The following is a 72,089-nucleotide window of genomic DNA, read 5'->3' as shown; positions in this document are numbered from 1 at the left end:
GGACTTCCATGCAAAAGAAGAACCACATACTTTACAAGAATGTGGTTTCTCTCCCGTATGTGTTTTCATATGACGCAACAAATGTGCCTTCTGTGCAAAAGAAGAACCACATACTTTACAAGAATGTGGTTTCTCTCCCGTATGCGTTTTAATATGACTCAACAAATTTGACTTCCATGCAAAAGAAGAACCACAAACTTCACAAGAATGTGGTTTCTCTCCCGTATGTCTTTTCATATGACACAGCAACTTTGACTTCCATGCAAAAGAAGAACCACATACTTCACATGAATGTGGTTTGTCTCTCATGTTTGCTTGCATCTGATTCCACAAAATGTAAAAATTCAATGAAGTGTATGATGATAGGCACGCTAATAAATTTCAACTTTAAAAAAATTTAATGAAGAAATTTATAAGTATTTTAAACCTTTCTAAATCACCAATGCAGAAAAGTTCTTCTTATCCATTAATGGATTGCTTTCATTGTTGTAAATTCTGGAAATATAAAATGAATTTATAAAAATACATTTCATATTGTAAAATTGTATTATGTTGATTTTTATGAAAAATATCCGAAACATTTCTTGTTAATAAATTTTAAAAAAATGAGTATAGTTTTATTAAATACTGATTAGTTAACATTTTTTTTTAATTTGACTAAAAATAATTACGTTTTTCTTTTCTATTTTGTAGGTGAAGTTTGATTATTCATATTATTTGATTCTTCAGAATACTGTTCTCATCTTGGGTGTTATTTTCCCAACGTTTCTATTTTACCTCATATCTAATTCAGGTATTTTTGTAGAACTTGGGAACCTTTCTCTTGAACTAAGAAACCTTTACATAATTCTGAATCGAACCGTTTATTTAGTATATGAGATTAGCATGCTATGGGATTGTTAGTGATGACTGGGTAAAAATTCCTTAGTAATTTTAAATTCTATTTTAAATCTCACTGAAGATTGAATCTTCAACATTCAGGCGTATGTAACTTACAACTGAATTTACCTAGAACTCTAACAATAGCACTATGGTCCTAGCAGACAATCCTAGTATTAATTTTTGGAACTATTTTGTTTCTAGACACTTTTTATTACTTATTACTAAATATATATATATATATATATATATATATATATATATATATATATATATATATATTATAATTATTTATAATTAATGGTTCCTACATCGTGCTATATATAATATAATTAATGGTTCCTGTATCGTGTTGAATATTAATGGTTCCTATATCATTTTATATATAATATAATTAGTGGTTCCTATATCATGTTAAATACCATTCTAGGTATGCTTAGTAGTTGATCATCATCATATCGGAAGATGCACTGTTTCCTTAAGCAGATTATGATTCATTGTTCACCTCAATCTGTGTGTTAAGCAAAACCAAAATTAAGTAGTAGGCAGGCAGGCTCAGAATCGTGATGCAAAGGTGGAAAAGAAAGTTGAGGTGTGTGTAAAAGTGTTGGTTGAGTAAAAAAAACAAAAATTGCAAACACAAAAAGTGGTAGTAGGCAGGCAGGCTCAAACCGCGAAGGAGGAAAAAAATGTAACGTGTTAGATGTTGTGCCCATCGAAAGTTACATAGGTATAAATTAAAGCTAGAAAATCGAAAAGGAAATCCGTTGCCTCTCTTGAACGTTTTTGTAAGACATACATACATATATACATACACACATTTAAACAGATGTTTACTCCTTATATTATAGATGGTAGAGGGTTTCCCTTTTCCATCCATATATATTCCACCATAACTGATTTTTCAATTTCTCCACATATTACAGCTTTTCAATGTTTTTTTTAACCTTACTGTTAGTGAATAACATGGCTCACTACTTGATGCATGCAAGTGTCGAAGGTGAGAGCATCTGCAAAAAGCATGTCATATATATAAACCAAAGAAAAAGGAAAAGGATGAGAGGCCTACAGTCAGCAAGGAATAAGCATCGCATAAGCATTGTTTACTCTACCAACCTCCCGGTTCACACTCTCCATCTCTAGCTAGGCACACACATATCATGCAGTATGAGAAAGAGAAAATAAAATTATTTATATTTTTATACAAAAACAAATCAAGATCGCAGTCCACACTCTCCATCTTAACAAAAATTTGATTCTGAGTTGTATTGTTATCTTATTCTTTCATCAGTAGCATTTGCAATTGTTATGATGGAGTAGCAGCTATTTTCAAATAGATAAGACGGTGGCTACAGGAGGTGGATGGATGATGTAGAGAATTGAAAAAGGCAGTGGGGTCAGTAACAAGATTGATAAGAGAGAAATCTTTTCTAAGGAAAACAATGCTGTTGGAAAATAGAAAAGACGGTGGCTACAGGAGGTGGGTGGACCATGTAGAGCAGTATTTTAGGGTGACCAGAGCACTGGATGAGGAAAAATATCAGATAGCTCTCTTAACCACATGGGGCCTGGTCGAACAATTCATGACCAGACTCAACTTAGATAATGAAAGTTTAACATGGGTTGATTTGAAGGGGTCTTTAGAGAACTACTATGGAATTGTCGCAAACCCTAACAAACAAAGTCGAATTAGCAAACATGAGACAGGATAGGTTAGAAGGGGTACCTGACTATATGCACATGATAGTTAGATGAGAATAAGGCGCTTTTAGTGGGATAGTCCAGGTTTGTAGCAGATACTAGTTGAGGCTATGGGTCTAGCCAGTTCCTGAAGATATGGAGACAGACGTAAAAGAGGAAATCAAGTACAAAGTAGGGGACTAGGATTTAAAACTAGAGAGAAGGAAAGAGGCCGATAGATAATTAGGTGTTATTATTTTGTTGAGGTGGGCAACATACAGAAATTCTGCAAGAACCATATCCAGAGAAACCAGGAGAGCTTCATTCATGCAATGCCACCCAGCTGAACAAGGGCATACCGATGGCATAGTTGATAACATGGGTGCATCATATTCTGTTTTGATTAAAATTGAGGGAAAGAATTATAGAAGTCTGGTGGATTGGGGCTCAGAGTTGTCAGTAATAAATAGCAGTGTTTTTAATGCACTTAGACAGAGACCTGAATTATGTGATAAAAATTTAAGAACAGCTAATGAGTCCCCATTAATTGTAGAAGGGCTTGCTCGATTAAGAGTAGAGATAGAAAGTCAGTCTTTCCACCATGACTTGTTTGTTGTAGAGAATCTCAACATAAGTGTGATAAAAGCTGCGAGTACTTAAGAAAAATGGGGTGAAGATGTACTTCGATTAAGCTGAAATGATGCAGGCAGATGTAATCGAAAGATTGAATAGCCCATGGAGTATTCTGATAGTGTAAGTAGAAAAGAAGGATGGCAGTTGTTAAGTGTTGAACAAAGACGATTAAAAGGGCGGAAACCTCAGCAAATGCATTAAAACTCTCAAATCAAATATTTTGCCATCTTATTGAAACTTGCCGCTCAATACAATTTAAAAATACATCAAATGGATATAAAAAAATGCTTATTTAAATGCTCTGATTGACTTTGAGTCCCCCAGAGGGATTTAAAATGAAAAATAAAAATTTTGTATGGAAACTGAATAAATCACTGTACAGTCTAAAAGAAAGTGCTCACAATTAAAATTTTACAATTAAAATTCAACAATTAAAATTTAACACTCCATAATTATTTAATAGAACAAGAATTCAGGCAGTGTCCCATAGAGGTGTGCATGCATACCAAAAATATGTGTAATAAATACTTGATTTTGGTGTTTTGGGTTGATGATATATTACTCACAACAATTTTGAGCCAACACTTTAAAAGATGTTAAAAAATACATTAAACAAAAAATTAAAAATTACCAATCTTCAACAATTGTCATAGTACCTCGGTATAAAGTTTACCTGCGAAAATGAAACTATAACAATGAACCAATCACGGTACAATGAAAAAATCCTGCTGAAGTTTGGAATGTGAGATTGCCAACCACCACCATTGAGATTGATATAAATAAGAATATAGAGATCGAAACTAAATTAAGAGACGATCGATTATACAGAGAAATTATTAGAAATCTAATTTATTTGATGACTGTCGCTATGCCTGATATATTTTACACTGTAACAAAGCTATCCAAAAACTTATCAAAACTGACAATTAAGGACTTAACTCATGCAAAACAAGTCCTTCATTATCTAAAAGGAACAAGCTTACCTGTCATTGATACAATAAAAGCCCCACTTGGGTCAGCCAAATACTTGCTAAACTTAGATCTGAAATCAGGATACAGACAGGTAAAATTACTGTATTTGGATGATATTTTATTATCCTAAGATACTATGGAAAGTCACTTAGATCACATAGATAGGATACTACTAGCCAGTTTACATAAATACAAGCTCAGGATGAACGCTATCAGTGTGGGGTTTAAGGAGAAGTACAGAATCTGGGGTTCAAATTAGTGAATGGGGTATATAGCCAGAACTGGACAAAGTCAAATCGATAAAATCCAACTCCAACTTGTGTGAGAAAAGTCAGAGTTTGGATTAGTATGACGTCATATTATTGATTATTTATAAAATATATTTCTGAGATTGTCGAGCAATTAGTTCATCTAATGATGAAATATGTGGAGTTTTAATGTGACGTTACATGTCATTTTGCATTTGATAGCCTAAAACCAAAGCTCACAGATATGATTATACTGGCTTATCTTGATCCTGAGAAGAATTACAGAATGTACACAGATGCCCCAATCATGCGACTGGGGCATGTTTGTCACAAATTTTGTGTCACAGATTTTATCGATTTGACTTTGTCCATTTCTCGCTATATACCTCATTCACAGGAGAGACGTTGCGAGCCTGTCTTTGTTTTATCGTTACTTCCATTGCAAGTGCTCGTCTGCGCTCTGATCCCTGGTCCCCCCTCGCAGATCTTTCATGAAAAAACACCCGTCTAGCTGAAACCACTGTCCAAAATTTTCCCCACTCTTTATCTGTGCCAAAACCAAAACGTAGATTCCAAGAACAAAGCTTCTTTCTTAGAAGTGTACGCCTGTGGAACTCTGTTCCGTCTGCCTGTTTCCCACCTAACTACAACCTGGATGTCTTCAAGTCCAACATAAACAAATTCCTGATGAAGCGTCCTCTTAACTAAGACACTTTATCAAATCCCAACACTAACATACTGTACACACAATAACCCTTACCCCCGAGTGGCTTCCAGTCCTTGATAAGTGGTGACCACCTTTTAAAAAAAAATTATCTATGATCTAAGCGAGGGTAAAGATGTTAAAAACAAATTTACTTCTTATTTCATAAACTTAGTGATACGCAGATAAGATGGTACTTGAAAAAGTTCATAGAGATGGACAAGATAGTGTATTACTTGTCCCAACCCGACACCAAACTATTGGTAATAGTTCTAAAACAGATCCTTTGTTCGATAAAATGCATGCCCATTGGCTGATAGGAAGGGGAGCGGTGGATACTAGAAAGCTGATTGGCTAACTAAAATCCTCAACATATATAAAAACGAGAAACAACCACAGAATTCGCGCATAAGTCTGATGAATCCTATAGTGGATGAAACGCCGAATATTCAGTGTAGCTTAATCGCCATATATATTTTATAAATTACTAACTAGCTCTACCTACATATTGAGCACTTTTGAAGCAAATACTTAAAGTTTACGCAAAAATCTATACTTTCGTATATTAATTTTATGAGAGTAAATGAAGTAGTTATATATATATATATATATATATATATATATATATATATATATATAAACCAAATGTTGGCAGCTGTCAGATTTCATATGAGCTAAACTACAAATAACGAAATTATCACCATCCTATTTGCTCGACAACAGAGACGTGATTCTGCCATTATATATTATAATATAATATTAATGCCTTGTAGAGTATACTATGCTGATGAGTAAAACTGGATCACTCAAAAAGTGATGCATCGATGTTTTTGATAAGGAATAACATTCAGGAAGTTAGGAACAAACTGATAGAGAACAAGGATAAGAAAATAAAGTCATTAGATTTTAAGATTGGAGATCTGGTTTTTTATAAGAACCACCAGAAGGCGCATGTGGAACATCTGTGGAGGAAAGTTCAATGAGTCGGATAGTGATTGAGCCACAGAACAAACTGATATCTCAATATGGAGAAGTCAACATCAATGGGAAAGGCTATTGATGGAACGGAGAGTCATGACACATAGCATGACATCAAAAATTGCAAATATTTTGAACACGAGTTATCTCCCATTTGCATCAATTGTGTTGTCAACCACAATAATAGGATCCATTTGGAAAGTCCTAGAGTTGGCTCGGAGTTTGGAAGTGGGGAAGAGGAACAAGTTAGAGGGAATTGTTTAGGTTGGGTAAGATCTATATTCTATTTTAAAAAAATATTCTTTTCTCAGGGTTTGTTCTATATGTGACAATTTGGAAGATAATTTCAGCTAACAATTTTGTCAGAGTATGCGAAGTGTTATGAATGAGTTATGAAAGAAAAGATTATGAGAAAAACAAAAGAAATGATATTTTTTCTTGTTTTTAAACTCGAGCATTAAAGTCATCGAGTGTCATCTACCGATGTTAATTTTAAATTATCAGATGGTATTCATCATGCATCGTGATTTCCCCATATTAAGACATTTAACAAAAGAAAAAAAGAAACTTATTCTTGGAAAGAAAAAAATTCAGTTAACAAGACAATAACGAACTTTTCAAATATTAAGCAATGTAATTCCTTATGTTATGAATGGTGGCCACCACTGATAACATAAAGAATTACTAAACTTGATATCCATAAAACTACTTGTTTGCGGCAATTTTAAATGTGATATTAGTTTTCAGCATACCCGAAAACCTATAGAATTTGTCATGGTAAAGATTACTGTTAAGGTTGAAAGTAAGTAACAATTTACCAAAACGGCTTTAAGGCAGCCCCTCCCCCGAATATTCACTGTGTGGCCAGAAAGTGGGTGCTCATTTTACATTAAATTTATATAAAAAAGTGATCCTCACCTTTTGAAAAAAATAATTTTCTCATGTCATGAAAACTAATTCTCTGCACCACTTTTGAAGTATTTATTCATTTTCAGCATCCTTGAAAACCTATAAAAGTCGTCATTCTAAAGAATATTTGTAATTTTGAAAGATTTTAGAAATTGACCTTTTTTTATGTTTAAGTCTGTAGTGAAAACAAAATCTAATTTTTTAAAAACTTGTGAAACAGTTAAAAACATAAAATTAAATTTATAAAATTATTTATTTATTTTTGGTGAACGATAAAGAAGTTATTTTTCTGTTTAAGTCAGTTTAAAATAAAAACAATCGACAACGAAAAATTTCAACAATAAATCAACATTTTCATTAGGATTATTCGCTTTTTTTCTAATTTCATGTTTCAATAAAGACACAAGGACATTAAAAAACAAAAATCAAGAAAAATGTTATCAATTCTGTGCGTGAAAGCGCATTAATAATTGGCCACCACTGATAACATAAAGAATTACGTATTGACCGTTTTTATGTTTAAGTCAGTATTGAAAACAAAATCTGATAAATTAGTGAACATTCGATAATAATCCGATGAAAAAAAAGATGAAAATAAAAAATACACATACGTGCGCCATGTAGTAATACTTACGTTTTTGTTTTATAATCTGCTTTCGATTAACTTTATCTGCTTTTATAAAGGAAACGATTTTTTAAATGTGATTGACTTTACAAATTCAACTTAACATTCAAGATGACGAACGGAAGAGCAAGTTCGCAGAAAACAAAATTGAAGAGGAAAATTAAAAAAAAAAGAAAATAAATTATTTCGAAATAAAGCCGATCTATTTGGTGAATATCACGGATAAAATTAGTATTATTTTATTAAACATTTTAATATTTACATGAGAGAGAACAGATTACAAGTTTCATCTTTATTAATTCTCTAATTCGTTGCACGTGCAATTTAATGGCGGAAACTGATAGTTTTTTAAGCCGCCTTTTCGTATTTTTATTTATTTATTTATTTATTTATTTATTTTTTATATAGATTTCCGATTATTTCTTGATTGTTTAAAAGATTAATCTATGTATACAGTAATACAAATCCGATTAATCTAAAGTTAATCTATACGAGAAAAAATTAATTAAAGAGATTAAATGTAAAAAATTACAGGTGAAAAAAAAAAAAAAAGGGTAAAATCCATTGAAAGCGGTCGGTGGTTCTATGAGAAAATCATGATTTAAATGTGTATGTCTCGTCTAAAATAACTAACGGTAATTCTCTGATATGGCCGACCAGACGGGTGATCAAAAAGTCAGATCGAGCGTTCCGCGTACCGGAAAACGAAATGAGCCAAATCGAAATTGAATTTTATTTACGTTTGAATAAAAAACAGTCGAGTTATTTTTTTTTATTATTCAATACCCCCCCCCCCAAAAAAAAAACACGGCCAAAAGAAAAATTATCCACCAAGAAAATAAAACATAACAAATTAATCTGAAAAGCGCAAAGTTCAAGCCGAAAAAAAAAAGAAAAAAAAAAAAAAGAAAAAAGGCCAATTGTCAATTTGATCTCATTTCGTTTTCCGGTACGCTCGATCTGACTTTTTGATCACCCGTCTGGTCGGCCATATCAGAGAATTATCGTTAGTTATTTAGAGGAGACATACACATTTAAATCATGATTTTCTATAGTCCAGATGAGTGCAGTAAATAAACTTTTAACTCGAAATGACCCCTAATGTACTAATGTATAACGTAAGACACAGAAAAGAAACATTTATAATGCGTACACAGCTTTATTTTAACCAGTCAACCAGTAACCAGTGCCACCGACCGCTTTCAATGGATTTTACCAAAAAAAGTTATAATGAAAACTGTTTGCACGTTGGAAGAAACTGACAAATTCATCTAAATTTAAAAGTTAAATAAATTCCTTGTAAAACCCCAAAATTCCCATTAAGAATAAATACTAGTTTTCTGGGCCTATTTCAAAGATAATTACTAAAATAAAAGGTAATATTGGCAGGTTTCTTACCGGCTCCCGCAACGAAAAATAGTTCGTCCTAAAGTTGTATCAAAAAGCGGAAGTTGATGTAAGAACGGAAACGAAACGAAAATTCTTCCGTTTTTTTTTTTAAATACTGTAATAATTAGTTTTAATTATTTTCTTCTGTATCTTCAGTTTTCACCGCAACAAAAAATAAAGTAGAAAAATATTTTGTAATAAAAAAAAAATATTAGTTGCATTCAAAATAATTAAAATAATAATTCACCGGTTTTGGAAATTTTGTTAAGAGAAGCCAACGAACCAAAAAAGTGATAAAGCAAGATAAGTTACTCTTCTACCTACATGGATAAGTTTTCCATGTTAATGTTTTTATTTGTTTCAATAAGTTACTCTTCTACCTACCTGGATAAGTTGTGTATTTTAATGCTTTTATTCAGTTCGATAGGTTACAGTGGCGGCTCGTGCCTGAGATTAGTGGGGGTGCTGCTACAAAAATTTTACGTATTTTTTTTATTAACGTGTAAAGGGATTTGAATATATAAATAAATATTTAATCAAATAATAAACAAACATTCAAATAAATATTCAAATATATAACAAAGACAAATAATCAATCAGAAATGGATAATACGCAAAAACTTTTTTATTAAAAAGATTTTTTTAAATTATGTACACTTTACAGAATAAAAATAATATATATATATATTTATTCCTTTTCAGATTAAATAAAAGTTTGCGTTTTTTTTTTTTTTTTTTTTTTTGCAAACAAACGAAAAACATTTTTATAAATAACTTATTTTTTATAAAAACAAAAAAGAAAAACTTTGAAATTTACCTGTCTCGCTACGAGTGTTAATTTAGGAGTTTACTATTTGAAAATAGCGTTTTATTTAATAACAGTTTTATTTACAAAAATTATTTTTAAAGATGTATTTATAACAAAACATATTTATAAATAAAATGCAAAATAAAAAAGTTTACATATTTATATAGTGAGCAAACAAACAAAAATATTTAAAGATACAAAATTTAATTTACAAATCTTTTAACAACTTGCTTTTTATATAAAAAGAACAAACTTGGCTATTTACTGACCTTCCCATGCCGGTAAAGGTCGACATAAAGTGATTTATTATAAGAAAATAGGATGTCATATATAAGCATTATAAAACATCGAATTTTAATGTAGCTTTCTTCCCCAAAAAACAAAAAATTAAAATTGTCTCAGTCCAGGAGGATTTCTAATTACATTTTTTAATGCGTATTATCTGACCCATCTACTAACAAATTCAATGTAAAGTTTAAAAATGCATAATTATAAAAACAGTGTTTTTTTTTTTACTTACAAACACATTTTAATTAAAACATTTTATGTAAAAAATCCATTTTTCAAAGTGTAAAACTTCTAACATTGTCCTTGTCGGAGGCAAATAAATGCTAATTTTTTTTATATCTAAAACATAAACGCTAAAAAGATTTCTAACTAAAATATATTTTCAACATAAACTGTTTCTTCGCTTTTTTGCTTCTAGGAAAAAATGTAAACAGTTTTTTTTTTGTAAAGTTTAGTTGTTGCAAAATAAATAGCATTTAAAACTACTTTAAAGAAACAAACAAAAAGGCAGGTAGATGGAAAAGTAACTTTATTTTTATGGTAAGATTTATTTACCCTTGGCCGCGTGTTAGCTTCACTGCTAAATTCCCTAGGTATTCCGGCATAAAGCTCGAGACAATAGTCTCTAACCCCCTTTCACAACAAAAGGAACTAATTTCCCTAAACACCGCTTTTGGTTACTATGGGAACAGCTAATTTTTGTGATGATTCGATTTTTAATAATAAACACATTTTATTATTTTAAATATTAATATTTATTTTTAATAATAAACACATTTTATTTTATTTTAAATATTAATATTTATTTTTAATAATAAACTACACTGATTAATATCCCAAAAACTACTTTTTTTGTGACAAATTTAAATGCGCTTGCTTGCATGTATAGAAATGGCCACCACCACCACCGATAACAAAGAATTACATTGCTTAATATGAATACTGAGAATACTCCAAAAAACACAGGTCAGCTGCTGCAGGTATAACATCATCAACAATTTTCTCCATAAGTGCAGCATGCAGCACTGCAGCAGAACGCGTACGATTTTTCGATTAATTAGCGGCAGTACTAATAATTTGTGCGGGTTTTCAGATCAAATAATAATTAAAAAAAAAATCAACAATAATAATAAAAAAAAATCGACAATAATAAAAAAAAATCAACAATAATAAAAAAACAAAATAGATTTTATTGGTTTATTCCTCGAATCACAAAAATTAATAAATAAAAAATCCTGTATATTGTAGGCTACAATAAATGTTTGAAGCCAAATCTTTCAGCAAAAAAGGCCAAATTCAAAGACAAAACCACATTTTTTAGATAAAAAAAGGCCAAAAAAGTCAAATTTTAACTTAACACAAAAGCGGTGTATAGGGAAATTAGTTCCTTTTGTTGTGAAAGGGGGTTAGAGACTATTGTCTCGAGCTTTATGCCGGAATACCATTCCCTAATACTTTTAATAAATAAAAATAAACAGTTTCTGCATATTATATATTTCCCTCTGCTACCGACTTAAATCGCAACACTAAAAGTGTGCGTATTTAAAAAAAAAAAATAGCACAATATTTTATATACAAGAACACTTTATGTGCAGATTTTAATAATAATTTAAAAAAATATAAGTAAATCTCCTTTTTTTTTCAATAACAATGTTATCATATCTATACAGGCGCACACTCTAAGCAAACAATGAATTTTACAACACGGAGCTGCGCCAAGCGACAGTTCTTCAAGCAGTTTTCATCGGCTGCCTAAAGCGTCTAATCCGCGCATGCGTACAAGAGAATGTCATTAAAAAAATGTAACTGTGAATTTCACAGCTCCAAGCGAGTTTTATTTTTGCTACTATATGAATTTGGAGATACCGACATTAAAGTTAATGATTTTATAATGTACACATAGAAAAAATACAATAATAATAATAATAATAGAAATAATAATAATAATAATAATAATAATAATAATAATAAACAAACGTATTATTTTTAATTTTATCATTAATATTGTGTAGAAATAACTTGGGGGTGCTGCAGTCCCACACCTCCATGCACGAGACGCCACTGATAGGTTACTCTTCTACCTACCTGGATAAGTTATGTATTTTAATGCTTTTATTCGGTTCGATAAGTTACTCTTCTACCTACCTGGATAAGTTATGTATTTTAATGCTTTTATTTGGTTCAATTAGTTACTCTTCTACCTACCTGGATAAGTTATGTATTTTAATGCTTTTATTAGGTTCGATAAATTACTCTTCTACCTACCTGGATAAGTTATGTATTTTAATGCTTTTATTCGGTTCAATAAGTTACTCTTCTACCTACCTGGATAAGTTATGTATTTTACTGTTTTTATTTGGTTCAATAAGTTACTCTTTTCCCTACCTGGATAAGGTATGTATATTAATGCTTTTATTCGGTTCGATAAGTTACTCTTCTACCTTCCTGCTAAGTTATATATTTTAATATTTTTATTCGGTTCGATAAGTTACTCTTTTACCTACCTGGATAAGTTATATATTTTAATGCTTTTATTCGGTCTGATAAGTTACTCTTCTACCTACCTGGATAAGTTATGTATTTTAATACTTTTATTCAGTTCGATGAGTTACTCTTCTACCTACCTGGATAAGTTATGTATTTTAATGTATTTTAATGCTTTTATTCAGTTCGATGAGTTACTCTTCTACCTACCTGGATAAGTTATGTATTTTTATGTATTTGAATGCTTTTATTCGGTACAAAAATCGCTTATGGCCGCCGCATTACATTACATGAAACATGCGGAAAAGTATCTTTTCAGTAGCGTGAAAATTTGATTTAAGAGTAAACGTATTCATTATAAGGCCTCGATAGTTCGAACTGAGTTTTCTCCTTATTTATTAAATGTATAAAAGATGTTCGTTTTCAGCACACATGAAAATCCCTAGTAAACAAGTTTTTGAAAGCAGATTTTGTGTTCGTCTACCAGGTCACAATTACCAAATAACCCCCATAAAAAAATTACCAGACCCCCTATAATGTTGATGGGGGGGCTCCTGTCTGGCGGGAATCAAACAGCATTAAAGAACGACAACACAGACATAGACGTTAACAATAGAACGGTCGCGAGAGAACTGCCGCCTGAGCTTACTTTATTAGAGAATTGCTCATCTAGGGTTATGTCCCTTTACTTGTGGACATCCCTCTCCATCTTGGTTGGACGACCTGTCTTATTTTAATTTTTCCTATTTTTTTTATTTTATTTATTTACTTTTTTAACTTACTTTATTAGAGAATTGCTCATCTAGGGTTATTTCCCTTTACTTGTGGACATCCCTCTCCATCTTGGTTGGACGACCTGTCTTATTTTAACTTTTACTAGTTTTTTTTATTTTATTTATTTATTTTTTTAACTTACATTATGAAGTCTTTGAGTCTAGCTTGGGGCAGTCTGTTCCGAGATGGGTTTTGTCTCGGTAACTAGTCAGCTATTTGTGTTTTGGGCGTCTCCAGGTCTTCTGGGATGTGTGGATTGTACTCACCTTCAGAGTCAGAATCAGAGTCAGGGTTTTCATCCCTAAGTGTCATGCATTTTAACAAAGAAGAGTTTCAAGTCACTTGGTGGTTTCCTCTCTGAACCGTTATCATACTTCCCTTCATTTTTTTAACGGTATATTGTTTAAGATTGTATGGTGGTGACAGTTTGTTTACCTCTTCTGTTTGATCAAGACCTTATAACCCAGGCTGAGAGCTGTTGTTTTTATCTTTCTATCGGCGTACCCCTTCATCTTCTCCTTTCCTTTTGAGTCATTTTTTTTTTCATGCATCGGCCCTGTCCATCTCCAATTAGCATATTTTTTTTGTGATCCGTCTCAGCACCCTCCCATCTTGTGTCAGAACTGCACCTAACTCAACTGGGCTTGCATCTACCAGGATGTCGGTGTCTTTCTTCGGGTCGAAGTACACCATCACCTCAGCTCCAGTCAGAGCTTCCTTTAACTTGTTTGCAGCTTCTTCTTCTGTCCATCTCCAATTAGTATCCTTTTTTATGATCCGTCTCAGTGGTTCACTAATAGTGGCATAATGTGGAATAAATCGAGCCACATACTGTGTCATGCCCAAGAATGATCTGACTTCACTGATGTTCCTTGGAGATTTGCATTTTGTAATAGCAGAGATTTCCTCTGGGTCAGGGGACACTCCATTCTCACTGAAAATGTGTCTGAAGAAAGTCAGTTTCCGTACAGAAAAGAGGCATTTTTCTTTGTTCAGCTTGGCTCCTACTTGTAGACGTTTCAGGATGTTCCTCTAGCTGATGTCATGTGATGGCTTGTCATGTGCATAATTTATTATGTCGTCTGATAGATTTTTCACTCCTGGGATGTCTCTAAAAAGCTCTATAGCTTTTTGAAATAGTTCAGAGGCTGCATTCACGCCAAAACTTAGTTGCTTGTAACGGAATAAACCTGTATGCGTGGCAAATGTCGTTATACTGGACTCTTCCAGTTCTAGTTGATGATAAGCATTGGAGAGGTCTAGTTTGCTGAAAACTCTACACCCATTTAAGTCTGCTATTAAGTCGTCTACATTTGACATTGGATGTTTTATCCATTTAATGGCTTCATTTGCCTTTCTCATGTCAATGCAAATTCATAAGCTACCATTTTTCTTGGGAACTACCACAACCGAGCTAACCAAGGGGGTAGGTCCAGTGACTTCTTCAATCACATCTATTTCTCTGAGATGTTTAAGTTCCGTCTCCACGTCTTTTCTCACATGGAAAGGTATCCTGCGGTGTCGCTGTGTTACTGGGGAAACCGAGGAGTCACTGTGGAGATTATTGATAACTCCAGAAATTTTTCATATCTTTCCATCAAACAAAAGTGTGGGGAACTCGTCTTGAATTGGGGTCGTCACATGGAACGTGAAGTTAAACGTTATCATCCCCAGTGCTTCAGCAGAATGACCACTGTCGACTACAAATATGTTTTGCCGTGCGTGTTCACAACAATTGTCTTTACTGCCGTTGATGTTGAAATTTTTGTTATTTCCACATGTGAGACGCGTGCGGTTCTCGTTGCTGTAAAGAGCGTGTAGTTCATTACACTCCATGTCTGCGGCACGCATATAAGCCAATTCGATTACTCTAGCTTCATCCAGGATTTGCTTTAGCGTAGAGTTGTCCCTTAGCGCCTTCCTTCTGACTTTAGAGGATGTGCACCCCTGCAAAATTTGGGCTAGGATCTCTCTGTCTTTATTTTCAAAATTGCATGTGGAGGCTAGAGTCCGTAGCCGTGCATGGTATGAGTCTAAGCTTTCGTCCGGGTTTTTCACGGCCCGTCAAAACTTGAAAATGTCGTGGGACGTGTTCTTTTGCGGCGTAAAATGATTTGTCAGTGAATTTTTGTAGTTTCATCTTCACCTGAAACTACATTTGCCGTTGTCCAAAATGTTGGTTGTGGGACGTGTTCTTTTGCGGCATAAAATGATTTGTCAATGAATTTTTGTAGTTTCATCTTCACCTGAAACTACATTTGCCGTTGTCCAAAATGTTGGTTGCGTCTATGCCCTTTTGTTGGTCTGTGACGTCATGGAAAATATCGAAAACTTCGTCTCCTGCATAGTGGAGAAGTGTTGCTTTCTTTTTTATTGTCATGAATGTCCATAGCGACAAATAATTCTCCAACCTGTCTATCCATTTTTTCCAACGAACGACGGTTGTAGTTTGGTCCGCATGTACGCTAAAACTGGGGAAAACTGGTAAACCACTGCTGGCCATTGTTTTTTTGTTTTAAATAACGTTCGAAATCGATTCAATTTTTTTTTTTTAATAGTTGTCTGTTTTGCGTGTATTATGTCTTAGTTTAATTGCTTCAACATTTATCTCCCTTGCTGGCCATTTTTTTTTTTGTATTAATTTCGAATTTTTTTTTGTATTAAATTCCGAAAATTCTGTAGTGTGAGTTCGTCACGAAAAAAAAATTTCTCGTCGCCAGATCTAGTGTTGGGGTCTCCCGTCTGGCTGGAATCAAACAGCTTGAAAGAAAGACAACGCCGCCTCGGTCACCAGAGAACTGCCGTCCGAGCTTACTAGAGAGCGAATGGTAGATAACTCTTAGGATTATGTCCCTTTACTTGTGGACATCACAGTAGTCTCTGCCTGTTTGCAGGGGCTGCTACAAATCACTTCCGCGTAATATTATAAATAAAATAACAAACAAGTAAAGATAATTAGAAATGATAATAATTAAACGTTATTGAAATATCAAAATATTAATTAAACGATATTGAAATATCTATAAAAATAATTATTGTAAAAGAATGTTTTAAAGTCAAAATCATATTTAGATAACACAATTCGATTGGCTATTGTAACGGGTTAGTATATAATAATACACCAAACCGCTGCAAAAATATACAATGAAACAAACAGAAAATGAAGGAATGAAAACGCTTGTTGAATAAATTTGAACACGTTTATTTTTCGTAGAAAAATAAAAAGCTAATGTTCATTTCAAAAGATGAAAAATCCAAACGTGAGGAGGAAATGAAAAGGCACACATAAAGCGACTGCTGCTTTATGAAAACGGGGGAGAAAGAAAGGGCGAACGTATGCAGGTCGCTAACCGTCCGCGCACATGTTTTGACGAGGAGTGGCCACTGGTAGTCGGGAGGCGAAATCTGGTGCGACTGGTCAGCTCAAAAACCACCCGATGAAAGAGGAAGAAAAAGGGGCTGCGCGTGGGACCTTGGTTTTCTGCGCATGCGTTTGGAGAAAAAAAGGAAGTGACCTCACGCTCGTATGTGTGTACGTATGTGTGGTTAATGCGTATGTGTGCTTGCGTGCGTGCCTGGGGTGTATATACGTAGTTGTGTATATACATGCGTGCGTGTGGAAAACAAGTTTGGACAATACTCTCCCTCCTGGGGAAAGAAAAAAAATATATATGTGTATAGAAATGTATTTTTTTTTTTTATATTTATTTTTTTATGTGTGTTTTTAATAAGTAATATATTGTTTGAAATGTTTGGGCCAATGAACTTTTCGCCCAGTTTTTGTTGTTGTTTCTGGTGTATTGTTTCTCGTAGTATCTTCGTCCGTTTGTGAGTGTGTACTTTCTTGTATTGGACTAGGGGACAAGCGCAATTGTTCGTCTATAAATGCCGGTTTGATTCTGTCAATTGCTATAGTGTCTCTTTTGTCTCTTTTTAAAATAGTGAAATATTTTTCACTTCTGTCGAGAACTAGATAGGGTCCAGAATAATTTGGACAGAGTGGTTTTTTGACCGCGTCGTTCCTGATAAACACGTATTTACAGGTGTGAACATCCCTTGGAACGAAAATGTTCGTGTCTGTCTTTTTGGTGGGAGTGAATTTTAATTGTGACATTTTACGTTTTAATTCGGTCACGAAGGTTGTCGTTGGAGCAATATTCGCATTGTTTTCGCAGAATTGTCCGGGTAAAATTAAAGCTGATCCGAAAACTAATTCTGCGGGCGTGCTCTGCAAATCTTCCTTCACAGTGTTGCGAATTGCTAAAAGTATGAGCGGCAAATTGTCTGCCCAGTCCGCGCTGTTTTCATTCATCGCTAAAGACGCTTTCAATTGTCTGTGGAAGCGCTCGACCATGCCATTTGCGCACGGATGGTACGCAGTAGTCTTTATGTGTCTGGTTCCCAACAAATTATTAAATTCCGCGAAAAGAGTTGATTGGAACTGTGCGCCCCTGTCTGTTGTGACTACGGAGGGTACTCCGAAAATAGCTATCCAATCCTGTAGGAATACTCTGGCTATCGTTGAGGCTGATGTGTCTCTGACTGCTATTGCTGTCGGCCATCTACTAAATCTATCGACTATAGTAAGGATATGGGTGTGCCCTTTTGAAGTTGGCAAGGGTCCAACTAAGTCAATATGCACATGGGTGAACCTGGCATCAGGTACACTGAAAGTTCCTGCAGGGGATTTGGTGTGCCTGTGTATTTTGTTTTTTTGGCACGGAACGCAAGTTTTGGTCCAACTACGGATGTCCGTATTCATATTTGGCCAAACAAAACGTTCCGCTATTAATTTCACAGTGGCGCGTTTTCCTGGGTGGGACAAATTGTGAAAGTGATTAAAAACTTGTCGTCTGAGGCTCGGTGAAATATACGGGCGAGGTTGTTTTTGCGATACATCGCAGTAGAAGTTTGTTGTTCCGAATGGTGTCGGCATTTCTTCCAGCTTCAGTGAAGTCTTTTCCATTATAGCTGGAAGCGTGGTATCGGCTGATTGCTCTTGTGCTATTAATTCCATACTTAGTGGAGCGGAATTTAAAGAAGCAATCGTTGCGCGAGATAAAGCGTCAGCTACAATGTTCTCGTGTCCTTTTATGTACCGTATATCGGTAGAATATTGGGCAATAAAATCGAGATGTCGAATTTCTCGAGGGCCGTATTTGTCGACCTGTGTGTGTAGAGCAAATGTTAAGGGTTTGTGATCCGTATAGATGGAAAAATTTCTACCCTCGAGCAGATGTTTAAAATGTTTTATTGCAAGGTAAATCGCGAGTAGCTCTCTCGAAAAAGTGCTGTATTTACTCTGCGCCTTGTTTAGCTTTGCCGAGAAGAATGAAATAGGGGTCATTTTGTTGTCGGAAATCTGGTGAATGACTGCACCTACTGCTATTTCAGATGCATCCGTTGTTAGTGTGAGTTTCGTTGTATCGCTCTCTTGGACGTAAGTTAGTTTGGTGAAGTTTTCCAAAGCAGTTTTCGATTTTTCAAAGGCCTGGAGTGCAGGTCCCTCCAAAACTAACTGTTGGTTTTTTGTCCGATTTTTTAACATGCCCGTTAAAGGCGCGAGTAACGTAGAGCAGTTAGGCAAAAAACGTCGGTAATAATTGATTATGCCTACAAAACGGCGTACCTGTCTGACAGATGTCGGTACAGGAAAATCAGAAATAGCGCTTACTTTTTCGGGTAGAGGTGAAATTCCATCCTTGTCAATCAAGTGTCCGAGAAATTTAACTTCTTGTTGGCCGAAAACACATTTATCGGTGTTTATTTTCAGGCCGAAATGTGATAGTCTTTTAAAGGTTTGCTCAAGGTGTTGTCTGTGTTCGTCGAGGTTTCTGCTGGCAATCAAAACATCGTCCACATAAGCGAATATGAAAGGCAGACCTCTGAAAACTTCGTCAATCAAACGTTGAAAAGTTTGGCAGGCGTTTCTAAGCCCGAAAGGCATCCTAAGGAACTCGTAAAGGCCGAATGGTGTTGTTAGTGCAGTTTTATGTATATCTTCTTCTGCGACTGGAATTTGAAAATAGGCTTTTACGAGGTCCAGCTTTGAAAAAATTGTGGCGCCTTGAAGTCCGTTGGCGAAGTCATGGATGTGGGGGATAGGGTATCTATCTGGGATTGTTTTTGCGTTTAAACGCCTGAAATCTCCGCACGGGCGCCATGTGGTGTTATCAGCTTTCTGTACCATGTGGAGTGGTGACGACCAAGCACTTTTCGAGGGCCGTATTATTCCCATCTGGAGTAGGTCTTGAAACTCGGATTTTGCCAATTTGTATCTATCCGGTTTCAAGCGTCTGGGGGTTGAATAGACGGGCGGTCCTGTGGTTTTGATGTAGTGCTTAGCGCTATGCTTGATAGGGTCCGTATTTTTAAACGGCTGGGAGAGTTGAGGATATTTTGGGAGTAGCTGGCGGACGTGTGCATCTTCGGGTAAGGCAGCGCTGATTCCGGTGGTTAAAAATTTTGAAGTGGTTCCTCTCACCGAAATCTTCGTTTCGTTGTCTGTTAACGAATGGTTTGTCATGTCGACAGACAGGTTAAAATGGGCTAAAAAGTCTGCCCCTAATATTGGAGTGGTCACACTGGCTATGGTGAAATTCCAAACAAAATTCCTTCGCATTCCCAGGTTTAAGTTTAACATTTTCTCTCCAAAAGTGGGTATTTTAGTCCCGTTAGCAGCTTGCAGAGTGAGAAAATGTGTCCCCGTTGGATGGCCATGCGGTGTCGGTATGACGCTGATTTCAGCTCCGGTGTCTATTAAGAAGTTATATCCGTGAATTTTGTCACGGATATAAAACAGACGACCTTTTTTGTGTATTCCAGCTACAGTTGTCGTCGTTACTGGCTGGAAAATTCGTTTCCCTGTGCTGTTTTTTTGAACGCACAGGGTGTAGTGCATCGTCGAGCGTCCGCGCCGAATTTTCTGTGATAGAAGCATATGTTTTGTCTATCACGTGAACCGTGTCGCCTGCTGCTGGAGCTTCTTCGCCTGGTCCTTTGTCGCGTGTTGTTGTAGTTACTGGGGTAACGTCGACATACTTGGAGAACGTCGGCTAATTGTTGTGACAGCTTTTCCACTGTGGACTTTAATTCCGCTAGCTCCTCGTCTCGGGTTTGCACTGGTTGCTGTTGTTGTGCGTACACTTGTCGGCTTCGGGAACTTTCGAGTATCCGGTCAGCTATGTCGGCGAGTTTTTCTAACGTCGTCTCTTCAGACATTGGCGCAAGGATTTGTTTTGCTGTCGCGGGTAGCTTATTCATCCACAAGCTACGCATAATGCTGTCAGACATTTTATTTTCTCCTAACAAGGATTTCATGTGTCGTAGTAACTGCGACGGTGTGCGGTCTCCCAATTCAACTTGTGTGAACAGGTTTCGCAGCATGGCTTCATTAGAAACGCCGGTTCGCTGTAGAATGGCTTGCTTGAGTGTGTCGTATGGGTTTTCTTCAGGCACATTGTCAAGTACATCTATAACCTCTTCCACTATCTCCAAAGGCAGTTTCTCGACGAGATAGCAATAACACGCTCGTTGTGAGGTAATTCGTTTGGCGTCAAATAAAGCTTGTATTTGGACGAACCATATTTTTGTGTTCGCCGGGTTGAAGGGTGGAATGTTCAATGTCATTGTTTCATGCTGGGTTTCCGTGGGTTGTAGTGACATTATTATTATTTTACTCGTCTTTTGTTCGCGGTTTGACGTTATTCTTCCACGTGGTTGTCCGGTTATTTTCCGTGTGTTTTGTAAATATTTGTGTTAGAGTTCAACACGTGGTTCCTTCAAAAACGTTCATTTCATTTTAAAGTTCGGGGGTCACCAAATTTGTAACGGGTTAGTATATAATAATACACCAAACCGCTGCAAAAATATACAATGAAACAAACAGAAAATGAAGGAATGAAAACGCTTGTTGAATAAATTTGAACACGTTTATTTTTCGTAGAAAAATAAAAAGCTAATGTTCATTTCAAAAGATGAAAAATCCAAACGTGAGGAGGAAATGAAAAGGCACACATAAAGCAACTGCTGCTTTATGAAAACGGGGGAGAAAGAAAGGGCGAACGTATGCAGGTTGCTAACCGTCCGCGCACATGTTTTGACGAGGAGTGGCCACTGGTAGTCGGGAGGCGAAATCTGGTGCGACTGGTCAGCTCAAAAACCACCCGATGAAAGAGGAAGAAAAAGGGGCTGCGCGTGGGACCTTGGTTTTCTGCGCATGCGTTTGGAGAAAAAAAGGAAGTGACCTCACGCTCGTATGTGTGTACGTATGTGTGGTTAATGCGTATGTGTGCTTGCGTGCGTGCCTGGGGTGTATATACGTAGTTGTGTATATACGTGCGTGCGTGTGGAAAACAAGTTTGGACACTATTAAAAGTGAAATATTTTAGTTTCTTTTAAAATTAAAAAAAAAAATTTGATCTCCAGTTATTGCTATAAAATATTGATAGAATTTAAACATTATAATTATTGTAAAATAATTATTTGTGTGTGTGATGATACACGAATATTTTTAAAATATTTAAAAAATTTTAAATAACGTTCGAAATCGATTCAAATTTTTTTTTTTTTAAATAGTTGTCTGTTTTGCGTGTATTATGTCTTAGTTTAATTGCTTCAACATTTATCTCCCTTGGCCGGGCATTTTTCTTATAGAGTTTCCCTTGACTCGACACCGTCACGTTGACCGGTGCTTTGTTCCCTAATTGTAGTCAGCAGCATTTCTAGACCCATAATGTCTCTGTCTCTTCTGTTGTCATTCGCCGTTTTAAGTCATCTCCGGTAAGAAACATTGTATATCTCCTTCTTAAAGACACTTTTTAATATTTTTAACGTCATTTTTTTTTAATATTATTTCATCTTAACTACGAACTTTGTTTATTTTCTTTACCCACATGTCCGACCCCCTTACTTCTAGCTGTGTTGTTCATTTCCTTACGCATACGATTCCTCATTCAGTCTTTTGTAACTTCTCGTTTATTATCTTTTCTCTTTCTGTTCTCAACAATGTTTTTTTTTTAAGTTGAGTTTTTTTTTTGTTTTTTTTTCATTTATTTTGTTTGTTACCGTATATCTACTCTCAGCGAATTTGTTTATAGGATTTCCTGTCTTGATTGTCGGTATGTATTTAATGCTAACTGTTCGAGGGTCGTATGTTTATAATCAACACAATATGTCAATTAAAAAGACAGTACAATATGCGTGTGTTAATTAAAAAGGGGTAATCTTCTAAGTTAGCGTTAAAATTATTTTTTGTAAAAATATTATGACATGAGGAGTCATTTCGATTTAAAAATTATTTTATTTAAATTTAATTTAAAGTTATCTTTTGTAAAAAATATTATGGCATGAGGAGTCATTTCGATTAAAGTATTATTTTATTTAAATTTAATTTAAAATTATCTTTTATAAAAATATTATGACATGAGGAGTCATTTCGATTTAAAAATTATTTTATTTAAATTTAATTTAAAATGGAGAAAATAACATTTCAAATGTGTTCAATAATCATCATGATTACTTTGGAGATTACATAAAAAGGATTAAAAATAGAAACAAATCAAACTTACAAGGGAAGATAGTAACAAAAATAATTTTAAACTGTAAACGGGCATTCATGTAACAAAATAATTTTAAAATGTATCAGTCATGAAGGATTTCTCTTCCATTAACCGAAACCAAAAAGTGAAGTGCAGCATCAGAACAGATACTACAAATGGGTGTCTATTTTGAAAGCCATTCTTAACATGGGAAAGTTGAGGGTGTCTATTCTGAAAGCCGTTCTTAACATTGGAAAGTTGAGGATGTCTATTATGAAAGCCATTCTTAACATGGGAAAGTTGAGGGTGTCTATTATGAAAGCCATTCTTAGCATTGGAAAGTTGAGGGTGTCTATTATGAAAGCCATTCTTAACATGGGAAAGTTGAGAGTGTCTATTCTGAAAGCCGTTCTTAACATGGGAAAGTTGAGAGTGTCTATTCTGAAAGCCGTTCTTAACATGGGAAAGTTGAGGGTGTCTATTCTGAAAGCCATTCTTAACATGGGAAAGTTGAGGGTGTCTATTCTGAAAGCCGTTCTTAACATGAAATTACTCAAGGAAGTAAATTCATAATTGTTTTGGTTTACACACATGTACATTATAAATTTCTCGGTTGTGAAAAAAATAAGTGGGTTTGTTTCCGCTAGGTGACACTGGCGTTCGTATGAAAATAAATTTGTTTATCATGCACATACAACATGGAGGCCAGTGAATTACAGTGCATAATACAAATCTTTATATTTCAAAAACTGCTTGTCTCTGCAAAATTTCAATGAGATTTTCTTATTCAGCATAGTCGAAAACCTAAAAAGTTATCATTTTAAAGAAATTTGTGGAGGTGGACTTAGCGTTAAAAATACATTTAATATCTTCAGAAACTTTACAATAAGTTTTCATTCAATATTTGCAAAAATAATAGAATTAAAATAATATTTAATGTGGCTTTAATGATAAAAATAATCACAACAAATTCGTTTACATGGTTTAATGATTGTTTTTCTCTCAGAAAATATTCACATTCATTTCAAACCATGTGTGACACTCTATTCATAAAAACCAGTAATCTTAACCTTCATCTTATTCTCACGAGATCCTCATTTAGCTAGGCCTGCATAATGAACACTCGTTACAAGAAAACATTTACGTTTGAACGATTTGAATTAATATTATTCCTAACATGTGGATTTATTTCTGCTGGGTGGCACCGTCATTTACAGAGGAGTAGATTTGTGTATTGTGCATGCATACAACATGGAGATCAGTGAATTACAGTGCACAACAGACGTTTTTATATATAAAAAAACTATTTCCTAACACGTAAATAAATGTTCTTTCATCTTAATACAGTGATGTCGATTTCTTTGTCAAGTGTCGTTATTTTCCGGAGTTATTTCTATATTTTTATTTCATGTATGTGAGGATATGCCTTGGTGGAAACCTTCTATTAATCGGAGATCTTGTTAAATTTACTTTTACCGTTCCTGCAGATACTCTACTACTTTCGACTTCAAGAGATTCCTGCAGTCCTGCAACCTCGGTCTTAAAAATTGATAGATGCTGATTATGAATAGGTGAACACAGAGTCACACACATAGAAGTGAGTGACTCCACGGTCAGTTTTTACAAATTGGCACCATTTCCATGAGTTGTATAGGGTCAGAATTAAAAAAAATTCGTTATACCTTTTTTGTACATTCATGCGTGCCATGTTTGTACAGTGGTAACGTCACCAGCTTTGAATGCAACAATTTTGCTTTCGATTTCGATTGTAGCTGATGTCATCCAAATACTTATTTTTATTACTTCTGACAGCATAACAGACGTTTTTATATAAAAAAGCTATTTCCTACCACATAAATAAATGTTATTTCATCTTAATACAGTGATTTCGATTTCTTTGTCAAGTGTCGTAATTTTCTGGAGTTATTTCCATATTTTTATTTTATGTATGTGAGGATGTGACTTGGTGGAAACCTTCTATTAATCGGAGATCTCATTAAATTTACTTTTAACCGTCCTGCGGATACTCTACTATTTTCGACTTCAAGAGATTCTTGTACCTGACACCTCAGCCCTAAAAATTGATAGATCCCTATTATGAATGGATGAACACGGACTCACACCCTTAGAAGTTAGTGACTCCACTGTCAGTTCCTACAAATTGGCACCAGTTCTGTGAGTGCTACAAGGTTACAAGTGAAAAAATCGTTATACATTTTGTGCTTTCATCTTTGTTTATATGCATGTCACTTGTGCACTTATGTGCCTTTGTCATGAGTCTGTCAACTGATCCTTAGTCTATATGAGATAGGGCCTATTTATTTCTATAACCACATGATATTGTTTCCGACATACATCTAGCTTTCCCCACCTTGGATGGTTCTTATTATAAACTAGATCTCCAATCTTAAAATATACGGACTTTGTTTTTTTATCCGAGTCCTCTATCAGTTTTTTCCTAGCTTTCTGAATGTTATTCCTTACCAAAGTAAAAGATCGATGCATCTTTTGTAGAGCAATCTCATGTTTCTCACCACCATAGTATATTTTATCAACATGGTATAATATACAAGGCATTAATATATGATCTAATTGCAGGATCACGTCTCTGTTGTAGAGCAAGTAGTATGGTGAGAATTTTGTCATTTCGTTCACATAAAATCTGACGCCAACATTTAGGTAATATATATATATCCCAGGATTTTTTTTTCATTAAAACGTCTTGCATCGTTCTAAGAAATCTTTCTAATTTGTTATTTTGGAGGTGATTAAATCACGTGATCACATCGTGCACGTTGAGATCCTACAATGCCTTCTTCATCAATTGGTTAACATTTTCAGGTGCATTGTCTGTTAACAGCTGGAGTGGTATCCTGAATCTGGAGAAAATTTCATCCCACAAAAGTTGAACCACCGTTTCTGCCTTTAGTGAAAGCCTCTGGCCAACACTATACATATCGATGAACGTCACTATGTACTAGTTACCTAAAACTATAAAGCAGGGCTTTGAAATATCCAATGCAAGTTTGAGAAAAAGAAAAGGAAGCAGATTGCACTTCTGCATTCAAGGTTGTACCTTCCTCAGGTTTCTGTTTTGGCACAGAATACATTTGCCTACATATTTTTTTCACTCACCTCCTTAAATAAACACAGCCAGAAATATTTTGTTTAATGGCATGAAACGTCTTTTCCACGCCCATGTGACCATTATTGTCATTGTACTGCGCAAACACATTTTTTCTAAGATGCAACAGTACATATAACCTTATGAATGGTTCATCGCCGAGTTGCAACAAGTAATATACTATCTCGTCTATCATTATAAATTTTTGTGTTTCATTTTAGACAATTTACCATTCGACATCTGCATCTCTAAATCTCAAAATCTCTTTATCTGTCTCTTGATCCCTAATTAAATCTAAACCTGATAACTAGGGCTGTAACAACAGCATATTCATTTCATTCGTTTGACTCTCGAGTATATATCAGACACACTTAGACTAAGTTAATCAACTGAGACCCACATCAGTCTATATAAAAACATAAGATATTAAGGGATATATACTCACGAGTCAAAACAATGAAAAGAATATTCTGTTGTCACACACTAATACTGATAACGTAGGATGCTGGTGCAATACCGATGAGCCTTAACCATATATGATGCAACCCCTTTTGACTCAAAAGGATTCGAGTTTATTGCACCTACCAAGTAATTACCATCTAATTCTACCGGGAAAAATCATTGTTTTGATTGAATCCACAGTGCATGATAAGAGAACCACAAAATCATTTTCCTTCCCTTTGAGGTACTGTATGATGCAGCTATAAGCAAAAATACACAAAACCCACGTCTGTATTTTCCTGTTGTGTAAAGACGAGTTTAATAAATATTCTAGGGTTTTTGATCTCGAAAATTTGTTATAAATCACTGATCATGTGACGATACAAATGAAAATTCCCATTTTATCGATTTCCTCCATTCACTTACTTTGAACCTCAGAATTGACATTTCATGGCTTATTTAAAGTCGTAAAATCTATGCAAAATCTATTATTACGATCCTTCTTTTCTATTAACACTATCGAAAAATTTCACGGGAAAATTTTGATCTCTCAATTACACCTACCCTCATCATTTCTTCCATTGCTGAGTCTACCAACTTTTTTTTTGCTTTAGTTGTGTTCGATATGGTCATCTCAGTATGGAATCATGCATTCCAGTATCGATACACATCTTCACCATATTGGTTCTGCCCAAGTCCTTTTCCTCCATAATGAACAAATCTCTATTCCGCTTCACCAACCTATCAACTTCCAACTTGAATTCTTCAGGTATTTTATTCCCTTCAAATTATTCTTGGGGATTTCATTCTTTTTTTCATTAGGCATAATAATCTTTGACTATTTCTAAAACTCACACGAACCATGCATGTATGCAGATGCTGGTGTTTAAACAATTTTTTCTGCTTACCTTACTGTTGATTAAATATGGGCATCACCTTCCATATCAATTGAACAAACTCTTCTACAATTAATAAGTTTTTATCACAGAGTTCAAGTCCCTGTGTAAGCGCTTAAAAATATTATTTATTACTGACACATCTGCTAACCTATTAACCAGAGTTCTATAATTTTTCCATCAATTTTAACCCAAAAGCAATTTGATATGATAAAGTCTAGAAAATCGAGTCGAAGAATAATAAATAAAAAAATAATAGTGAACAATAATTATCCAATTAAATAACAAATAATAATGATAAAAATAAAAATAAAAATACTATTAATAAAAATAATAATATAAATAAAAACTAATATAAATAAAAAATAATAAAAAGTAGTAATAAAAATAGAAAATTTTCCTTCTCTCTAGTTTTAAATACACGTCCACTACTCTCTACTTTATATCGCCATACTTCATCATTCAACCACCTCCTGTAGACACTGACTTTTCCGTTTTCCAACATTTTCTTTCTTAGAAGAGAATTCCGCCTAATCTATCTTGTTACTGCCTTTTTCAATTCTGAACATTTGAAAATAGTTGCTCGATTATAACAATAATGTGAACAAGAAAGAAAAATAATAAGATTATAAAAATTTTAGACATATGTGTTTTTTTGTTATCTTATGTGTGTCATATATATATATATATATATATATATATATATATATATATATATATATATATATATATCGTTTTTGGAGCAGAAACACAAGAGAAAAAATATCCACATTTTTATTTTCTATTGCGTTATATGTGTGAACTCAGCTAGAGACTAAGAGTGTAGACCATGAGGTGGGTAGATGGAGCCATGCTTCCGACTGACTGTAGGCTTCTTTCGCCATTTGCCTTTTTGTCTGGCCTATATATGTGACCTGCTTTGTTCAGGTGCGCTCACCTTCGAGACATATGCATATCAAATAGTTGAGCTTTCACCACTGATGATATAAATTTTGACAAGCTGACCCCATCGTTCAGTGTGTTTGCTACCAGCTGTGATGCATGTGCGTTTGCAAAACTTCAATGCATGACACCAAGTAATTAAACTCTTGTCTCTTTTACTTTCCAAATCAGGCAATGCCATGTGGAGTTAACACAATTAAAAGACTCTCATATCTTAACTTCAATTCTCACAATCTATATAATGTAAAGAAAGTAACAGACTGTTTCCTACAACACCAAGCAAAAGCAATATGTACTAATAACAATACATATCAAAATGAGGTGGAAAGTTTAAGAGAAACCTCCAAGAGGGCAAGATACAAAATACTGCCGCTATATGGATAACACTTTGCATACGATATATGAAGAAATTGGCAAAAAGAATTGAAAGAATCTGTAGTCTATATAATGCCAGGATAGTATTCAAGAGTGATTCGACTCTCCAGAAACATGTTGTGCATGTCAAGCTGTTTATGGAAAAATCATGACTATAAGATTCGGTGTATGGAAAATTATACAGAAATATGAGCCATGTCATTCACTAACAGTAAGGTTAGAAAAACATTGAAAAGCTGTAATATGTTGAGAGGGTAAAAAGTCAGTTATGGCGGAATAAAGATAGAAAAGGGAAACCATCAACTCTTATGGGATGAAGTAAATATTAAAGATGAAAAAGAACAACAAAGGAAACCGCACATATTCTGGGTGATGATCAAATACTAAGCATACATAGTATAGTATTTAACATGATATGGCAAGCATTAATAATAGATAATAATTATTTATCTACATATACATATAGTAATAAGTAGTAAAAATGTCTCTCACTCTCTCTCTCTCTCTCTCTCTCTATATATATATATATATATATATATATATATATAAAATATAGTAATAAATAGTGATATCATCTTAAACTAAAATCATAAACTTGGTACGTTTTTGGAGGGGAAAATTGCATGATCACGTTGGTATTGATAGGCCATATTAGATATCGCGCAAACAAAAATTCACGCTTGAAACCTTATTTTCGTATTTTTAAAAGCACGCTTCTTTTCCGATTTTTTTCGTTATTATTTATCTTTCCTATGTTTTATAATTTTATGATATTTTTCTCTTAGTAATTGTTATATTTATGCGTATTTATTCTAATATTCTTTTTTTTGTTTTGAACTATAATTAATCAGTAAAATTCAGTCGTAAGTTACATACTCTTGGACGTTAAATTTTACCTATCTTGTCTTGCTTTTTTCTTGTGTTCTGAAATCTTTGTCAAATATGCTGTTAACAAATATAGTCTTGTTACATGTAAAACGGAAAGAAAAAAGTCACCTATGTAAATCAGAACCTCCCAAATTAAAATCTTGAATAATTATCTAAACTCAAATGTAAATTAATATTAAGCCGACTTCACAAATTGATAAAAGTTCATTATTGGATTTTAATTATAAGGTGAAGCTCGAATGATTCAAACTCGAGATATATAATGCCAGAAACATCCACCCATTAATATGGGAGGGGAGATTATCTTCAAAAGCGTCCTGGATTGATAATTGAGCACCGGACTTTACTAAGTAGATATTAATAAGCCCCTTGTACCCATTCACCCATTTTTTTAAATGGAGAGTAGATAATACAGTGGATGTGTTATCGGCAGCTCCAGTAACTCTCGCTTCTCCTTTTTTTGTCCCTCAGTCCTCATGCAAATGAGTGATTTTTCTGACAAAGGGTGAAGAAAAAGATGCTTTTAAGGTCGGTAGTACTTGGTGAACAGTAGTCTGAGATGTCGGAAATTTTTCTGTCTCTATGTCTATCCTTGTGGCCATGTCAATAGTAAGGGCACGGAGGTAAACGTTTCATCTTGACTGACGTTATCCGCCTGATAGTCAGGGACCCGAACCTTGGATTAACCACTAAGGAGGCTGTCCTATTAGCAGGCGCAAAGTGCTGGAACTGCTGTATTGCCATTTGGTGAATGGACTCTTGACCATGCAGTAGTCTCTGGTGGGCTCTTTGATGGCATACTAGTGGGTAATTATTACGGCTTTACTTTTTATGTGCTACAAAAAAAATGTCCTGTCTTTTCTCTCTTACTTTTCCTCTCTGTACTGCTCTAACCAAGTATGCCGACCTGTTCCACAAATCCCAAAAACTCAACATGAAACATCTCCAGAAAAAAACTCGAATAAACCAAGAACCCCATCTTCCAACGTAGACCCCTACTACCATATCTCCTTCTCCAACATCAGGGGTCTATGTTCCAACCTTCCAGAGGTTGAAACCCAATTAAAGGAGACAACACTGTACATATTCTTTCTAAGTGAAACTGGAATAGGGCCGACCACTTCCCTAGATGAGTTCATAATTAACGGATACTCTAACTTAACATCTAAATCTGACCCCCAAGATCGCCATGGGCATGGAATATGTGCCTACATAAAAGATGGCTTCCCACGTCGCAGGGATATCTCAAGAGAAGGTTCTAATTTACCTTATATGTGCTTCCAGGTTGCACTGGCTTACACCACTGCATTTATATTTCCCTCAACTTCCCCTGAGCTATGTTCATGTTCTGTTCTTTCTCCTCTAGGATCCTCCGACTACTCCGTCGTATCAGTTAAGATTAAAATGAAATGTAATAAGTCCCAAGACGTACCCCCTCCACTGTACTGTATAGCAATACTCCATGGCTGATTGGGATAGCTTCCGTACATTTATATCTGATCTATCTCTGCATTCCATTTTTAAAAAGGATGTGTCCTCTATAGTATCAGACCTGACCGAATGGTTAATTGTAGGCATAGACCGATTCATACCATCTAAAAGATTCCAACAAAAACCTACCAGCCAGTCATGGTTCTCCCCAGAATATGCTGCTGCCATCGCGCACAGAAATTACTTTTTCCATAGCTACCAATGTAATAGATGCACTGAGATTAAGCTGCTTTCAGGAACGCCAGCAACCACTGTAAAAGAGTAATAAAAAATGCAAGAGAGCTATATGCTCAGTCTGTTGAATCCAAAGTTAGATCAGCAGCTTAGTTCCCACCAATTTTGGCAAATAACAAATAGGATCCTGAACAGAAGTGTGCGTTCTATCCCAACCATTATCAACGGACCAGAGGTAATCTCCTCAGCTTCAGACAAGGCCAAACTATTTGCCAAGAACTTTGCAGCTAATTCTACCCTATGCGACAAAGGCCATCAACTCCCCATATTTCCTCCTATAACAAAGATCACGCTAGGTAACATACAAATATCTGTGCATGAGGTCGCCAAGCTAATCAAAAACCTTGATTCCAGTAAAGCTACTGGCCCTGACGTCATCCCAATTATAGTGTTAAAAAAGCTTCAACCAGAACTTTCTCCCATACTTACGAAACAGTTTAAACGTTGTCTTAAGGAGAAGTGCTTTCCAACACCCTGGAAAGCCTCATCAGTATGCCCTGTATTTAAGAACTCAGGTGATAAGTCATCTCCCTCTCAGTATAGACCAATAAGTCTCCTGTGTGTCATGAGTATGTTGCTGGAATCCATATTAAATAGAGAAATAGTCAACAACCTCAGCAGAAATAACCTTCTTAGTGACACACAATATGGTTTCCTTCTGCAAGATCTACCGCAGATGTGCTGACGGTTATATCTCACAGGATTAGTGAATCTCTTGACAAAGGCTTCCTTTCTAGGGCAATTGCTCTTGATATATCAAAGGCATTCGACAGAGTATGGCATAAGGGTCTACTTCACAAGATCTCCAGCTACGGTATAACTGGGAATATTCTCTCTATCATTAAATCATTTTTCTCCGATAGGCTCATAAGAACAGTGGTTGATGGACAAAAATCAGAGGCCTGCAGTATTAATGCTGGAGTCTCTCAAGGGTCCATCCTGGGCCCAACTCTCTTCCTGATCTACATCCATGATCTCCCTAAACACATACTTAAATCATACGTTGGCATCTATGCTGATGACATGACCATCTACGACGACACATCCAAGGCTGTAAATGACAAAGCTCTCTCTGATTCTCTCTCCTCTGATCTCGAACGAGTGGTTATGTGTGGGAAGACGTGGGTGGTTACCTTTAATGCATCTAAAACCAAACTTATATCTTTACATCATCAACGCTCTTCTCTCCATCTGGCATCAATTGAAATGGATGGCTCTCGTCTAGGAGAAGCCCCATGTTTTGACAAGCTTCTGGGCTTGACCTTCACTCCTGATCTGAAATGGAACATGTACATCAAGTCTGTTGCCAAGGTCGCTGGAAAGATGGTAGGATCCTTCTACCGCTCCAGAAGATATCTCACTACTGATGCAATTCTCTATCTATATAAAAGCCAAGTACATCCAAGGATGGAATATTGCTGCCATATCTGGGCAGGAGCTGCTAAAAAAGCCTATCCTGCCTTGACAGAGTACAAAATAGACTTCGTGGCTTAGTGGGGATGACCTTCCCTGTAACCTCTCTCCCACAGAAGAGACGTTGCAAGACTATCTTTGTTTTATCGTTATTTCCATGGCAGGTGCTCGTCTGAACTCCAATCTCTGGTCCCCCTCGCCAATCTTTTACGAAAAACACCCTTCTAGCTGAATCCACTATCAAAAACTTTCCCCAGTCTTTATGCCTAAATCAAAACGTAGATTCCATGAACAAAGCTTCTTTCTTAGAACTGCACGCCTGTGGAACTCTGTTCCGTTTGCCTGCTTCCCTCCTGACTGCAACTTGGATATCGTCAAGTCCAACCTAAAGAAATTCCTGATGAACTGCCCCCTTAAGTAGACATTTTATTAAATATCCACATGAACGTACTGTACTTACAATAACCCTTATCACTGAATGGCTTCCGGGCCTTGATAAGTGGTGACCACCTTATAAAAAAATCATCAGTGAGAGTGAAAATAGAATTTGAAATTACATAGGAATTCTAGCAATCATCACTAACGATATAAGAGCTTGCTAATCTAATGTACTAAATAAAGACTTCTGTTCAGAATTCTGTACATAATTCGGAGTTGAAAAGAAAAGTTCCCAAGTTCAACAAAATACACCCAAGATGAATCCAAATAATATAAATAATCCTCATAAAGATTTTTAGTTAAAGATTTTAAAATAGAAACACATTGAATATTTGAAAATAGAAATACATTAATTTTGCTAACTAACCAGTATTGCATAAAACTATAATCATTTTATTTTGAATTTCATCAATAATAAATGTTTTGGATATTTTTAATAAAAATCAACAAAATAAATTTAATTTTATCACATGAAATATATGTTTTCAATTTTTTTTAATATTTTCAGAATTTGCAACAATTAAAACAAATCCATTAATGGATGAGTTGGACTTTTTTTCATTGGTGATTTGAAGAGGTAAAACATAATTAGAAATTTCTTCATTTGAATTTTCTAAAGTTGAAAAACAGTTTTTATCAAATTTGGAAAAATATGCAACTTAAATAAAAAGGGTTAAAAAGAATTCATTCATTGCATTTTTACGTTCTTTTGGAATCAGATACAAAACAACATGGAAGACAATCAACATACACATGCACAGAAATCAAATTTGTTGACTCATATAAAAACACATATGGGAGAAAAACCACATTCTTGTGAAATATGTGGTACACCTTTTGCACAGAAGACAAATTTGTTGCATCATATAAAAACACATACAAGAAAAAAAACACATTCTTGTAAATTATGTGGTTCTTCTTTTGCCCTTAAACAAAATTTGTTGCGTCATATGCTAACACATACAGGAGAGAAACCACATTCTTGTGAATTATGTGGTTCTTCTTTTGCACAGAAGTCACATTTAGTGAACCATATCAAAACACATACTGGAGAAAAACCACATTCTTGTAAAGTATGTGGCTCTTCTTTTATCGGAAAACACGATTTGTTGCGTCATATGTTAACACATACAGGAGAGAAACCACATTCTTGTAAAGTATGTGGTTCTTCTTTTGCACGGAAGGCAAATTTATTGAGTCATGTTAAAACACATACAGGAGAAAAACCACTTTCTTGTGAAATATGTGGTTCTTCTTTGGCACGGAAGTCAACTTTGTGGAGTCATATGAAAACACATACGGGAGAGAAGCCACATTCTTGTGAAGTATGTGGTTCTTCTTTTGCACAGAAATCAACTTTATTGAGTCATATGAAAACACATACGGGAGAGAAGCCATATTCTTGTGAAGTATGTGGTTCTTCTTTTGCACAGAAGTCAACTTTATTGAGTCATATGAAAACACATACAGGAGAGAAGCCATATTCTTGTGAAGTATGTGGTTCTTCTTTTGCATGGAAGTCAAGTTTATTGAGTCATATGAAAACACATATGGGATAGAAGCCCATACTTGTTAAGTATGTTGTTCTTCTTTTCCATGGAAGTTATGTTGCATCATTTGAAAAAAAAAACATATAGGAGACAAACCAAATTCTTGATAAGTATGTTCTACTTCTTTTGCACATGTTGTTTGCCCCAGGTTGTGGGCCCCTTGAAAAAGAGACCAATTCCTTGTTAATAAGACCATTTTGGAAGATTGCAGGAAAAGAAAAAGAAATCTAAATATGGCATGGATTGATTATCCGAAAGCATTTGATAGTGTACCTTATTCGTGAATGTAACCTGTCTCTATACGGTCTGTTATTCTCCAGTGATATACAATGGACTCTGTGACCGGCAAATTCCAAGACCATTATTTCGGCATATTCTTTCCTCTTGCTGATTCAACAGCATTAATTTATCTCTGGCCATATTAAATGCTACATACTCTGACTCCACTCTGTAACTGGCTACCAACCCTAACTTGGGTGTGTCCAGTGAATAAGGTACAACTTGATAAACCTTCTATTTGGTTCCTTGCTCTATGGAATCCTCTTTGATAATTCCACACAAACACTAATGTTTTATCCTCCAAGAGTTTAATATTCGGATATATTATCCTACTCCTCCAAATATCTCCTGTATTCATTAACGCAGCTATGACTGACAGGTATCGATCTCCCCAACCGTCCTCCAAGCGGAGTGCTCATCAATGCTATTTTTTCCTTACCACAAGCAGAGCGAATGGGGTCCTCAGGGCCACTGAGGGTTAACAATTCGCGATTCTGTCCAATTTGTGTTACACGGTTCCCTCCTTCTGCCAGCTACCACTCGCTGCTCTGCTAACAGACCATCTCTCCTGGTCTCCACAGATACAAAAGCTTGATGACACCCATCCCCGAAACAAAGCGAGGAAAATTCCGTCTGTCAGTATACAACTATTTACCAAAAATTTAAATACCTTTTTGTCACAGGCTGTTTAAACAACCAATTCAGTTTCACTGAAATTACTCCGTACCGTCATGCATAGTCAAAATAATAATGCTATATAATTTCATCATTATTATTATTGTTGTTAGGAAGTCTTATTAAAAGTGAGTCTTATAGAGTCTTATTAAGAGAGATGTTGCGTTCTGTGTTCGTGTTATAAAGAGATTCATATATATAAAATGTTCATACTTAGAAGTGTAGTGAGGAGACAGTGTTGAGACAGTATTAGTGTTCACCTTGTAAATATGAGATGTAGAGACATTGTGTATATGAAGACATTTTAAAACACAGGATATATAAGACATATAATGACAATTTCACTTTACCTTTTGGTTGAATTACAGCACAAAGACGACGTTTATAAAAACGCATGACGCACTTATTTCCATGGACCGGTCAGTGGTTTTCTTAGTCAGGAATTCAAAGTTTTACATTCTATGTTTCAAAGGTGACCGTCTCGCTTCCAGACATTCGACTGTCCATCTCTGGACTCCAGACTATCGTCTTAGACTCTCTCTGCTTAACTCTCAAGTTTCTAACTATATCGAGAACTTCCCATTTTCCATGACGTCATACATATGTTTAAACATGTGTCTTCTTTCAAGTGTTCTGGAAATGCGTGTCCAAAACTTTTCCCTTTGTTTACAAAAGGAATTTTAACCTATATTTCCAATAACCTATATTTCCAATATGTTAAAAACATGTTTATTAAATTATCTTGTAGTTGCATTCTTTCAATTGAATTTTCATAACAAAACTGAAAAATGCACATTCCTTTTCTTAAAACTATTTTATCTCTAAGCTAAACAATGGTTTGTTTTTACATTCCATTTTCTAATTCTCTCTCATAATCTATTTCTAAACCTAAATTAGGAGGTTCGAATTTCGTCTATTCTATTTCATTTTCATTTTAACTAAATCTCTCTATTTTTATACTTACATGAAAAGGGAACAGTCCTTATCATGTAACAATAAAAAACTACAGGAAGCTAGATACACCCCCTTATTTATTGAATTCCCCTCAATATTTCAAAACCCGTTCCCATAATACACTCTTTCTCTGTGTGACACACACACGTTCGTGCAGACAACGACCTCAATTTCGGCACAATTAATCTATCTCCCTATGGACGATTAATATGATACATTTCTTCTCTCTCTGTGTGTGACACACACACGCTCGTGAAAACAATGACCTCAATTTCGGCATCTGTCCCCTTATGGACGATTAATAAAACAACTACAGGGAGCTATCCACCCGGCTTCAGCGTCCTCCCAGACAGCATGTCCAGATGGATCCATATCCAGAAATGCACCACAGAGCCACACAAGGATCGGCAAACTTCTTACTCCCAAAATTCAACTCCGTAATCCCTTTCACTAATTGCAAAAAGTTTAATTACTAAAATGCGTAACATTTAGCGACCTCGCACGTTGCGCCCCTCAACGAGACTCACTTAATGCCTAGTTATCACACGAGAAATTCTGTCTTTATTTTTTTCATTAATATCTCCAGGTGCGAACATCACACACCTGAGTTACTCGAATTTATTTCCAATTATTTCCAATTATTTCCATTCAGTCTTGCGGCCTCTTTGACCCTTATTTTGCAATGTAAGACATCCTTTCTGACTGAGGCAAAATTCAAATTCCTCCAAAAGTCAGTTCAATCGCCGAAATGACTGCTTCTAATTATTCTCAACTGAACTCAACTAAAATTTGTTCAGTTTAATAAGGAAATCCCTCCAGACTAGGGTAACAATTTTTTTTTCCCAAAAGTAATTCAACTCTCAAAAATTTATATCTCCAATTTTTCTCGTTTGAATACATAAAAACACAACTCTGAATAGTTTAATTCTCACAACAGCTTTAAACATCGCTACATAAATACACAGCCGATATCCAGCTTAAATGTTTCGTCAAAGTTCACAAACTGCTTAAAATAGTATTCTCTTTTTAAAAAAAAAAAACAACTTTTTTCTTCAATCATCGGAGTTCTTCTTTCACAATTTAAAATTGTAGCGTAACTAAAGCCCAAAAATCATTATCATAAGAGCTAACTCGCTCTCGACAGAACTCAATGAATAGTCACTTTAAAATAAGTGAACAAAACTCTACCCTTGTATTAAGCTATTCTCGAGGTAGGGTACTCATTTTCCTTATAATATCACATCGGATGAGTCATGGGGACACATATCCCATTTCCGATTTTTCGTTCCCCAGGAGGCAGACATTCTCTCAAAATTCTCATTTAATCTTGACCACATGTCACTCAAAGTCATTCGAACCCTTTGTTGTTGACCCCTGGTGACATCAATCAGAATCAAGTCAGTCTTCCGGCCCTCCAGAAATTTCTCTGGGCTGTCGGGTTGTCTCTTGATATCTTTGTCACCCACCATCGTCGAGAGGGCTGCTAAGGCCTTCTCTCCTTCACCGTAAAAAGTTAATTCCACCCTGACTTCTGCCACCCTCACCACCGTTCCAAACGTGACACCTCCTTGCTCTTATAATGCCTGCATCTCGGGATCCCTTCTCACGTCTTAACTAGACATTATTGCAATGATTTATTTATGCCCTCATGACATTAAAATATATGCAATATCAAATACTTCACAAGAGAGAAAAATTACAAATATCAACAGAACAATAACAAAACAATTATTCAATCACAAAAAAAAATTTAAGCAACAACAATAAAAACTTTTCCCACTTTCTCTCTCTCTCTCTCTCTCTCTCTCTGATCCTTCTTACTCTCTCTCTCTCTCTCTAGGCCAAATTGCACAGACAGAAGAAAGAAAAAAGGTTCGCTTACCTGCCTGTGTTCTCTCTCTTGTCGCTTTGCAATGCGCACTTGTTGAAGCTGTCAAAAGTGTCTCTTTCCTTCTCTCTTTTCTCGTCGCTTCGTAGCGCACACTTGTTGAATGTTAAAAAAGTCTTTTTTTTTCTCTCTCTGTTTTCCTTCTTTTTTTCAAAATGTTCAAACGTTTTCTTTTTTCTTTTCCAACCAGCGTTTTCTTTTTCTCTCTCTCTGTTCTCTCTTCTTTTTTTAAAAAATGTTCAAACGTTTCTTTTTCAAAACAAAATGTCCTTTTCACGCAGGCAAATTCTTTTTCTAGCTCAAAGTCTTTCTTCAGGCACGTTTTTTTTCTTCTTCTTTGAACACCTTCAAAAAGATGAGTGGTCTAAGCAATAATAATAAATGCCGTTTCTGCAACACTGAGTTTGAGAGTGTGGGCCACCTGATTTCTAGTTGCAAAGTCCTCCTTGGAGATGATTATTATACAGATCGCTATAACAGAGTTTGTAAATACCTTCATTGGAAGATATGTAAGAAACTAAACGTTCTGTGTAGTAAAACAAAAATCATGGGAATATATACCCGAACGAACAGTTGGAAATGACAACTACGCCATTCACTATGACTACATAACCCATACGGGTACATATCTAGAAAACGTAGCTGTTAAACTAGATATAGTGATTTGGGACAGAGCAAATAAAAAACGACCATAATAGAGATCAGTGTACCCAATGATGCAGGGCTTAACAGAACTGAGAGGGAAAACGATAACAAAGTATCAAGAACTTATGTATGATATGAAACGAAATTGGAAATTAAAAGACGTTTCAATTATACCAGTCATCATAGGAGCAACTGGGCTTATGAAAAAGAACTTTAAAAAGTACATAGCAAGCATACCCGGTGAACCAAGTGCAAGTGAAATAAAAACGATTGCACTGAAAGGGATGGCTAGAATCCTGAAAAGATCTCATGGTTGGACTCGGGTAAATGTTAAACATCTGGGGTAAATGTCAGACATCTGGTTGGATGTCGATGTTAGACATCTGGGGTAAATGTAAGACATCTGGTTGGATGTCGATGTTAGACATCAGGGGTAAATGTAAGACATCTGGTTGGATGTCGATCCCCCTAGAAAAAGATTGAGAAAAATGAAAAAAGAAGGGATTTCAAGTGTTAGCCCCAGGTTGTGGGTCCCTTGATTTCTGAGAACTTCAACTGAAGTAAATTAAAACAAAAAAAGAGAGAAACCAGATTATTGTGAAGTATGTAGTTCTTTTTTCGCACGAAAATCACATTTGTTGAATCATATGAAAAGGCACACTGGAGAGAGAACTTTAATGCCTACTACACACTCTCCTCGAGTGTATAAGCTCTCTCTGTACAGGAGTTTGTCAGAACAACCTGGCCTGAGAATACTTTTCCCTAGAAGTAAACCCTGACCAAATATTCAAAATCACATAGTATTTACTGCCCAAATAAGATCTCCTCACTATCGCTAACACACAGTAGCTTTTCCGAGTAATGGTGCACCTTCTCCAAGTGATGTTACCTCAAGTAATAGCACAAAGCTAGATACTCCACCAGATTAGATAAATTCTTGTCCTGGAATCCAGCAAGACCTGGAGACCAAAATAAAAGATATACTACAACATATGAAAATGGTTAATCGGGGAGAGGAAAATTATATTCTCAACTTCTCTACTAACTCAGTGTTTGAAAGATTAATAACTTAAATGGAACATTCGAATATCTATGTATCTCATATAGACTTCAAGTGTTAGCCTCAGGTTGTTGGCTCCTTGATATCTGAGAACTTCAATTGAAGTAAAATAAAAACAAAAAAGACAGAAACCACATTCTTGTGAAGTTTGTGGTTCTTCTTTTGCACGGAAGTCATATTTGTGGCATCATATGAAAACACATACGGGGAAAAAACACATTCTGGTAAAGTATGTTGTTCTTTTGCCGAGGAACATGATCTGTCGCATCATATACGAACACATATGGGAGAAAAACCATATTCTTGTGAAGTATATGGGACTTCTTTGACATGAAAGTTGTGTTTGTTGCATCATATGAAAAAGAAAGAGAAAGAAACTACATTCTTGTTACATTTGTTGCGTCATATGAAAACATATGGGAGAGAAACCATATTCTTGTGAAGTATGTGGTTCTTTTTTTGCACAGAATTCAACTTCGTTCCTCATATTCTGACACATACCGGAGAGACACATACCGGAGAGACATTACATTCTTGTGAAGCATGTGGTTCTTCTTTTGCACAGAAAGTCAAATTTGTTGAGTAACATGAAAACACATACGAGAGAGAAACCACATTCTTTTAAAGTATGTTCTTTATTTACATGGTGGTCAGTTTTCTAGGATCATATGAAAATACATATGGAACTTCCTTAATGATGCTGGACTTAACAGAGCAGAGAATGTGAAAATAAAATACCAAGTATTATGTATTATATGGAACAATATCTGATGATCTTCCAAAATCAATACCTCAAAATGGTATACCAGCATCACAAAACAAGAAAAGTTTCTATCAGGAAACTGGCCAATCATTTTGCACAAGATTTTCTTACAAATATGACAGAACCAGAAAACAAATCCGCTACAGAAATCACACAAGATAGTTAAAAATTCTCCAAAACTTGCATTTCAAAAATTGGCCCAACCATAGTGTGACAAGTATTTTCTGGATTTATTATTATTATTATATAAGGAAAAAGGTTTTATAGACTGGTTTTAAAAAGGATGTCTGCACTAGGATCAGTAAAGAATTATAATGAAAGCTTGATTATCAATGCTTCTAAGTAGATAGAAAAAAGTTGGAATGTTTAGAAAAATTATTTTTTCAGTAATTATAGGAGCAACTGAAATTAGACAAAATTTAAAACCTTGCAAATGTATTTGGTGAAATGATTTCTCGGATGTATAAGATAAAGGTTGAATGCCTGGCATCTGGAAGGATGCGGTATTACCAGCTGAAACCAACATAAATTAAAAACAGACAAACAACATTCTGAGATTCTTTGAATAAAAAGAAAAATTAGTTGTGTTTTATGCAAAAACATACGGAATACAATAGATTACAATATCTACGTGTCTCATATTGCGGGTCATATGTAGGGAGCCCCTTGATTTCTTAGAACAGGAAATTGAAACAAAAGAGACAAAAGTATATCAAATCTATAATTTTATTCCGATATGAAGGAAATTGAAATAAGAGACAAAAGTATATCAAATCTACAAGCTGGCCTAATGAAAAATCCTAAGAAATATTTCGACACAACAATTAAGCAATAACAGGGACAATAACTTTCTATAAATTTGCCTTCCAGTATGAATTGATATCAGAATAAAATTGACGTGTAAGTTCCAGGACGACTAACAATTTATCAGGTAAAACCTTCCCGCTACAAAACTCAAAACTTCCAACTCTTAAACTTGACAATCTATTGCATGGCCATAAAGCCAATTCGTTAACTGTTTTAATCTTTTTTCTGTTTTTGTTACAATACCGACAATTTGAAGCACGCACACATGCTAGCCAAGTATGTTTTGATTTTTCTTACAAATAAAACAATAAAAACTAAAAAGCCATATTGTTCTAATATGTGTGGCTTTTCACTAACCAGAAAAATAATATGATCCTTTGATTACGTTAATTTTTTTTCTCTCAAAGTTTCATGGTATTATGAAATTACCAACCAGTATCCCATTGTATGTATATCCTCGTCAGAGGAAATTATGACATTAGGTTTTTCAAATCTTGCAGGGAGGTGGCAACGTCTTTCTACATATAGTGTCTGCTATTTCTAAATAGTCACCGATCTGTTACGGATCAGGCTCACAGTTGCTTAACTGTTATATAATAAGAACTGGTATGCAACGTGATAATGACATGTATGTGTTGATTGCTCGAGAATTTGGAGATGTACTAAAAATATGTCAAAAGTTTTCAAAACATTGATTATATAGGATGAAACCTGGGTCTATCACTGCGATTCAGATACCAAATTCCAGTAAATGAATTGGAATCACTTGGATCGATTACATGCAAAAAATGAAAGACTGAAGCCTGTTGTTGGCAACGTCATGGTCGCATTCTTTTACGTCCAGAATGGAGATGAGAGATTTCCTGGCAAAGTTTACCAAAATTACAGACGTTTATTTTATATTTATGTGAACGAATCTTTCTACTTAGAATATATTAGAAGTTATTATGCTTAACTTTTTAAGAAATGTGAACGAATCTTTCTGCTTAACTTTTTAAGAAATGTGAACGAATCTTTCTGCTTAACTTTTTAAGAAATGTGAACGAATCTTTCTACTTAGAATATATTAGAAGTTATTATTCTTAACTTTTTAAGAAATTAAATAAAGTTATCAAAATCAAGAGGCGGGGCCAGATCAGCAAATATCCTCCTGCAAAATATCACTTCGATCCACAGGTGATGCAGCTTGATTTGTGAATGTCATATAAAAAAAGAGATGCGTTGAAATATGCAAGAAATGTGTAACTCTGTGATGTTCCTATCTAGAAAAAAACCATAATAACTGCCAATTTTCGTTGTTCTACTCATATTAGAAATTAGATTGTGTCTGCTACAGAAATCACACAAGATAGTTAAAAAATCTCCAAAACTTGCATTTCGAAAATTAAAAAAAATTGGCCCAACCATAGTGGGACACGTCTTTTCTGGATTTATTATTATATAAGGAAGGGAGGCTGGTTTTAAAGAGGATGTCTGCATTAGGATCCATACAGAATTATAATGACTGCTCACAATGAAAGATTGATAACCAATGCTTTTAAGTAGATAGAAAAAAAAGCTGAAATGTTTGGAAATTTTCTATTTCAGTAACTATAGTAGCAACTAAAATTAGACAAAAGAATTTAAAAACTGGCAAATATATTTGATGAAATGATTTCTTGGTTGAAATGTATGAGATAAAGGGTGAATGTCTGGCATCCGTTAGGATGCGCCATTACCAGCTGAAGCAAAAATAATTAAATTAAAAAGTGACAACCCACATTCTGTGGTTCTTTGAATAAAAAGAAAGATTTGTTGTGTTTTATGCAAATACATACGGAATACAAAATACCTTTAATAGAACATACCTATGTGTCTCATATTGCGGGCCATAGGTAGGGAGCCCCTTGATTTCTTAGAAATCTGACTGAAGGAAATTGAAACAAAAGACAAAAGTATATCAAATCTACAAATCTTGTAGGGAAATGGCGACATCTTTCTACATATAGTGTCTGCTATTTCTAAATAGTCACTGATCTGTTACTGACTCAATGTTACTTAACTGTTATATAACGAGAACTGGTATGCAACGTGATTGACATGTATGTGTTGATTGCTCTAGAATGAATTTGGAGATGTACTAAGAATATGAGTCAAAAGTTTTCAAAACACTGATTACATAGGATGAAACCTGGATCTAACACTGCGATTCAGAGACAAAAGTCCAGTTAATGCATTGGAAGCACTTGGATTGATTACATCCAAAAAAGGAAAGGCTGCAGCCTGTTGTTGCCAACGGCATGTTCACATTCTTTTATGATCAGAATGGAGATGAGAGATTTCCTGGCAAAGTTTACCAAAATTACAGAATCTTATTAAGAAATTAAATAAAGTTATCAAAAGGCGGGGTCTAATCAGCAAATATCCTCCTGCAAAATAGCACTTCGATCCACAGATTTCTGAATGTCATATAAAAACTACAGAGATGCAAGAAATGTGTAACTCTGATGGTCTTATCTAGATAACCCCATGATAACTGCTAATTTTCGCGTTTCTACTCATATTAGAAATTAGATTGTAGTATTACCATTTACTGTTGCAGCATCAAGATTCAGCAATTATGAACTGATTAGTCATATACAACGTCGACCAAGATACTAAGTTCGTAGCAGTTATATTTCGTAGGATAGTTTTATATTTATGTGAACGAATCTTTCGACTTAGAATAATTAATCTATTATTATTTGAAGATAATAAGTTCGTAGCAGTTATATTTCGTAGGATAGTTTTATATTTATGTGAACGAATCTTTCGACTTAGAATAATTAATCTATTATTATTTGAAGATAATAAGTTGTGTAGCAGTTATATTTCGTAGGATAGTTTTATATTTATGTGAACGAATCTTTCGACTTAGAATAATTAATCTATTATTATTTGAAGATAATAAGTTCGTAGCAGTTATATTTCGTAGGATAGTTTTATATTTATGTGAACGAATCTTTCGACTTAGAATAATTAATCTATTATTATTTGAAGATAATAAGTTCGTAGCACTCAGTTATATTTCGTAGGATAGTTTTATATTTATGTGAACGAATCTTTCGACTTAGAATAATTAATCTATTATTATTTGAAGATAATAAGTTCGTAGCAGTTATATTTCGTAGGATAGTTTTATATTTATGTGAACGAATCTTTCGACTTAGAATAATTAATCTATTATTATTTGAAGATAATAAGTTCGTAGCAGTTATATTTCGTAGGATAGTTTTATATTTATGTGAACGAATCTTTCGACTTAGAATAATTAATCTATTATTATTTGAAGATAATAAGTTCGTAGCAGTTATATTTCGTAGGATAGTTTTATATTTATGTGAACGAATCTTTCGACTTAGAATAATTAATCTATTATTATTTGAAGATAATAAGTTCGTAGCAGTTATATTTCGTAGGATAGTTTTATATTTATGTGAACGAATCTTTCGACTTAGAATAATTAATCTATTATTATTTGAAGATAATAAGTTCGTAGCAGTTATATTTCGTAGGATAGTTTTATATTTATGTGAACGAATCTTTCGACTTAGAATAATTAATCTATTATTATTTGAAGATAATAAGTTCGTAGCAGTTATATTTCGTAGGATAGTTTTATATTTATGTGAACGAATCTTTCGACTTAGAATAATTAATCTATTATTATTTGAAGATAATAAGTTCGTAGCAGTTATATTTCGTAGGATAGTTTTATATTTATGTGAACGAATCTTTCGACTTAGAATAATTAATCTATTATTATTTGAAGATAATAAGTTCGTAGCAGTTATATTTCGTAGGATAGTTTTATATTTATGTGAACGAATCTTTCGACTTAGAATAATTAATCTATTATTATTTGAGGAAAATATTTTGTATGGGATTTACTTCACCATCAATATGACATAAAATTTAGTGTTGAATCATTTCTTTAATTCTTTTGTTAGAAAACGTGAAAAAAAGTTAACAAAATGTTAGAATTTACATTTTCATTATGTAACTTTTAAATAATAGTTTTTATTTTTTCAATGTATACACGTAATTTGGCATTAAAAATGTGTTTCTTCTTTCAAGATTCAGATTGGAAACTATTTTCCATCCTCAAACACATGAGATACTTCTTTGCCATATCATGTGACACATTTCTTATATGTTTATCTAGGGAAACTTTTAATCATGCCACTTACATCACGGCATATTTCTGTTTGCTGACAGGTTATCCTGAGATGTACCACTCTAACCCTCGTCAAAATTCATACGAATTAACAAAATTGTTACAGGCGTACTTTATCATGTTTCATTAACCTGCCGTGTGAAAGATCATAAGATGAAGAGCTTCATTCAAATTTTTGTCACTGTTACAAGCAGTTTTCTTGGCTCAACCCGTCGAGCGCTACATGCTAACAAATGAAGTTTCAGCCTTCAATCTATGTATGCTATGCGTCGTGCGACACGTGAGACCTTGACGTGACGAAACCTGTGTCCATGTAGATCTAACAGAATAAAGACATTTAATCGAAATGGAAAGACAAATTCCATTAAAATATAACTACTACAAATGAGTTGCTATCTTTAATCCTAGTTAAGTTTTTACTTAGAAATGTTTCTTCTCTTAATATAATTGATTTTAATTTTCTAATTATTATTTTTATAATCGTATTCAATTAATATTTTGTCACATCCGATCAATTAATTCATTTTACAATAAAAAATTAAAAGTCATATTTTTTTAAACCTTTTAAAAATTATATCATTTTGTTTTTATGTCACATCCAATCAATTTATTCGTTTTACAATAAAAGATTAAACTTCAAGTTATTTTAAAGTTTTAATTGATTTTTTATTTATATTACATCCAATCAATTTATTTGTTTTACAATAAAAAAATTAAACCTTCAATAAATAAATAAAAATTTTGTTTGATTGTTTTTCATTTTCTCCACATCTAATCAATTTATTCATTTTACAATAAAAACTGTTTGATTTTTTCATTTACATACAATCAATTCGTTTTATAATAAAAAGAATATAACGTAAAGTTTTTAAAGCTTTGTTTTATTTTTTCATTTACGTCACATCCAATCAGTTTATTCGTTTTACAATAAAAAAAAACTAAACGTCAAGTTTTTTTAGATTTGATTTTTTTTATTTTCTTCACATCCAATCAATTTATTCGTTTTACAATAAAAAACTGATTTTTTTCATGTACATCACATCCAATCAATTTATTCATAATATTATGTGTTAAATTTTATTGAGATGTATTGAATTTAAAAAAAACTAAAAAAAAACACGTTAAAACGTGAACTCTTCATAAACGTTTTATTCAGATGTATTAAATTTTGGAAAACTAAACAACTGTTAAAACGTGAAACATAAAGGCTTTTGTACTTTTGGGTTATTTTAAAGATTTACACGAGAAAAAAACTTTGTTTTAAAAGTAAATTATTAACATAATCAAAGTATTCTTTTCTTTCGTTTTTTGCATGAGAAAGTAATACAATTTTTTCAAACAACAATACCAACACACACATATATATAACAAGAATACAAAACACACATATAACAAGAATACCAACACACACATATATTACAAGCATACCAACACACATATAACAAGAATAACAACACACACACATATAACAAGAATACCAATACACATATAACAAGAATACCAATACACATATAAAAAGAATACCAATACACATATAAAAAGAATACCAACACACACATATACAGTAGCGCCTAAAAATAAATAATAATTGTTATAATTCTTTTTATATCCTTTGCAAATGATTCAAATTTTAGTGTGGTATTATGGATGATAACGACTACCAGTTGTCAGAATTTCAGCTTTTCTCTGTTGCTATTTTCCAACAAATATTAGGTTATTATATGTTGTCCCTTAGTTGTGGACGCTAGTGTATAACAAAATATGGTTTTAACTTTTTCAAAGTTTTTAGTTTTTCCTTTGTTTTTAAAAGTAAATTATTAACATAATCAAAGTATCATTCGTTTCTATCGTAACACATATTTTAACACAGCATTTATGTAACAAAAAAGAGAAAGAAGGACAAAATGGTTGTTCACATGTTTGTCTAAAGCTGATTTCATAAAAACTGTTAAGACGTGAGCTCGGCATAAAAGTTGTATGTTCTTTCATTTTAAAGATTTTGGACTTTTTGACAACAGAATGTCGAGTTGTGGAGTTAATAGTTCTTACAACAGAATATCAAGTTTTGGAGTTGGAACTTTGACAACAGAATGTCGAGTTGTGAAGTTAATAGTTTTGACAACAGAATATCGACTTGTGCAGTAAATAGTTTTGAAAACAGAATGTCGAGTTGTAGAGTTAATAGGTTCGACAACAGTGTCTTGTAGATTTCGACGTTTTGAAAACAAAGTGTAAAGTTTAAGAGGTGTAAGATTTGATAACAAATATTAGGTTATTATATTTTGTCCCTTAGTTTTGAACGCTACTCTATAACAAATTATGGTTTTAAACTTTTTCAAAGTTTTTAGTTTTTCCTTTGTTTTTAAAAGTAAATTAATAACATAATCAAAGTATCATATTCGTTTCTATCGTAACACAGATTTTAACACAGTATTTGCTGTGGATGGAACATACTACCAGATGCAAGACATTAACAAAATCTCAACGAGTACAATTGTGTCTTTACATGTTTACCACAAGCTGATTTTATAAAAACAAAAGAGCTACAGTAAAAAGAAAACTGTTAAGATGTGACCTGTGCATAAAACTTTTATGTGGTTGCTCACATGTTTGTCTAAAGCTGATTGATAAAAACGGTTAAGACGTGACCTCGGCATAAAAGTTGTATGTTCTTTTATTTTAAAGATTTACATGAGAATAAAAAATTGTTTATTTAAAGAAAATTATTAACAAAATCAAAGGTTCATATTATTTTCTCTCGCCGTTACATTACAAAAAATATGGCTTTTTAGTTTTTATTATTTTACTTTGTACGACAAATCAAAACATACTTAACTAGCATGTGTTCATGCTTCAAATGGTCAGTTGTGTAACAAAAAATAGAAACCCTAAAATAGTTACACCCAATTGGTTTTATGGGGAACGGTCATGACAGCAATGCAGAATGTTGCCATTTCTATGCAAAAGAAACAGGTAAATTTAAAAAGACGCGTACAGAATAGGGGACGAGTTCAAAGAAAATATGAATGTCGAGTTGTGGAGTTAAGTTTTGAAAACAAAATGTTGAGTTGTGGAGTTAATAGGTTCGACAACAGTGTTTTGTGGATTTCGACGTTTTGCAAACAAAGTGTAAAGTTTAGGGGTTGTAAGTTTTGATAACAAAATTGTTGAATTTTGAAATTGGAAGTTTTAAAAATGACGAATTAATTTGATAAGTCGACGTTCTCATAAATCAAAGGGCTCCTTACTTGGGTAACACTTAAACTCTATATGAGATACATAGATATTTGTATGTACTAATAAAGTTCTCTTGTATTCAGTATATTTTTGCATATGACACAAAAAAATGTTTATTCTATGTCAATCTCTCTTGCACATGGTTCACCAGGTATATTTGCGATATTTGTTTTTAAATTCTTTTGTCTGATTGAAGTTCCTCCTATAATTACTGAAATACAGATTTTCCAAATATTAGTTTCTTTTTCTATATCGTGCATAAAACAGGAAGTCACGATTTCTGAAAAATACTGTAGTGAATAAAGGGGACATTAAGTTCTAACGTTGATTCTTTCTCCTTCTTGTCTCATTTTATTATGTCAGCTTTAATAGCTTCGTTTTCTAAGCACGTAGCTGTAGGAATCGTAGAGTCATAGTCGATGGTGTATGGTATGTCCAACTGTTGTTCCCAGGACTTGCTGCAGCATTCAATATTCAACATTTTACAGATGATGTGACTATATTTACACAATCCATTGTATTTCATTGTGTAGTAGCCATCTTCTAGCAAATGTCAAATGGCTGAAGCTAACTTCTCTGTTGCACAAACTAAACTTGTCATGCTGAGATCATTCATCTTATTAGAAGCATTGGGAACAAATCTTTGATCGTGAGCAGTCATTATAATTCTGTCCTGATAATAGTGGCACTATCCTGTTTTGAGCCAGTCTAGAATGCCTCCTTATTTATAAACTCCTTGGTGAATAAATCCAGAAAATATTTGTCATGCAACTGTTTGGCTCATTTGTCCAATTTTCTGTAATGAAAGTTCTGGAGTATTTTTAAAGATTCATTTTAGTGACTTCTGTAGCTATTGTCACACATGATATCAAAATGTAAAACGCTCCATTTTCTAAACATGTAGCTGTATGAATCGTAGAGTCATAGTCGATGGTGTATGATATGTCCAACTGTTGTTCCCAGGACTTGTTGCAGCATTCAATATTCAACATTTTACATATGATGCGGATATATTTACACAACTTTTCTGTTGCACAAACTATACTTGTCATGCTGAGATCCTTCATCTTATTAGAAGCATTGGGAATAAAATTTTGATCGTGAGCAGTCATCATAATTTTGTCCTGATAATAGTGGCGCTATCCTCTTGTAAGCCAGTCTATAAAACCTTCTTTATTTAAAAAGTCCTGAGTGAATAAATGCAGAAAATATTTGTCATGCTATTGTTTGGCTCATTTGTCCAATTTTCTGTAACGAAAGTTCTGGACTATTTGTAAAGACTCGTGTTGGTGATTTCTGTAGCAGATTTGTTTTCTGATTCTGTCCTATTTGTAAGACGATCTTGTGCAAAATAGTTGGCTGACTATGTGATAGAGGTTGTCCTTCTTGCTCTTGCTTCATGATGTATACAATTTGGAGGTATGGATTTTGTAAAATCATCAGATATTGTTTCCCATATATGTTAGCATATGACACAATAAATCTGACTTCAGTCCAAAGGAACCATGTACTTCACAAGAATGTGGTTTGTCTCCTTTGTTTTGATTTTCTTACCACTTTGTTTTTCCTGGGAATGGGGCATTCTACCGGATGCGAAACATTCTCCCATTAGTCTAGTTACTCCAACTGAGAGATCTTTTTAAGATTCTAACCATCCCTTTAAGTGCTATTGTTTGTATTTCTTTTGCACTTCGTTCACAAGGTATATTTGCCAGATAGTTTTAAAAATGATTTTTCATAAGACTGGTATAATTGATACCTTCTAAAGATTCCAGTTTCTTTTCATGCCATACATAAGTCCTTGGTATTTTGTTATTTTCTCCCTCTCTGATCTGTTAAAGCCAGCATAATATGTTATGCTTACTTAACTAGGGTTGACACTTTCTCCTTTTGTCCCATATCATCATGTTAGGTTTCCATATGACTTCAGATGACTTAACAACCTACTTCCATGCAAAAGAACCAGATATTTCACATGAATGTTGCTTGTCTCTCATGTGTTTTTATATGACGCAACAAATTTGACTTGCGTGTAAAAGAAGAACCACATAAATCACAAGAATGTGGTTTTTCTCCCGTATGTGTTCGCATATGAGTCAATAAATTTGACTTCCATGCAAAAGCAGAACCACATACATCACAAGAATGAGGTTTTTCTCCCGTATGTGTTTTCATATGACTAAACAAAGTTGACTTCAATGCAAAAGAAGAACCACATATTTCACAAGAATGTGGTTTCTCTCCTGTATGCGTTTTCATATGAGTCATTAAATTTGACTTCCATGCAAAAGAAGAACCACATACTTCACAAGAATGCGGTTTCTCTCCCGTATGTGTTTTCATATGATTAAACACATTTGACTTCTGTGCAAAGGAAGAACCACATATTTCACATGAATGTGGCTTGTCTCCCGTATGTGTTTTCATATGACACAACAAATGTGGCTTCTGTGCAAAAGAGGAACCACATACCTTACAAGAATATGGTTTCTCTCCCGTATGTGTTCTCATATGAGTCAACAATATTGACTTGTGTGCAAAAGAGGAACCACATACGTCGCAAGAATGTGGTCTTTCTCCAGTATGTGTTTTCATATGAGTCAACAAAGTTGACTTACATGCAAAAGAAGAACCACATACTTCACAAGAATGTGGTTTGTCTCCTGTATGAGTTTTCACATGAGTCAACAAAGTTGACTTTAATGCAAAATAAGAACCACATACTTCACAAGAATATGGTTTCTCTCCCATATGTGTGTTGATATGACTTAACAAAGTTGACTTCTGTGCAAAAGAAGAACCACATATTTCACATGAATGTGGTTTCTCTCCCGTATGTGTTTTCATATGATTCACCAAATGTGACTTCCGTGCAAAAGAAAAGCCGCATACTTTACAAAAATGCGGTTTTTCTCCCGTATGTGTTCTCATATGAGTCAGTAAATTTGACTTCCATGCAAATGAATAACCACATACTTCACAAGAATGAGGTTTGTCTCGCATGTTTGCTCGCATCTAATTCCACAAATATTATATGCAATGATGTATGATATATGTATGATGAGATACGCGCATAAATTTCGACTTGAGTAAATTCATATGAAGAAATCATATCATTATAAACTTATTCCAATCACCCAAGACGTGAGGCCGTTCTTCTCCATTAATTAATTTGTTTTCACTGTAACAAATTCTGAAAATATAAAATAATTTTTTTAAAATAGAGTTCATTTAGTTAAATTGAATTTATTTGGTAATTTTTATAAATATAAATTTTTTATTTGTGAAATTCAAAATAAAATATGTATAGTTTTAATCAATACTGGTTTGGTAACGCTATTAATTTGTTTCTATTTTCAAATATTTAATTAAAATCTTTACGTTTCTTCATTTTACAGATGAGGATTAATTATTCATATTATTTGGATTCTTCAGAATAATGCTCCCATCTTGGGTGTTATTTTCACAACGTTTCTATTTTACCTTCGATCTTATTCAGGTGTATTTTGTCGAACTTTGGAACTTTTCTCGTGAACTCAGAAATCTTTACATGATTCTGAATTTAACCTTTTATTTAGCAGATGAGATTAGTATGCGCTTTTTATTAGTAGCGATGACTAGATAAAAATTCCTAAGTGATTTTAAATTCTATTTTAAATCTCACTGAGGATTAACACTTCAACTTACAACTGATTTTTACCTAGTACTCTAACCGTACCAGCATGGGCCCCAGCATACAATCCTTCTATGAATTTTAGGAATTAATTTGTTTCTCTATGTTATCAGTATTCATTACTATATATATATATATATTACTATATATATATATATTACTATATATATTACTATATATATGTATATATTACTATATATATATTACTATATATATATTACTATATATATTACTATATATATTACTATATATATATATATTACTATATATATTACTATAATATATATTACTATATATATTACTATATATATATATTACTATATATATTACTATAATATATATTACTATATATATTACTATAATATATATTACTATATATATTACTATATATATTACTATAATATATATATATATATATATATATATATATATATATATGACACATTTTACTATACGTAGCAGTGAGTAATATAGGTTCTATCCAGATACTTGATAAGACTACATCTTTGCATGATTTTCTGGGATTCGGTAGGGTTTTTCTTAAGTATAAATATAATTTGGAAGAGTTTGTTGTTTTAGCAATGGTTCCAGTCATCGCTAACAACACAAGAACATGCTACTCTCACGCACTAAACAAACGGTTCCATTCAAAAGTCCTACATAATTTTAAATTCTATTTTCAATCTGACGTTCAGGAGTATACAGCATGTAAAATCTAAAATTCACCGTTCAGTAATATGCAACTTACAACTGAATTTAGTACAGTACTGTGTGTTGTTAGCGATGACCGATTAAAAGTTTTACATGGTAAACAAGGAGTAAAAAAATAAATAAGTTCTCAATTTTGGGATTTTTTATTTATTTTTATTGGATGCAAATGTTAATTTTTATTTCCCTTGTAAATTTTCATTTTTTTTTGTGCTGTAAATGTACATTAGTTTTCTGGTCCAAGAACTTATTTCAATAATGTTTTTGAACATTAAAAAGACACAAGTCTATCCCCTCTCCCTGTTGCCAACCCCTGCGCACATCGTAGTAATTTTAAAAACGACACACTAGTTTAATTCCATTGAACGATGTCACGATTCTAAGTTTTTTTTAAATTTTACTTCTGATGAAATGCAGTACGTAAAATCTAAATTAGAATTGTTTTCTAAGAGTTGAAATTTGAAGATGGATTCTTATTCTCTGCCCCAGCCATAACATGGCAAAAATCTTAACATACATACATATATATATATATATATATATATATATATATATATTTATGTATGTATGTATGTGCATGTATATATGTATATGTATATATTATTTGTATACTAAAGTTATGTTATCCATTTGGCCCCTTTTCTAAAATAGGGCATATAGTGAGAGGGGGACTTAATCTAATTTCTAAAGTTCCATTCTTATCTGAATTGACAACTCTGTGTATACTTGGCGTCAAAAGCGGCCCACTTTGCTCAACGCTCTTCCCCTAACCTTACAGTAAACAAAAACGTAATGAAATAACAAACAAAACAAATATCACAATAACACTAGACAACCACCCAAACAAAACCAATTCGCCTCCACCCTTGAGGCTCGCTTTCACAAATATCCATGGGCTTAGAGGTAATCTAGATGATGTAGAGACTTACCTTTTAATAAACTCCCCAGATATCTTTGCATTAAGAGAAACAAACTTACACTCTTCAATCCCTTCTAACTACTTTAACATGACAGGATACCGCCCACTTTGCTGTACGAACTCGGATAGATATATGTATGGACTTGGAGTCTATATCCGTAGCATCCTTTCCTAAACTAGAGAGAAAAATATGTTGAATTGGATGATTGGATTTATGTGCTTTCAACTAACATTGTATCACTGCATTATATTTTCTCTACCGTTCTCTCTCAAGTCGGGTTTGTACCCTTACCGATCATATCTCTGATAGTATAGATGCAGCATTCTCCTTAGTCACACCCAAGTATATGTATTTGGTGACTTTAATGTCAACCATAAAAATTGGCTTCGTTTCTCAGGTTACACAGATGCAGCTGGACACTCTACTTATAGCTTTTCTATCGTATCAAATAGCAAAAGATAGAAATAATGACAGCCAAGACAGAGCATGCTGAAATAACCAGGGAACGCATAGAATCCCTAATGATAGGAACTCGTGATTTCTGCAAAATCTATAATAGTGTAGTGAATAAAAGGCAATCAGTAATTCCTCCACTGAGCAACAACCAGAAGGTTACATGTACGGCAATAGAGAAAGCAGAACTTCTTGCTCGACGATTCACCTCAAACTCCATCTTAGAGCCAACAAACTCCCTCCCAAATTTCCCTATACAAACCAAAGCCACATTTGATTATGTAAAAGTCACCCCTTCTAATGTCCGCAATATCATAAAAAAAAAACTTAGGCACCTCAAAGGCGTGTGGGCTTAATTTAATCCCCGCATTCCTAATTAAGAAATTTTCAGCTAAGCTTGCCCCCATACTTTCCAAGCTCTACAATAAATACATTGCTGAATTTTGCTTTCCTAATAGCTGGAAGATATCCTCTGTGGTACCAGTGTACAGGAATTCTGGTGAAATTATATCCCCATTAGTCTCTTCCTATTCTTCACTAAAATCTTTGAGACAATTAATCAAACACTAGTTCACCACCTCACGAAAGCAAATCTTCTTTCTAACAAACAGTATGGATTCAGCCAATGTCGGTCTAACATTTGCGGGCAACATGAACTGGAACAAATACATAGAGCACATTGCAAAGGCTGCTGCAAAAAAGGTGGGTTTCCTCTATCGAGCTAGAAGACTACTCATGCCTGAAAGTATCGTGCACTTTTACAAGGCCACCATTCGGCCATGCATGAAGCATTGCTGCTATGCATCTTGGCTGGTGCATCTACCACGAGTCTCTCACTTTTACAAGGCCACCATTCGGCCATGCATGAAGCATTGCTGCTATGCATCTGGGCTGGTGCATCTACCACGAGTCTCTCACTTTTACAAGGCCACCATTCGGCCATGCATGAAGCATTGTTGCTATGCATCTGGGCTGGTGCATCTACCACGAGTCTCTCACTTTTACAAGGCCACCATTCGGCCATGCATGAAGCATTGCTGCTATGCATCTGGGCTGGTGCATCTACCACGAGTCTCTCACTTTTACAAGGCCACCATTCGGCCATGCATGAAGCATTGTTGCTATGCATCTGGGCTGGTGCATCTACCACGAGTCTCTCACTTTTACAAGGCCACCATTCGGCCATGCATGAAGCATTGTTGCTATGCATCTGGGCTGGTGCATCTACCACGAGTCTCTCACTTTTACAAGGCCACCATTCGGCCATGCATGAAGCATTGCTGCTATGCATCTGGGCTGGTGCATCTACCACGAGTCTCTCACTTTTACAAGGCCACCATTCGGCCATGCATGAAGCATTGCTGCTATGCATCTGGGCTGGTGCATCTACCACGAGTCTCTCACTTTTACAAGGCCACCATTCGGCCATGCATGAAGCATTGCTGCTATGCATCTGGGCTGGTGCATCTACCACGAGTCTCTCACTTTTACAAGGCCACCATTCGGCCATGCATGAAGCATTGCTGCTATGCATCTGGGCCGGTGCATCTACCACGAGTCTCTCACTTTTACAAGGCCACCATATCATAAAAAACGCGTGTGGGCTTGATTTAATCCCCGCATTACTAATTAAGAAATGTTCAGCTGAGCTTGCCCCCATACTTTCCAAGCTCTACAATAAATGTATTGCTGAATCTTGCTTTCCTAATAGCTACAGTGTACAGGAACTCTGGTGAAATTATAGCCCCATTGCCTGCTTCTATGGCTGTACTGATATGCAAAGTTACAATGTAACATAAACAAATATTTTGTTAATCTTTCTTAGACATAGCCCCAAATAGTAGCCCCTTATGCCCAAGTGGCGATATCCTTTGTAAGGGGTGAACATGATTAAAAAAAATTAATTCTATTTTCACTGAGGATTGTAATTTAACGATCAGAAGTGTGTAACTTACAACTGAATTTTACAGTTTATTGCTACATGTTATATGTATTTATTGCTACATGTTATATGTATTTATTGCTACATGTTATACGTATTTATTGCTGCATGTTATATGCATTTATTACTGCATGTTATGTGTTTTACTACATGCTATATGTATTTAATACATGTTATATGTATTTAATACTACATGTTATATGCATCTTCACTACATGTTATTCTGGGGTATATGGTTAGAAAAGAAGAAGAAAAAAAAAGAAACGTACTGGGCATATCTGCATCGCTCTTTGGGAAAGAAGAAGGAAAGGATGGCCAGCGCATTTGTATACACGAAGGGAATCTTGGGAAGGCAGAGCATGATGGTAGAAGCTATTTTTTCCCTGTCTCTTCCTTTGTTTTTCTAGATAGGAAGATATAAAAGCAGGGAAAAATTCCCTGGGGGGGAGCAAAGAGAAAAGAGTCATGAACATCTTTTGAAAAGAATTTTGTATTGCTGATGTTCAGATTGCGTGGTGTGACATTGGTGGCGAGAGGCAAGGTGTGGTCGATCGGAAAAGAAGAGAGCAGAAACGTGCTGTTGTTGAGAGAGTGACTCACTCCTTCCCGAACCCCAGAACCGAATCCTGATTATAACCCTAGAAGCTATTTCGGCAAGTCAAGCAGGTTAACATGGCTGACTGGAGACTCTCAACTCAGATGTTGAGATCCTTCACTGGGGAGGGTGACCTAATTAAATGGCTGGAAAAATTAAAGATGGTGGCAAGGTTGCAAAAAATCGATGCTTGACGGGAATTCCCGAGAATCCAGGTCAAATCATGCAAGAGTAAAAAAAAATTCCTTTCTTGGGGTTCATTTCATGTATGAGACTTTGAAAGATGATTATAACCGTTTGAACAGAGTATGTGAAGTGTTAAGTAAATTCCTTTCTTGGGGTTCATTTCATGTATGAGACTTTGAAAGATGATTATAACCGTTTGAACAGAGTATGTGAAGTGTTAAGTAAATTCCTTTCTTGGGGTTCATTTCATGTATGAGACTTTGAAAGATGATTATAACCGTTTGAACAGAGTATGTGAAGTGTTAAGTAAATTCCTTTCTTGGGGTTCATTTCATGTATGAGACTTTTAAAGATGATTATAACCGTTTGAACAGAGTATGTGAAGTGTTAAGTAAATTCCTTTCTTGGGGTTCATTTCATGTATGAGACTTTGAAAGATGATTATAACCGTTTGAACAGAGTATGTGAAGTGTTAAGTAAATTCCTTTCTTGGGGTTCATTTCATGTATGAGACTTTGAAAGATGATTATAACCGTTTGAACAGAGTATGTGAAGTGTTAAGAAAATTCCTTTCTTGGGGTTCATTTCATGTATGAGACTTTGAAAGATGATTATAACCGTTTGAACAGAGTATGTGAAGTGTTAAGTAAATTCCTTTCTTGGGGTTCATTTCATGTATGAGACTTTGAAAGATGATTATAACCGCTTGAACAGAGGATGTGAAGTGTTAAGAAAATTCCTTTCTTGGGGTTCATTTCATGTATGAGACTTTGAAAGATGATTATAACCGTTTGAACAGAGTATGTGAAGTGTTAAGTAAATTCCTTTCTTGGGGTTCATTTCATGTATGAGACTTTGAAAGATGATTATAACCGTTTGAACAGAGTATGTGAAGTGTTAAGTAAATTCCTTTCTTGGGGTTCATTTCATGTATGAGACTTTTAAAGATGATTATAACCGTTTGAACAGAGTATGTGAAGTGTTAAGTAAATTCCTTTCTTGGGGTTCATTTCATGTATGAGACTTTGAAAGATGATTATAACCGTTTGAACAGAGTATGTGAAGTGTTAAGTAAATTCCTTTCTTGGGGTTCATTTCATGTATGAGACTTTGAAAGATGATTATAACCGCTTGAACAGAGTATGTGAAGTGTTAAGAAAATTCCTTTTTTGGGGTTCATTTCATGTATGAGACTTTGAAAGATGATTATAACCGTTTGAACAGAGTATGTGAAGTGTTAAGAAAATTCCTTTTTTGGGGTTCATTTCATGTATGAGACTTTGAAAGATGATTATAACCGCTTGAACAGAGTATGTGAAGTGTTAAGAAAATTCCTTTTTTGGGGTTCATTTCATGTATGAGACTTTGAAAGATGATTATAACCGCTTGAACAGAGTATGTGAAGTGTTAAGTAAATTCCTTTCTTGGGGTTCATTTCATGTATGAGACTTTGAAAGATGATTATAACCGTTTGAACAGAGTATGTGAAGTGTTAAGTAAATTCCTTTCTTGGGGTTCATTTCATGTATGAGACTTTGAAAGATGATTATAACCGTTTGAACAGAGTATGTGAAGTGTTAAGTAAATTCCTTTCTTGGGGTTCATTTCATGTATGAGACTTTGAAAGATGATTATAACCGTTTGAACAGAGTATGTGAAGTGTTAAGTAAATTCCTTTCTTGGGGTTCATTTCATGTATGAGACTTTGAAAGATGATTATAACCGTTTGAACAGAGTATGTGAAGTGTTAAGAAAATTCCTTTCTTGGGGTTCATTTCATGTATGAGACTTTGAAAGATGATTATAACCGCTTGAACAGAGTATGTGAAGTGTTAAGTAAATTCCTTTCTTGGGGTTCATTTCATGTATGAGACTTTGAAAGATGATTATAACCGTTTGAACAGAGTATGTGAAGTGTTAAGTAAATTCCTTTCTTGGGGTTCATTTCATGTATGAGACTTTGAAAGATGATTATAACCGTTTGAACAGAGTATGTGAAGTGTTAAGTAAATTCCTTTCTTGGGGTTCATTTCATGTATGAGACTTTGAAAGATGATTATAACCGTTTGAACAGAGTATGTGAAGTGTTAAGTAAATTCCTTTCTTGGGGTTCATTTCATGTATGAGACTTTGAAAGATGATTATAACCGTTTGAACAGAGTATGTGAAGTGTTAAGTAAATTCCTTTCTTGGGGTTCATTTCATGTATGAGACTTTGAAAGATGATTATAACCGTTTGAACAGAGTATGTGAAGTGTTAAGTAAATTCCTTTCTTGGGGTTCATTTCATGTATGAGACTTTTAAAGATGATTATAACCGCTTGAACAGAGTATGTGAAGTGTTAATACTGAGTATGAAAAAGACAAAAGAAATTAATTTTTTATTAACTCAAACAGTAAACACGCATGGGAGTAATCGAGTGTGATCTACTGATGTTAATTTACCATCAGATTATTTTCAACATGCATTAGGTGTTCCCGTATTAAGAGATTAACCCTTAGGTCGGTTGTTGCTTATCGTCTTAGTGGTGTAACAACATAAATGTTTCCCATATTAAGACATTAACCCTTAGATCAGTCTAACGGCATAAATGTTGTTTTAGCAGGTACTTCATTCATGGATCTGTAACTATCACCCCCACTGAAAAATGGTAGGGTCAAGTGACATTATTGATAAATGACTAAGCTGATGTTGTCATTGCGGAAGAAATTTCACTGCCCATTGTGGCCAACCTGGACTCCACAACCAACTACTTCCCCAGTGACAAGGTCAGCTATCTAACTCATTAATATATAACCAGACCGCCCCATTTTAAGTGGGGTGTTAGTTACATACACATGTATGAAGCATATCGTAAAACAACATGTTGTTATGTTAAGGATTACAACTTGGTGTTGTGAATGTGGAGTCAGACTATGTTGAAAAGAATGTTTCAAGTCATACCATTGATAATAAATGATGACATGTGGGGCTTAGGGACATTCTATAAGTGAAGGAAAGACAGTTTTCTAGAGATAAAATGGGAAAATTTCATTTTATTTTCGTATCTTAAAACATTTTTAATGATAAGTAACAGAATTCAATATTTTTGGTTCCAAAATTGACAGAGCCGACGAAAAGGTTAAAGAAAAGAAAAAAATTATCCTTAGAAAGAAAAAAATATTAATCATAAAACTGTAATGATGTAAATCACAAGATAGAAATAATAAAACCAATTGTTTATATGATTAATATTCGTATTTGAAGAAAAAAGAGATAATTCTTTCTCAAGCAGAAATTTATGAATATGTTTATGTTGAAGTAAATAAAAAAGAAATTTATGAATATGGTTATGTTGAAGTAAATAAAAAAGAAATTTATGAATATGGTTATGTTGAAGTAAATAAAAAAAGAAATTTATGAATATGGTTATGTTGAAGTAAATAAAAAAAGAAATTTATGAATATGGTTATGTTGAAGTAAATAAAAAAAAGAAATTTATGAATATGGTTATGTTGAAGTAAATAAAAAAGAAATTTATTAATATGATTATGTTGAAGTAAATAAAAAAATAAATTTATGAATATAGTTGTGTTGAAGTAAATAAAAAAAGAAATTTATGAATATGTTTATGTTGAAGTAAATAAAAAAAGAAATTTATGAATATGGTTATGTTGAAGTAAATAAAAAAAGAAATTTCTGAATATGGTTATGTTGAAGTAAATAAAAAAAAGAAATTTATGAATATGGTTATGTTGAAGTAAATAAAAAAGAAATTTATGAATATGATTATGTTGAAGTAAATAAAAAAAGAAATTTATGAATATGGTTATGTTGAAGTAAATAAAAAAGACATTTATGAATATGGTTATGTTGAAGTAAATAAAAAAAGGAATTTATGAATATGGTTATGTTGAAGTAAATAAAAAAAAGAAATTTATGAATATGGTTATGTTGAAGTAAATAAAAAAGGAATTTATGAATATGGTTATGTTGAAGTAAAATAAAAAAGAAATTTATGAATATGGTTATGTTGAAGTAAATAAAAAAGACATTTATGAATATGGTTATGTTGAAGTAAATAAAAAAGACATTTATGAATATGGTTATGTTGAAGTAAATAAAAAAAGACATTTATGAATATGGTTATGTTGAAGTAAATAAAAAAGAAATTTATGAATATGGTTATGTTGAAGTAAATAAAAAAGACATTTATGAATATGGTTATGTTGAAGTAAATAAAAAAAGACATTTATGAATATGGTTATGTTGAAGTAAATAAAAAAGAAATTTATGAATATGATTATGTTGAAGTAAATAAAAAAAGAAATTTATGAATATGGTTATGTTGAAGTAAATAAAAAAGACATTTATGAATATGGTTATGTTGAAGTAAATAAAAAAAGGAATTTATGAATATGGTTATGTTGAAGTAAATAAAAAAAAGAAATTTATGAATATGGTTATGTTGAAGTAAATAAAAAAGGAATTTATGAATATGGTTATGTTGAAGTAAATAAAAAAATAAATTTATGAATATGGTTATGTTGAAGTAAATAAAAAAGACATTTATGAATATGGTTATGTTGAAGTAAATAAAAAAGACATTTATGAATATGGTTATGTTGAAGTAAATAAAAAAAGACATTTATGAATATGGTTATGTTGAAGTAAATAAAAAGAAATTTATGAATATGGTTATGTTGAAGTAAATAAAAAAGACATTTATGAATATGGTTATGTTGAAGTAAATAAAAAAAGACATTTATGAATATGGTTATGTTGAAGTAAATAAAAAAGAAATTTATGAATATGGTTATGTTGAAGTAAATAAAAAAGAAATTTATGAATATGGTTATGTTGAAGTAAATAAAAAAAACATTTATGAATATGGTTATGTTGAAGTAAATAAAAAAAGAAATTTATGAATATAGTTATGTTGAAGTAAATAAAAAAAGGAATTTATGAATATGGTTATGTTGAAGTAAATAAAAAAAACGAAATTTATGACTATGTTTATGTTGAAGTAAATAAAAAAGAAATTTATGAATATGGTTATGTTGAAGTAAATAAAAAAAGAAATTTATGAATATGGTTATGTTGAAGTAAATAAAAAAAGAAATTTATGAATATGTTTATGTTGAAGTAAATAAAAAAAGAAATTTATGAATATGGTTATGTTGAAGTAAATAAAAAGAAATTTATGAATATGGTTATGTTGAAGTAAATAAAAAAAGAAAACTTTATGAATATGGTTATGTTGATGTAAATAATAAAAAAGAAAATTTATGAATATGGTTATGTTGAAGTAAATAAAAAGAAATTTATGAATATGGTTATGTTGAAGTAAATAAAAAAAGAAATTTATGAATATGGTTATGTTGAAATAAATAAAAAAAGAAATTTATGAATATGGTTATGTTGAAGTAAATAAAAAAAGAAATTTATAAATATGGTTATGTTGAAGTAAATAAAAAAAGAAATTTATGAATATGGTTATGTTGAAGTAAATAAAAAAAGAAATTTATGAATATGGTTATGTTGAAGTAAATAAAAAAAGAAATTTATGAATATGGTTATGTTGAAATAAATAAAAAAGAAATTTATATATATTGTTATGTTGAATAAATAAAAATGAATGAAGACAAAAATATGGTTATGTTGAAGTAAATAAAATAAAATTGATGAATATTGTTATGTTGAAGTTAATAAAAAAAGAAATTTATGAATATGGTTATATTGAAGTAAATAAAAAAAGAAATGTATGAATATGGTTATGTTGGAGTAAATAAAAAAAAGAAATTCATGAATATGGTTATGTTGAAGTAAATAAAAAAAGAAATTTATGAATATGGTTATGCTGAAGTAAATAAAAAAAGAAATTTATGAATATGGTTATGTTGAAGTAAATAAACAAGACATTTATGAATATGGTTATGTTGAAGTAAATAAAAAAAGGAATTTATGAATATGGTTATGTTGAAGTAAATAAAAAAAAGAAATTTATGAATATGGTTATGTTGAAGTAAATAAAAAAAGAAATTTATGAATATGGTTATGTTGAAGTAAATAAAAAAAGAAATTTATGACTATGATTATGTTGAAGGAAATAAAAAAGAAATTTATGAATATGGTTATGTTGAAGTAAATAAAAAAGGAAATTTATGAATATGGTTATGTTGAAGTAAATAAAAAAGAAATTTATGAATATGGTTATGTTGAAGTAAATAAAAAAGACATTTATGAATATGGTTATGTTGAAGTAAATAAAAAAGGAAATTTATGAATATGGTTATGTTGAAGTAAATAAAAAAAGAAATTTATGAATATGGTTATGTTGAAGTAAATAAAAAAGACATTTATGAATATGGTTATGTTGAAGTAAATAAAAAGAAATTTATGAATATGGTTATGTTGAAGTAAATAAAAAAAGAAATTTATGAATATGGTTATGTTGAAGTAAATAAATAAAAAATTATGAATATGGTTATGTTGAAGTAAATAAAAAGAAATTTATGAATATGGTTATGTTGAAGTAAATAAAAAAGAAATTGATATATATTGTTATGTTGAATAAATAAAAATGAATGAAGACAAAAATATGGTTATGTTGAAGTAAATAAAATAAAATTGATGAATATTGTTATGTTGAAGTTAATAAAAAAGAAATTTATGAATATGGTTATATTGAAGTAAATAAAAAAGAAATGTATTAATATGGTTATGTTGGAGTAAATAAAAAAAGAAATTCATGAATATGGTTATGTTGAAGTAAATAAAAAAAGAAATTTATGAATATGGTTATGCTGAAGTAAATAAAAAAAGAAATTTATGAATATGGTTATGTTGAAATAAATAAAAAAAGAAATTTATGAATATGGTTATGTTGAAGTAAATAAAAAAAGAAATTTATGAATATGGTTATGTTGAAGTAAATAAAAAAGAAATTTATGAATATGGTTATGTTGAAGTAAATAAAAAAAGAAATGTATGAATATGGTTATGTTGAAGTAAATAAAAAAAGAAATTTATGAATATGGTTATGTTGAAATAAATAAAAAAAGAAATTTATGAATATGGTTATGTTGAAGTAAATAAAAAAAGAAATTTATGAATATGGTTATGTTGAAGTAAATAAAAAAAGAAATTTATGAATATGGTTATGTTGAAGTAAATAAAAAAGAAATTTATGAATATGGTTATGTTGAAGTAAATAAAAAAAGAAATTTATGAATATGGTTATGTTGAAGTAAATAAAAAAAAGAAATTCATGAATATGGTTATGTTGAAGTAAATAAAAAAAGAAATTCATAAATATGGTTATGTTGAAGTAAATAAAAAAAGAAATTTATGAATATGGTTATGCTGAAGTAAATAAAAAAAGAAATTCATGAATATGGTTATGTTGAAGTAAATAAAAAAAGAAATTTATGAATATGGTTATGCTGAAGTAAATAAAAAAAGAAATTTATGAATATGGTTATGTTGAAGTAAATAAAAAAAAGAAATTCATGAATATGGTTATGCTGAAGTAAATAAAAAAAGAAGTTTATGAATATGGTTATGTTGAAGTAAATAAAAAAAGAAATTTATGAATATGGTTATGTTGAAGTAAATAAAAAAAGAAATTTATGAATATGGTTATGTTGAAGTAAATAAAAAAAAGAAATTCATGAATATGGTTATGTTGAAGTAAATAAAAAAGAAATTTATGAATATGGTTATGTTGAAGTAAATAAAAAAAGAAATGTATGAATATGGTTATGTTGAAGTAAATAAAAAAAAGAAATTTATGAATATGGTTATGTTGAAGTAAATAAAAAAGAAATTTATGAATATGGTTATGTTGAAGTAAATAAAAATTAATTTATGAATATGGTTATGTTGAAGTAAATACAAAAGAAATTTATGAATATGGTTATGTTGAAGTAAATAAAAAAAATTTATGAATATGGTTATGTTGAAGTAAATAAAAAAAGAAATTTATGAATATGGTTATGTTGAAGTAAATAAAAAAGAAATTTATGAATATGGTTATGTTGAAGTAAATAAAAATTAATTTATGAATATGGTTATGTTGAAGTAAATAAAAAAGAAATTTATGAATATGGTTATGTTGAAGTAAATAAAAAAAGAAGTTTATGAATATGGTTATGTTGAAGTAAATAAAAAAGAACTTTATTAATATGATTATGTTGAAGTAAATAAAAAAATAAATTTTTGAATATAGTTGTGTTGAAGTAAATAAAAAAAGAAATTTATGAATATGTTTATGTTGAAGTAAATAAAAAAAGAAATTTATGAATATGGTTATGTTGAAGTAAATAAAAAAAGAAATTTCTGAATATGGTTATGTTGAAGTAAATAAAAAATATTTATGAATATGGTTATGTTGAAGTAAATAAAAAAAAGAAATTTATGAATATGGTTATGTTGAAGTAAATAAAAAAGAAATTTATGAATATGATTATGTTGAAGTAAATAAAAAAAGAAATTTCTGAATATGGTTATGTTGAAGTAAATAAAAAATATTTATGAATATGGTTATGTTGAAGTAAATAAAAAAGACATTTATGAATATGGTGATGTTGAAGTAAATAAAAAAAGGAATTTATGAATATGGTTATGTTGAAGTAAATAAAAAAAGAAATTTATGAATATGGTTATGTTGAAGTAAATAAAAAAGAAATTTATGAATATGGTTATGTTGAAGTAAATAAAAAAGAAATTTATGAATATGGTTATGTTGAAGTAAATAAAAAAAGACATTTATGAATATGGTTATGTTGAAGTAAATAAAAAAGAAATTTATGAATATGGTTATATTGAAGTAAATAAAAAAAGAAATTTATGAATATGGTTATGTTGAAGTAAATAAAAAAGAAATTTATGAATATGGTTATGTTGAAGTAAATAAAAAAGAAATTTATGAATATAGTTATGTTGAAGTAAATAAAAAAGACATTTATGAATATGGTTATGTTGAAGTAAATAAAAAAGAAATTTATGAATATGGTTATGTTGAAGTAAATAAAAAAAGACATTTATGAATATGGTTATGTTGAAGTAAATAAAAAAGAAATTTATGAATATGTTTATGTTGAAGTAAATAAAAAAGAAATTTATGAATATAGTTATGTTGAAGTAAATAAAAAAGACATTTATGAATATGGTTATGTTGAAGTAAATAAAAAAGAAATTTATGAATATGGTTATGTTAAAGTAAATAAAAAAGAAATTTATGAATATGGTTATGTTGAAGTAAATAAAAAAGAAATTTATGAATATGGTTATGTTGAAGTAAATAAAAAAGAAATTTATGAATATGGGTATGTTGAAGTAAATAAAAAAGAAATTTATGAATATGGTTATGTTGAAGTAAATAAAAAAGAAATTTATGAATATGGTTATGTTGAAGTAAATAAAAAAGAAATTTATGAATATAGTTATGTTGAAGTAAATAAAAAAAGAAATTTATGAATATGGTTATGTTGAAGTAAATAAAAAAGAAATTTATGAATATGGTTATGTTGAAGTAAATAAAAAAGAAATTTATGAATATAGTTATGTTGAAGTAAATAAAAAAAGAAATTTATGAATATGGTTATGTTGAAGTAAATAAAAAAAGAAATTTATGAATATGGTTATGTTGAAGTAAATAAAAAAGAAATTTATGAATATGGTTATGTTGAAGTAAATAAAAAAGAAATTTATGAATATAGTTATGTTGAAGTAAATAAAAAAAGAAATTTATGAATATGGTTATGTTGAAGTAAATAAACAAGACATTTATGAATATGGTTATGTTGAAGTAAATAAAAAAGAAATTTATGAATATGGTTATGTTGAAGTAAATAAAAAAGAAATTTATGAATATAGTTATGTTGAAGTAAATAAAAAAGACATTTATGAATATGGTTATGTTGAAGTAAATAAAAAAAGAAATTTATGAATATGGTTATGTTGAAGTAAATAAAAAAAGAAATTTATGAATATGGTTATGTTGAAGTAAATAAAAAAAGACATTTATGAATATGGTTATGTTGAAGTAAATAAAAAAGAAATTTATGAATATGGTTATGTTGAAGTAAATAAAAAAGAAATTTATGAATATGGTTATGTTGAAGTAAATAAAAAAGACATTTATGAATATGGTTATGTTGAAGTAAATAAAAAAAAGAAATTCATGAATATGGTTATGCTGAAGTAAATAAAAAAAGAAATTTATGAATATGGTTATGTTGAAGTAAATAAAAAAAAGAAATTCATGAATATGGTTATGTTGAAGTAAATAAAAAAAGAAATTTATGAATATGGTTATGTTGAAATAAATAAAAAAATAAATTTATGAATATGGTTATGTTGAAGTAAATAAAAAGGAATTTATGAATATGGTTATGTTGAAGTAAATAAAAAAAAGAAATTCATGAATATGGTTATGCTGAAGTAAATAAAAAAAGAAATTTATGAATATGGTTATGTTGAAGTAAATAAAAAAAAGAAATTCATGAATATGGTTATGTTGAAGTAAATAAAAAAAGAAATTTATGAATATGTTTATGTTGAAGTAAATAAAAAAAGAAATTTATGAATATGGTTATGTTGAAGTAAATAAAAAAAAGAAATTCATGAATATGGTTATGCTGAAGTAAATAAAAAAAGAAATTTATGAATATGGTTATGTTGAAGTAAATAAAAAAAAGAAATTCATGAATATGGTTATGTTGAAGTAAATAAAAAAAGAAATTTATTAATATGGTTATGCTGAAGTAAATAAAAAAAGAAATTTATGAATATGGTTATGTTGAAGTAAATAAAAAAGAGAAATTCATGAATATGGTTATGTTGAAGTAAATAAAAAAAGAAATTTATGAATATGGTTATGTTGAAGTAAATAAAAAAGAAATTTATGAATATGGTTATGTTGAAATACCAAAAACAAATTTATGAATATGGTTATGTTGAAGTAAATAAAAGAAATTTATGAATATGGTTATGTTGAAGTAAATAAAAAAAAATTTATGAATATAGTTATGTTGAAGTAAATAAAAAAAGAAATTTATGAATAGGGTTTGTTAGAGTAAATAAAAAAAGAAATTTATGAATATGGTTATGTTTAAGTAAATAAAAAAGAATAAAGACAAAAATATGGTTATGTTGAAGTAAATAAAAAAGAATAAAGACAAAAATATGGTTATGTTGAAGTAAATAAAAAAGACATTTATGAATATGGTTATGTTGAAGTAAATAAAAAAAGAAATTTATGAATATAGTTATGTTGAAGTAAATAAAAAAGGAATAAAGACAAAAATGAAAAAGAAAAAATGATTTTCACATATACTGAAATGCTAAGTGACACATGGAATACATTCGACACTGATTTTAAATGTTATACAATGTTTGTTGTTGGTTATTGTGTTATAATTGTGTTTTGTTTATTTGAAAAAGTATATATATATATATATATATATATATATATATATATATATATATATATATATATATATATATATATATAATACTGATTTTGATTGTTGGACTGTTTCATTATTGTATTTGTTCGTATTGTAATAATTGTTTTGTTGAATTTTGAAAAAAATAAGTGTAAACTGATGGGATGCTCGAGAGCGTTGAGAAGGAAGAGGAATGGAAAAAATATTAGAGAATATTTCTTTGAAAATAGAGGGGAAGGATGTCGAGTGTTGAATGTGCACACACATAAGGCAACAAATGACAGCTCGTAACAAACGCATTAAATGATGGGGTCAGGTTTTCAGTATTATATCGTCAGTGGTAGAAAGGTCAACTATTTGACGCCTACAGCAGTTTAAATGAGTTCACTTGCAAAAAGCAGGTCACATATATAGCCTAGAGGAAAAGGCAAAAGATGAAAGAAACTTACAATCAACATCGCAAAGGTGTGGCTCAATCCATACAAGCTAAGAATATCAATAACATATCTCAGAGAATATTGACCCATTTTAACATTGATTATATCACTCTAGGACTATCACACTTAATGTCCCCCAAAATACTAAATAGTGTAATTTTATGTCTCCTTTACTTTTCGAAACAGAATTAAAGTTAAAGTGTACTATAACAGTCCAGTAAGTCAATATTCGACAAGTGTTATTTTTACAATGTTTTTATGATAAATAAATGAAGATGAGAACAGTAGTCTTAATAATCAAAATAATACAAAGAATCATTCCTCATCTAAAAAATTCAGAACCTTAATATTGTAATTTGTTTAATAATCATGATTGTTTTTTTTTTAATTCATTAATTTGTAAGGTTTGTTGCTTTGGTAAATGTCTAGAATCTTTCCCCCCCCCCAAAAAAAAATCTTTTACAATTATGACTTTTATAAGTTTTTGCGAGAGTGCTGAAAACAAATATATACTTTTTAAAAAATGGCGCAGAGAAATAGTTTTCATCATATTAAAAATGAATTAAACGTAAAATAAGCACCCACTTTATGGCCACCTAGGGAAGGGGTCATTTTTTCCTTTGTTTTTGGGTGAAAAATATGTTCCGTTTTCTTTTCTAAATTTCCTCTTTAAAGACACAAGGATATTTAAGAACAAAAATAAAGTATAATCTGTATACAGATACGTGTAATTCCTTACGTTATCAGTAGTGGCCATTTTTGTATGTGCAAATGCGCACATATGCAACAAACAAGTAGTTTTCCAAATATTAATCAATGTAATTCCTTATGTTATTGATGGTGGCCAATTCTGTATGTGCAAGTGCATACTTAATTGGCCACCACTAATAACAAACAATTACATTTTTTTAAATATCCAGACACTTACTTGTTTGCAGCAAAATTTAAATTCGATATTCGTTTTCAGCATACCCGAAAATCTATAGAACTTGTAATGTTAAAGATGATTGTTAAGGTGAAAAGTAAACAACAATTAACCAAAACGGCTTTCACCACGTGGCCAGAAAGTGGGTGTTTATTTTACATTAAATTTATATAGAAAATGTGAGAAAAATAAGTTAAACTCACCTGACTTGAGTAGGTTGATGATTGCACCAAAAACCATGACGTTTGACTCGTGCTTATATCTACTGCTGCTGCTTCTGATGGAAGCGTTTGCATATGAATGACTGTTACTAACTATTTAAAGGATTGGGACAGAGTCTGCTTAGATGAAGGAAACTTTCACTGGACATATTTATTACTGATAATAAGAGTACAGATGCACAAGTTTGTGATCTTGCAAAATTTTGCAATGGTTTTGCCCCCAGCCTAACTCTGATCTGACTACTTTATTGGTGTTAGAGAATTTTCGAAAAAAAAAACTGATTCCCACTTTTTGAAAAAGTAACTTCCTCATATCATGAAAAATAATTTTTGCGCCACTTTTGAAGTATATATTCGTTTTTAGCACACCCGAAAAACTATAAAGTAATCTGCTGAAAAAAATGAAAAAAAGAAAAGATTTTTTTTTTTACTTTAAACTTGTAAAACAGTTCAAAACATATCAAAATTTAAACAAATTTTTTTGGTAAACGAATGTTGTTTTATATGTTTAAGTCAACATTGAAAACAAAAAACAATCGACATCAAAAAGTTTTCAACGAGAAATCAAAATTTTCATTAGGATTATTCGCTTAGTAAATGTAGTTATCTCCCTTACATTTTTAACATATTCTGCAAATGCACAAAAATCGATACTAAATTCATGTAGTAATACTTACGTTTTTCTTTTATACTCTGCTTTCGATTAACTTTATCTGCTTTCATAAAGGAAACGATTTATCAAATGTGATTGACTTTACAAGCTCAACTTAACATTCAAGATGACGAACGGAAGAGCAATTTCGCAGAAAACAAAATTGAAGAGGAAAAATAAAATTGAAATCATTTCGAAATAGAACCGATCTATTTGGTGAATATCACGGATAAAATTAGTATTATTTTATTAAACATTTTAATATTTACATGAGAGAGAACAGATTACAAGTTTCATCTTTATTAGTTCTCCAATTCGTTGCCGATAGTTTTTAAACCGCTTTTTCGTATATTTATTTATTTATTTATTTATCTATTTATTTATTTTGGATTCCTATTTTTTTTTATTATTGTGTTTGAAACATTTAAGTCTAAAGTTAATCTGATGCTTGTGCAGTTTACCAAATATATTAAAAATAAAGATATTGGTTAATAATAGTTTATCATATTTTTTTATAGATCTCCTATTGTTTTATCGTGTTAAATTTCTAATTCGTTGCACGTGCAATTTAATGGCGGAAACAAGTGAACATATTTTTGAAAGCATATCATATTTTTAAATCGATTTCCGATTATTTTTAATCTCAGTTTTTTTTATTATCGAAATGAAACGAAACAGATTTATTTTTTATTTCATATTTTTGTATCTTTTTTTTATCGAAATGAAATTTGTTTTTGTTT

Source organism: Euprymna scolopes, chromosome 46, assembly GCF_053919585.1.
Source record: "Euprymna scolopes isolate OS-2025 chromosome 46, ASM5391958v1, whole genome shotgun sequence".
Taxonomy (NCBI): domain Eukaryota; kingdom Metazoa; phylum Mollusca; class Cephalopoda; order Sepiida; family Sepiolidae; genus Euprymna; species Euprymna scolopes.
The sequence above is the reverse complement of the archived record's forward strand: the minus strand, read 5'-3'. Positions refer to the sequence as shown.